The sequence below is a fragment of the Centroberyx gerrardi genome, chromosome 19 (assembly GCF_048128805.1).
Source record: "Centroberyx gerrardi isolate f3 chromosome 19, fCenGer3.hap1.cur.20231027, whole genome shotgun sequence".
NCBI lineage: Eukaryota > Metazoa > Chordata > Actinopteri > Beryciformes > Berycidae > Centroberyx > Centroberyx gerrardi.
The window spans coordinates 2,843,723-2,911,728 of NC_136015.1; the positions used below are offsets into that span (position 1 = coordinate 2,843,723).

Sequence of the window (68,006 nt, forward strand, 5' to 3'; positions counted from 1 at the left end):
AACCATTTCAGGGTACATCATATCGTATTGTTACTCAGGCGTGAGCAGCATAAAGAGAACATGACGAGACAGTTCCTCAGAGTCTCCATATCCAAAAGTCGACAGCTGACGCAACACAGTTCTTAGAAAAGTTCCAGCGGGGGTCGAATAGCTCAGGTCCAAAATAAATTGCCCACTTTTTCTGAGGCAAGGCTATAGGAATGGTTCAGATTTATTGTGCGTTGCATTTTGGAGGACGATCGCATGCATGTGGTCAGTAGCAGTGAGCCAGTGACCCAGCCTACCTCTCAGGTTACGCCCTATATATAACATCCCCCCTCTGCCTCCTCCCTCCCTCCCTCCCTCCCTCCCTCCCTCCCTCTCCAACACAACTTCCCTGGAAGCTCCTTCTCCCTCCACACTGGTCCTGGCTCTCTCTCCCGCTGTCATCCGAGATCCTCCTCAGCCTCTCACTGTTTACCCCGCCGTCCGCCTGGCAACCGTCTGCATGCTCGGGATTACCGGAGGCCCTTCCTTTCAACGCTGCCATCTCTCCTACTCCTTCAGCCTCTCTCTCTGGGAAATAAGGGGGGTCCCGAGGTCTGAACCGAGAGGAGAGCCGGTACTCGGGCTGCCCACATCCTCCGCTCCTTCTCTTCACTCGCTCTGGTGCTTGTTTGGGGAGCTTGGGTTGAATTCAGCGCGCTCGGGGGGGCGAGGGGGGTTCGGAGGGCGATGGATCACTCTCTGTTCGGCTGCCTGCGCAGCCCTCATGCCCCGCCGCAGGGCCTGCACCCTGCCTTCACCCAGTCGCCGCTGACCCTGCACGGCCGCAGCGACCACGTCTCCTACCCGGACCTAGCGGGTGCCTCGCCGCCCTGCGGCTACCCCGGTGAGGACGGGGCATACCGAGGCCACCCGGTTCATCAGCAGCAGCAGCAGCAGCACCACCCGCTCCACCCGCAGCACCCGCCCGGCTGGCCTGTCCCGCCGCCGCTGCCCTCGGCCAACGTCCGGCACGGCCTATGCCTGCCGCACGCCGAGGCCGCGGCGCCGGAACTGTGCTCGGGGGGGCCCAGCCTTGGGCTGGGCGGCGGTGACCCGGCCGGGACGTCCTGCGTGGCCGGGGAGTACGGCCGGCATGCGCTCTCCCCGGACGAGCCGGACAGGAGGAACAGTAAGGGCAAGAGTGACAGCTCAGGTAAGACGAGGACTTATGGGACGCTCCTATCGTCAGCGTTAAGTCTAAGAGTGTAAAAATCAACGCTACGCCACTGTTTCCTTCAGTCCACACCATCAGACTTCATGTAACACTTTAGATAGTTTTATTTAACGCTTTTTTGAACAGCTGCTCCAGAGCCAGATCAGCTCTATGACTGGACAAACAAATCTCCAATCAACACTGTCAACTCCAAATAATTGTCACTAAAAATTTGCGTAAAGAGTCCAGCAGCTTTGCTTTGAAGCTTTAAGCCTCAACAGTGTAGGTTTTTTTCTACAGTGCTGTCAACTTCATTTTCTCTGCCCTGTGAAGCTATTCATCTTTCCACAGTGTCCACCTCAACCAGATTTCGTGCCAATTAGCCCGTCCTATATATACTTAGAGAAACACACAGATAATTCCACACTATTCCACTTTAAATGCTTGGAAGGTTTTTGCCGGAGCTTTTTGCCGTTGAGTTCAATAAACGTTGTCGAGTGTTTCCGACCTCAGTGGGGTTTTACAGCACCACAGCACCGACTTCGACAGCAGCTGCAGTCAAAACAACCCAAACAACGGTCATATGCCACATTCAGACAAGTATTGTTCTGATCTTTTTGAAACTGTTTATGGTGATACTGATGATAAAGTTTAAAAGTTTAAAAACTTTTTAAAAGCTGCAGAAGAAAAGTTGCAACAGCCTTAGTTGAAAAATTTAAAACAATTGTGTGCTGGATAAGAAATTACTGAGTGTTTCTACAGTATTACTAAAGTCATAACAAAATTCAATATATTAGTTTTTATCAAGACTTTTGAAGGCAGAACTAAATCTGACTAATTCCCTTCCATTGTAAACATCAGCTGTGCTTGACATAAGGGACATCATTGCAAAATTAAAAAAAAAAACACAAAACAAAACAAAAAAGATAAAAAAATAAATAAACAAATAAATACAAGGCTTTTAGACATTACCATAGTCTTCTTACTATCTTTGACAATTTCTTCATGTTTGATTGTTGATTGTTTTAGCATCTATGTCAATGTTGTGATATTTTGAAAGCTGAATCCATTTTCAGCTCTTCAAATTTAGGGTTAGATGATGATCAGGATATTGATTTATCTCTGTAATCATTTATAATAAAGAGAAAAGACATAATAGGGCCAAATCAATGTTCAGTTGATAAAGGTGTAATTTGAAGTGACATTTTCCCAGAAGGCATTAACAGCATACAGGAGCCTTATTGGGCACTGCTGCACTCAAAACCAGCTCTTTTCTTTCAGACAGAAAAATAATAACACAGCACACATATAGGTACAGAACATCAATGGAAATAAGTGTTGATTATTAATTATTTGGAGTTGACAGTGTTGACTGGAGAGTTGTTTGTCCAGTCATAGAGCTGATAAACTAAAGTGTTAAATGAACTCTGATGGTGTGGACTGATGGAAACACTGTTGATTTTTACGCTCAGAGTTAAATGAACACTGACCGTTTTGCTTTGTTCTGTCTGAACTGGATGAGCAGAAACTGGAGTTACAGTGTTTCATGTTGCTCTGTAACTGGAACAAAACAAAAGGATATGTACTGAGGTTTGGGACTCACTGGTGAAACAGCAGTAAAAAAAAAAAAAAAAAAAAAAAAAAAAATATATATATATATATATAAAAGGTATAAAGGTCGACTTCCCTGAGAGTTAAAGGTCTATATCTGCACAACACAACACACTCTTCACGCAAACGGTTAAAGGTCAAGCACGATTCTCTCTATCCAAAAGGTTCTGCATCGTTCAGACTCGCCACCGCTTCGGCGCGGGCGCCAAGTCGGGAACTTTCCGATTCCCCCCAAGTCGCCAGGAGAGAGAGAGAGAGGGAGAGAGAGAGAGCTTTGACTGACAGATTGAACACTTCAAAAAAGGATACGCTAAAAGCTGCCAACGGCCTAAACCCCAATCCAATTTCCTAACTCCAACTTCATCGGCACTTACAGAAGCCGCAACGTTTTTATTATAGATTTTTTTCTGGACTTTAAAAAAAAAAGGGGGATCCGGTGATGATGAAATATACATTGGCCGCTTGAATATACAGTAGAGCAGCAACTGTGTGAATGAAGAAGCTGAGAAACTAGTAGCATATTTAGTAGCGTATGATAAGGCCGAGTCACGACTTTTGATGTTTAAAACAGACTAAAACATTAGAAAAGTGAATGAAAAGAGAAATCCACTGTAAATTAAAGTAAAGGTTGAACGCTTTTGGGTCATTATTATAACTCATAACTTGACAACAGGACCATATGATCCATAAAACCCGGATCTGGCCGGTGTCTTCATGTAATAGTGAATTGCCCGTGGCACAGTGTCTCTTTCCTGGCACACAGCGATTTGTCAGCACATCCCACATTTACTCAACTAATGAAATGTCAGCCGGATTTATGCGCCGTGGACCGGTGTTGAAATTATTATTCAAGCTTTTCTCGCGATGAGGTATTATTTTCAAAATGCGCGCTGACCACAAATACCTTAAAAAAAGATTCTTGAAATAGGCTTGTAGGGGAAAATGTGATTTCAGCCTTAAAGCACGAACAATCTGGGGAAAGATTAGTGTCTATAGAATTGGAATAAAAAAAATAGTTTGGCCTGAAGTCCTATTCCAGATAACTTGGAGGACACAGCAAATAGTTTTTCCTGTTACTCTTATTCTTCTTACTCTGAGTCACTGTAAAGATGCAGTGTGATGATGCACATTTCACATTTTCCTTGGAAGAGGCTTCAAAGTTTTGGTCTGAATTGTAGGTGGTAAAAGAAGAACAGAGGCAAAATTCAGCTTGAAGAGAAAATAAGATCAACTTTAAAACCGATTCAGTCGTTTTAAACAGTTGAGCTTAAGTCATGCAAATTTGCCCCATGAGAGCACTCATTCTAAACAATATGAAATTCTCAGTTGTAGTATCTGACCAGTGTGGCTAAATAATCTCAGTTTTCATTGTGTGTAAAATATATATTGAATGGAGCCGTTCCAGTTTATAGTCCAGTTCTGGGAACAAACTCCCCACCAACATCCCATAATAAAAATCTGATTGGCACTCCTAATTGTTTTGCTTTCATTCTATTTTGCTTTCAGATGGGCCCCTGCAGTTTATCAAACACCCCCCGATTTTTTCAACCCTTTTTTTTTTCTCTCGCCTTCCTTTTTTTCTGAGACTCAAACTGTGGCTGGAAAATGTTCTGTTTTTCATTTCAGAGTCCCAAGACGGGAGCTATAAGTCAGACATGAACAGCAAGCCCAGGAAGGAGCGCACAGCCTTCACCAAGGAGCAGATCCGGGAACTGGAGTCCGAGTTCGCACACCACAACTATCTGACCCGGCTGAGGCGCTACGAGATAGCGGTCAACCTCGACCTTACAGAGCGACAAGTACGTTACCTGCTGGATGACTGTCAATTATTGTGAATCAGAGAAACAGGAGAACCACGATTAAATAGATATCAAACCTATCAGGTATGTTCTCCAATGAATGTGATTAATTACATTTAAAGGGGCATTAAGTAATCTCTGACTTTTATTGACTTCTATCAGTGACCAAGGAAGTCCAACAATATTATAAATATAATAAATAATATATAATAAAGTCAATTTCACAACAGAGTACAACAGTAAGCTGGCTAATTAGAGCAGAGATCCAATAGAATCCTCCAGTGAAGAGTTAATAAATCACCTGCAGGACCATGGCTACTATGGGAATCAAACCTGCAACTTTTTTATTACAGGCCGGTCTCTGTAACCCCTAGGCCAGCGGTTCTCAACGTGGGGTCCGGGGACCACCGGGGGTCCTTGAGGGGGTTCCAGGGGGTCCCTAGCAAATTGATGAATTGTTGAACTTCAGCATTATATCATTTTCAAGAAGTGAACACAATTAGAGAATGTAGAAGAATGACTGTTTTGATCATAGTTTCACTGTTATCTCTCCACCTACAATACAGATAGTCATGGAATTCTGGACAAAATCATATCTAACAATAAAAATATTCTCAGATTTTGGGTCACTGCCCTAGGCCAGCATGCATGAAAGCTTTTTGAAGCTGCCTTTGTCTTTTGATGTGTTTTTAAAAGCTCTAAAGGGAGCACTGCTGCCCGCTTAATACAGTAATAATTGCTCACATCCACATTCACTAAGAGAATCCTACAGCTGTAATGACTTGGGCTCGCATCACCGCGGATGACGGCAGTCGGTCAATATATGGCTCCCATTAAAAACCCGTCCGGGGCTTCGCCGTTGAAAAAAGCCCTCAGTGTTTTGACATTAGCAAACGGTCCGACATGTCACACTAATGCTCTGAGGCTAATCGATTCCAAACTGCCGAGACTCTTTGAAACATCAGCGCCGCCGGTTCTCTCGGTGTCTGTGAAGTGACTTTCTGATGGTACGTGTCAGAGTCCAGATGTTTCTCTTGATCCTCACAAAGAAACAGTTGTGTGTGGACACCAGCACACCCTGCCCGCCGCTCGCTTTCAGGGTTAAAAGTGTTTGGAAACAGTTAGACTAAGTGTGAAGATGACGGCTTTGAGGTATATCTGCAAAGTAGAATAAATTCGGTGTATACTTGTTGCTTGTAGTGCAAACTTTTTGAGTATTAATGCTCGATTTATGGCTAAATCATGATCCTGAACACTGTATCACATTCTGTAATCAGTGTTATATATCTGATGGTAATTACTCCGCTATTATATAGTCAACCCAATTGTATCCAAGCAATTAAAGCTGCACTAGGCAACTTAGAATGTTGGTGGCAACAAATAGCAGCGAGAGGTGACTGAATTTTGAGGACTTCATTACCCAGAAATCCTGTAAGGTGATGTCAGTAAACTACACCTCATGCTGATCTGTGATGCTTTATAATCAATGGATACCAAAGGGACAAGAGAGGCAAAAGATCTAACAAGATCTCAGAATTTAATATGGGCAATATAATATGGGTGTGAATCTGTCTCAATTAGTGGGGATGAGACGCTCTTTCTCCGTTGCAGCCCCACTTTGTGATTTCGGCTGATAAGACAGGTGTAATTTGACATAATCTTGCCTCGTGCAGCTTTAAATTGTCCCGTATTTGTCTGTGCATAGGGTTGAGGAGAGTCAAACCATTTGTAGCTGCACTCTTGTCCAAGAACAACCCCGCAAACTCAGCACACCCACAGTTGCTCTCGGAGATCTGTTGGCTCGACCCGATCGGAGCGTCTTGGCTCGGGCGACGGCCAGGCCAACCCACCCAGGATTTCGGTCTTCCTGCCTGGGGCCCGGTCCCTCACCACTCCCCCTCACATTGGCCGCCTCTCCCCAAATGTTCCCAATACTCGTCCAATAAATCTGTGTTTGTGGGGGTTGATCCTGGATCCTCAGGCACTTTAACATCTTTACTATTGTCTTACAGCTTCTGCCTCCCGCTGTTTACTACTGTACAGCTTTAGTCGTGACCGTATTTGGTTTTCCCTTCAAGGGCATGGATAATGTAGCTGTAGGGTTATATATCCTGTTCATTACCAAACCTTTAAAGTGGTAATCGCATTTTTTTTTTTCAATTTTGTCTGCAACTTTGGTGCTAAGCCTCATTGCTGTGGTGTTTTTTTAATTTAGTCTCCATCTTTGTTGCTCAGCGCTCATTGCTGTGGTTTCTGCACTGCTCTTCCCAGAGATCACCTGTCAATCAAACAGTGTGTCCAGTACTGTGACGTCTGTTTCCTTGGATTTTCTGTTGATGCAGTTTGAGTTTCTCTTTTCTTTGTCTGTTATGGTGGCTATCACTGCTCATACTAACTACCCAGTTCTTCTTCTAGTTATTCAAACAAACTGGAAATGTAAAACTTACTGTGCGGAGCTACCAGACTCCGGGTGTTTAGAACAGCAAATGGAAAAGCATTCATGAACTGGATATAGGTTGAATCACTATTGGGTTATATCAATCAGCCATAGAGAGTAACAAAACAGACATTTATTTAAATGAAAGTGTTGTGGATTATTACTTTAAAGGTGCAATAAGTAGACTTTTCTTGCCTCATATCACAAAATGACCATAATATAACTGTGGTGGGTTGATAAGGTTGTTCAATACCAATGACTCACTTTGCCAGGTGCTGAGATTTCTGGCTTTCAACACTCAGTTTCTGGTCTGTACTCTGTTTTGGAACAAAAACTCCCCAACTCCACACCCCTTGGAGTTTCAAGACGCACACACACACACACACACACACACACACACACACACATACACACACCTTCTGGCATTTTCTACTGCTCAACAATGGTGACTGGTGTCACAAGACATTGCGTTCTCACGCTTAAAGAGCAATCAACAAAGCAGTAATATCATTACAGTATTTAGCATGGTGATATTTACGTTTCTGTTGGATCTCTGCTCTAATTAGCTAGCTTACTCCTCTATTGGGAAAATGTGTTTATTATTTATGATGTTGATGTTGTTGATGTTGTTGTAATTCCTACTGCTCAACAACAGAGGTCAACATAACCTGGATCGTCATGGATTACTTAATGCCCCTTTAAATCAATGTGTACGTATGTAACAGCATATATGGCTGTTTTAGTCATACGAAGTGGTTAGCACTAAGCCGTTTAAGAGAAAAAGAGCCGCACATACGAGTGTTTACTCTGTAAACTTAACTCCCAGTGTTTGAGTGGCAGGCCACTATGCAGCCTACTTAAAATAAATCCTACGGGATAAGGGCAGTGTGAGAAGGCAAGTTGCCCCAGGGATGGACAGGAGGGGCTTAGGAGATGTGGGTAGCGTGTGTGAGTGTGTGTGTGTGTTAATGGGTGTATGGGCAAGTGGGAGGGGATGGTGGTGGATCTACAGGGAATGAACGGCGAGAGGGTAAGAGGCAGTGGGGGATGGAAAGGGACGGACCTGGGGGAGACAGCGGGGCGAGCTCATTGGTCCAGACGGGATGGGCCCGTTTTAGGCAGCAGCTTAATCATCACTGTGGGAGACGCAAATACTAAACAAGTATGTCGAGTCAGGGAAAGGAGGCAGCGGGGCGAGCCAGCAGGCCGCTGTGACTCATGCATCAGCACATACCTGGCCATGTGGAAATAAGACGCTCTGATACTAACCCCGACGCCACGCCAGCCGTCTAATCAGTGGCTCGCACCGTTATACTCACACCCAAAGGGCAAAAAACCACCCAAGACGTCCAGCACACTCCTGTCTCTATGCGTGGGCGTAGGCTGCATTATTGTATTATTACTCGCTGTGTTTTTAGAAGCACAGTTGCGTTTTACTGAAGAAAAAATGGAGCCCTTCCCCTTTAAGAAAGTCTGGACTGAGCTCACATATTCTAAATATTGTGGAAAAAACATTTAGGCAAAGAAAAAAAATCAGGGATTCAGTTGAGAAATGTCTTTCTGTATTTCACATTGATCAATAATTCTCCTCATTTGCTCTCATACCTGCACACTTTTCCTATGTAAACTGGAATCTGTTGTTTCAACCTTGCTGCTGAAGTGAGGGCATGTTGCATTCAGGCTACCACCATGCCCATAGTACCTCAGTGTGAGGCTGCAACACTCTGAATGGTAATGATTTCATGCTGTATTCAGGAAGAGCTGAGGTGTCACTGGGAGTTGATTTGAACAGGAAAGTAGAGGAAATCTGTTTCACCGAGCCTGTAAATCACTCAGGCACACTGATAGCGAAGAGTTCACACGAACAAATTCAGGATGCGGGGCTTCTTGATGCCGAGATATTTCCCTGACGGACGCGTTCACAATGGCATCAGCTTACCTCGCCTCTCCCACTCCGTCTTTACTTTGGCAGAATTAGAGGGGCTGTAAGGCTAGAAGCTTGGATTTGATTTGTATTCATACATTATGTTGACTGTAACTTAGCCTGCGCTGCTAGCCTCGCTCAAGTCTAATCTTAGTTGAGTTGTCATGCAACTGGCTGTGGTTTACCTTCCTGTTATCAGCGGAGCTTTATGCACAGATCAAAGCAACACAGACTTTAATTACAAACCCTTTTCTAATTTTGTCCCTTGTGTACTGTCTCACCCAGCTGAGAGTCTTTGCTCTGATGCTGGAGAGCCAGTCGAATCCACAGCAAAATACTAGTGTACTTTCATCTGAATTAACTGCATTGTAGAAGATGGGGAACAAAGAAAAACATAACCATCATGTCTGACCGTTGCCTTACATCTCCCCTCAGGTGAAGGTGTGGTTCCAGAACAGGAGGATGAAGTGGAAGCGGGTGAAGGGTGGCCAGCAGGGGGCGGTGGCGCGGGAGAAAGAACTGACGAACGTGAAAAAGGGGACGCTACTGCCGTCCGAGTTTTCGGGCATGGCGGGACTGCAGCGCTCTGCCGGCTCGCCGGCGAACGACGAGGACAGCCACGACAGCGACCAGAGCTCCCAGCATCCTCACCTATGACCTCCCACCTCCCTCCTCCTCCTCCTCTTCCTTACTTCTCAGGAATCGGCTTTCCTGCTGAGGAAGGATGATGAACATTGTTGTGAGCAAAGCCTCCCAACAGCGGGATAAAAATCAGACTTGGTGAACATTCCAGAGACGCTCCGCATTGATTAAAACGGCTTCGATTTTGCACTGTTGAGGATTTGCTTTGATCAAATTCTACTGTATTTTATTGAGCATTGAATACAAAAATGTAATGTTCTATTTCACACAGGCTTCGCCCTCTAACGAGTCAATAGAGCCCCGTTAGAGGGCTCCGCCTGTGTGAAATAGAACGATAGTTACGGATTGTAACTCTAGTTCTATGCATAACAATGTGTACAATGCGTAACTATCGGTGTGTGTACAATGAACTGTGGATTTCAATAATTTATATTAAAAGGGTATCAAGAGTGTAGCCATCTTAAACCCTCATGTCTCTAATTATGTTTTACATTATAACATACTGTAACTGGTAAACATCTCTCTGTTTATCCTCTCGTTTTGCGTCTTGCTCCCTCTTAAAAAGTTTACACGCTTTATAATGGCAAAACTGGATTTCCGAAGTAAATAAATCCGAAAAATCTAAATCATTTTATGTCTTTTTTTTTTTTTTTTTGCAATTCTTTGACCACGTAATCTCTCTGTAACTGCATACTTCACTGAGAAAATGTTCTGCTGATGTAATTGAAACTGATTTTAAGTTTTTTTTTTTTGCTTTGTCGTCTGTGTGAGTGCGCATTCTAATTCACGGAGTGGCGTTTTGGCCCGGAGAGCCGCAGCCTCTTTTACACCGGCAGCTGGGGATTCAATCGCTGCTCGACTTTGGGCTTCAGCTGGCTTGTGGCTTTCCAGACGCATCTGAGAGTGGATTTGTGGTCAAGCTCCATACCCGCCGCTTTCTCTCTGTGCATGCATTTGATTATTGTGTGACATTGTCTGATCTAAGCGGTACACAACAATGAAAATGTGGGAATGAAAAGAGAAATGGATGGGGAAAACTGGATTCATGAGAGCTCTTTGTCTGGATGGATGGATGACAGCGCTCCCTTGATGAATTTCACCTGCCAGAAGCAACCACTAAACAGATGCAAGAGGAATACACACACACACACATACACACACGCACACACACACACACACTGAGGCCACAAACAAATGCAAACAGAACATTACAAAACAAACTCATAAACAGACATGCCTTGAATGTGTTTTTTGATCTACATGGTTTCTTCATTATTATTTATGAAAAAAAAACAAAATTATGAAAAAAAAAAAAAAATCTCAGAAGAAATGATTTGTAAGCCAAACTTTCTTTGACCAGTTATTAATCATTTGAAAAAAGGCTATGACAACCACTGATCCTTGAACAATTGCACTATTAGAGGAGAGTGGCTCTACACAACATGAATTCATAAACATAATTCAGTAGAGCTTTCATGATGAAAACGGAGTCTGGGTGGATTTGTACTGATGGAAAATCCCATTACTTAACATCAAAACAATCAAACTAGGGCTTTTTAACTGGACTGAATCTATCTTGTAAATTTGTAAGATTTGTTTACTCTGTTTATTGCTTACTCTAGGATTTTGATATGAATGGCCAAAAGGTATGCAAGGTGCTGTGGTTGGTTAATGTACACCCCAACTGTATGTACTCCACCTACGCTAGTTTGAATGCTAATGCTATCCTCTCATTTCTTTCCCATCCATCTCCACCATTCTATTTAAAACTAAACTATTCCAGGAGGACAAACTGCTCCATCTCTTGTAGGAAAGGCTGTATGGCAAATGTTTAACTTCAAGTTAACTATGTATTTCTCTTTGGTCACCTGAGAGGCTCACTTTACATAAAGGTACTTACAATGACAAATCCATCTATCACATATTTCATCGTAGAGACCTTGATCTTAGGGTATCTGCTCTGAGCTTGAGAGGTCAGGGGTTCAGTCAGGGGTCCACAAGACTATCTGTGGCAAGGCCAATTCTGTGGAGGGAACTTAGAACAAAATGAGGAAGAGGAGGATACATTATCAAGGTAATGTCTCTTCCATAATCTGAGGCATCTGGGCTAAATATTTCAAATAAAAACAACAAACTAGAAAGATGGCACAAGTAGAGCACATACCTCCGCCAACGCCAGCAAATGTCAAGATACGCCATTTGCACATGTGGGATTGACCAAATTACACTTTTGTTAATTCTTTCTATACTGTATATTTGGCAAAGAAAGCGCATTAAACTTCAACTTTTAAATGTGACACATTTTCAAACGAGCAGCAGTTGTAGAGCAGCAGTTTCAGATGGTGCACACAGACTTCGGCAGCAGTTCACCACCAACCTTTCCACAAAGTTTCATGGTGTTGCGTGAATCCATTCGGAAGTTCCATGCCTTTTTCTGAGAAACCATGCCCCCTGCCACACCCCCCTTTGGACAATCAGTGTGAAAAGTTCTTCCTTGCCCCATGAGCAACCTTTCCACAAAGTTTCACGCAAATCCGTTCATAACTTTTGGTGTTATTCTGCTGACAGACAGACAGACGGAATGGCGCGAAAACGTAACCTCTTTACAGTCAAAATCATTAATGTGCCTTGGGGACATTGGGTAATTTTGTCTCCATCTTTGGTGCTCAGCGCTCATTGCTGCGGTGTTTCTGCACAAACCACAATCAAACAGTGTGTCCAGTACTGTGACGTCAAGAAACCACATACTTCCTTCAAAAGACTGTTACCATTTTAATTTGGGAGTTTTTAAACTCTTAAAGGTGCTATCAAGCACTTAATTTATTGGAGGGATGAAACCTCACATCATGTTTTAAAACACTTTATGATGAGTCAATACCACATTCAGCATAATGAGTTGACAGCAACATTGGGGTTTTAATTCCCTTCAGTTGCCACTATATTTTGGGTTTCAGGACACTTTCTTTTTACAGTGTAAGAAACTGTGCGGAGGAAGAAATTGGCTAGCTATTACAGATGAGGAGGACTAATTATCGTCCTGCCATAATATATTTAATTGATTTAAATGATGATCCAGTTTTCTGTTTGCACTGAGCGGAGGATACAAAGCCTGGTGTGGTGGAATGCATCTGGCCTGTGTAACTTTTGATCTTGGATGAACCTTCTACCTTGACCCCTCGGGGACCAGCTTTCCTTTAGCAGGAAGGGTAATGTTGTCATTACAACATGCCATGCCAAGATCAACACAGCCAACTAAAGACTTTTCCACATTGGATTTGACTGTCTGCTTTGTTTTTCCCAACAAAATGATTTAGTATGATTTTCGGTATGGCGTTGGTGTTGATAGATGGCGCACACTGAAGTACGATACCCCGAACTATTGCGAATATTGTGATTACACTTGTCGAGTCCAAGTTGTGAGGGAAAGAAACTGTATCTTCAGTGACTTTCACCAGAGCAGAAAATGAAACAGATACCGAAATCTTTCTGTTTTCAACCTGAGTCTCAGTTTTTCCTCAGTGACTCAGTTGCTTTGAGAATAACACTGACCATGGATGTGCCTGCATTGGATTTCTCACAGCTTTTACAGACACTTTGGGACGTTTCCAGGACATGGTTCATCTGGGAAAGATTGAAAATGGCCATCTGTGAATAATCTACAACTGCTACATGTTTATTCAAATAATTAGCATAACTGGAAGATCAACAATGCTAAAATCTTTTAAGGCCACCGACGGATCTTATTCAGTTTTAGTGGGATGTAATATGGGGGAATAAAAATGAATCAAAATACAATCTGCCATATAAACTGAGAGAGTGCAGTCTCAGAGTCAAAAGGTCATAAAGATGTTGGCAAACTGCGTTTGTATTACTATTTCACAGGAATGATCGAATTTGTGTAATAATGTGATGGTAACCTTAAGTCTAATGCCATGATATGACAGTGGAAAAGTAGGATTTGGGGCCAAGGAATTTTCTTGTGCTCAGGAAGTTGTTCAGAATCTGAAGATTATGGCTGGATGAGATTGAATGACGAAATGCAGGAAACCACAAGCCCTCCAATAAACTGGCAGGGGACCATGACTGACAGCTGTTTTACCCATTTAGAGCTTTATTTATTGGCATAAGAGCCACTTTTACTATTTGTGGTATGAGGGAATTGCCTGCCTGGACCAAGAATTTAAGGTGCACAAGCAAAATGTGACTTGCGACACCTGGAGTGATCAAGTATTGCGACACACACATATTATACTGAACAAACACAGAGAGCATTCTTCATATATCAGTGTGGCTCTCAATGTCTCATCACCTAAACTTACATAATGCAGCTCTGATCTCTGGTCACTGAACCTATTAATCCTTCTGCCTTAGTCATATTTATTGATGTCTGTATTTTCTTAAAGCACTGTCCAAGTTGGAGCGCTCTCAGAAAATGCAGCTAGCCCATATCATTGATTCCAGACCAAAGCAAAGGGAGTAGTAAATATATTTAGTATGTCCACACATTTTTGTTCTTACTGAAAACCGCTGTTCACAGCTCTCATCCTTTGAAGGAAAACACAAACATCTGCGCAGCAAATGCTGTCGTTCTCCGATAATGACTTGAGCCCAAAACTTGTAGACACAATTTGAAAGTACATTATTCTACAAATTTGCCAGCAGGAACTTGACAGTATTTTGAGTTTGAATGGTTTCGCAAAATGTAATATGTTCCTTTGATGTGTGGTTGAAGATTTGGATTTCAAAATACACCCATCTTCTCGGCCTAAATCAGCAAGTGGGGCTGCAACAGAGAACAGTGTCCCATCTCCACTAATTAAGAAAATAAATTCTGGTGTCACTGGTGGGAAAACTTCTCCACACAGGAATCCAAACTGAAGAGTGAAATCCAAAAGTGTTGTCATGGGTGTCTGTGCACCATTTTAGCATTTAAATACAGGACCTTCGGCCAGTTCTAAAACATATTTGAAAACTCTATTGAACTATGAACAGTAAGCAGGATGCTAGCTATTGCTGCCCTTCAGTACATGCAGTGACCTGGCATGCTATTGTGGTTTCCCTAGAGGCACTGGGATCCTGTGCGGCCGGTTAGACCCACCTGTAGATTCACTCAATGGCTGCTGTCCTGTTCCACTAGCCTGTCCTATAGGAACCCTCTCTGTATGGCTTAGTGTTTTGAGAAATCATACAGCAGGCAGCAGCTGATTCACTACTGTACACTAATAGAAATGTTGGTCTTACACCTTTTAGGTTAAGTCTGAGTTGACATTTCTAGGAGTAGGGCATTACACTACCTGAAATGTTGTAATACTGCATTATTAGGCATTTGGGTTATTTTGGGTATGTCAGTGATATAGTGTGCTAACCACAATGCTGTAACTTTGACCACTAGAGACTTTGGTTATAGTTAATTTCTTCATTTAATCCCTAGGTGAGCAGATGCAGCTACTGTCAACTTTACTGTCAACAATGAGATGCATTGAAGAGACCTAGCCAATCATCTGGACATTATAGAGGGAGGACTGTGGAACCAGAGAAATGTTCATCTTAATAAGTGTATCAGTCTTTATTTTAGTTTTTTCAATTTATTTTTTCAATTTCAACCTCATTATTTCCCTAAAATGAAAGTCAGCAGGCTCAGATATTGTCTCTCTTCTCTCTATTGTTGTCTTTTTTTTCTTTATTATCTTGAAACAAATGAGATGACAAGTCTCACAGCTCTGTAAGATTTAAGGATAATGGGTTTAAGGTTAAGCATGGCTGATCATACTGGATTTTTTTTTGTGCCAGTTCCCACATTAAAAACATGATTTATGGTTATTCATTGTGACTATATTAATAATACATGGAGCATACATCACATGACACATACCACTCTCTATATACTGTTAGCAATTTGAGCACCATCTGTCCAGTGGGTCCTTGTGCAGTGGGGGGCTGAGAATATTTCTTTCCTTCTTTCTTTTTGACTTGCGTGGTTTGGAGTTGTTAGCAGGCTGCACATATTGTTTTCATTGTGCAAAACATCATGGCAACGTTGTAAGAACATTGTGTCCATATAGTCTGCTGTCAGAGTTGACCCGTAGAGGACAGAGCAGCCCTCCCACCTCTGGGCTGAGTGCCGAGATGTACACCTGCATTAGAGGCAAACTGTATTCCCTGTCTGATGAGCTGTCTTGTGAAGGGCTTTTTAATAAGCCGATCCTTCCCAACTTTGCTCCATGGACAGAATACAGGACAATATGACAGCTGGCTGCAATAGGCTCTCAGGTGATGTAACACACCCTCTGGCGGCCATATTGGAGGTCCTCAGCTCATGAGCAACAACATCTGAGAATGATTGATTGGGGTTATAAATGCAACTACTGTCTCAACAGAATTGAATAGACATTTTCCACTGTGAACTGATAATTTAAAAATCTGATTAAGAACAATTTTGTGGGAACCTGATGTCAGCATGTTAGCTAGCTAACCATAGTATCTGGTCAGCTAACCATAGTATCTGGTCAGCTAACCATCATTGTCTTATCTGATTTGCGCACTAGCTAATAATGTTGTATCTGGTAGAACTTAGCATTAGTAGTGGCTAGTAGTCGCATGTTAACATTAACATCAGTTGCTGTGATAAATTTGCCAACTGTCTAGTTAGCTAGCCAACAAAGTCAAACACCAACTGTTTGTTCAAGTTAAAGCTACAATAAGAAACCTAGCTTTCTTTTTACATTAAAATAACAAATAAATAGGATATACTCACAGAACTTGAATGGATAGAACGGTCCTTCCTCTGTTTGCCTTGGGAATTTGACTAGTACAGCATAAAATTTGGCGATTTGGGAATTTTAAGGGTTAATTGATATGGTGACAACACAAGTCTGGGCATTAAGGCTGTAAAGTTTGTCACACTTGCTTGAGAACTGTGCAGATGTGTCAAAACTCTGCAAGCTGACGTTAGTGATGAGGTTAAAATAGCATTATCAAAGATTGTACTTCTCTTGCTAGCTCTTCCCTTCTCGCCTCAGCGACTTGTTCGTTCATACGGAAGCTAGTCCAACGGTACACATAAAAATGCAGGAGCAACAAGAAAAGAAATGACAGTGAAGCTAAATGTAAAAAAAAAAAAAGGAACATCAGCGTTTTTTGTTTTTTTTTGCAGACTGGCTGCGTTTGCTGTCTGCACAACGCCTTCAACGCCTGTGGAGGCTTTATGGATAACAGTTACCTCAGCCTCAGGCTAGATGACAGCTTATCAAGATGAGTGACAAGTGCTGGGGTGGAAACTTGGCCAACTGAGGGGGAGGAGGGCGGGACTAACAACACACTGCCTGTTGCATACTGTAGTTTTAACTGAGCTGACTCTTCTCAAGCTACAACTCAGAGTGTTTTGGAGTAGAGACTAGGGCTAAAGACAAGACAGTTTACTGTGTCACAGAAACCTCAATGTGTACACAAATCAATCTTATCAGACTATTCACTTTTACTTCTAACATTGCTGAATTGACCTAGTGTGTTTCAATCCTGCTCCTCAGGACCCAGTGCCCTGCTGGTTTTATATTCATTCATTCATTCATTCATCCAAAACGTTATTTCTCCAAGAAATCATATATAATAATATATGCATGGCCCTTTTCTTTCCTTGTTTTTTTTTCTTTCTTAGTTTTCTTTTCTTTTTTTAAATCACTCACCTCAGGGAACATGGACTTGTACCAACTGACATTTAATGCCCATTTAACTTGGTTGGTTGTAAAACATGTTGCAGGCCGGTACTGAATACAACTAGATGAAGTAAATGAATTGTATTTCCTGAGGTTATTTGCCAGAAGAAACACAGAGATGATGGTTCTTTGTGTGGGGGATCTAGTTTTTCACAGCAGACATGTCACCTGGAAAAAAAAAAGAAAAGAAAAAAAACATTCTTGCTCAGCATTTGCTGAAGGAAAGAAAAACAAGAGGCTTTTAGCGCTATCATCAATATGACGGTGGTGTCTGAAGAGTTCTAAAATATAGTTTAATCACTTCTTACACATCCTGGAGTATAATGAGCTGTAATATTTTGGGTGGTGATTTGTGAAGCTTGTGTGGTCTGGGATTTGTATCATGGTGGTATGCTTTACCACCATGCTATATTGTATGTGGAACACAGAATAGATGTTTTCTCTATGTTTTTGTTATCTTTTTTAACCCGGTCTTACCTTGGCTGGCTAAGTTAAAATAGTAGGCTGATGGCAATCGGACGCCCATAGCTCAGCTTTGGCAGGGAACCTCAGTCTATAGGTGGAACACTCTCAAGAAGAAAATGCATACAAACGTTTTAGTGGATTTACAAAAGGAAACTGTGATTTACAGCCCCGAACCAGATGGTTTAGAAGCTCCAGATGTTCGGCGGTGAGCGTTTTCACTGGCCAGGTTTGCCCTATGCGTCCCGGTACAGAGAAGATATAAAGAATCGAGATCCCTAACAATATCATGGTAGGGGGCGATTGTGAAAAATGCAGACTCAGGCTCGGTAACTGAGCTGTTGTCTGTGTGTGATTGCAAGCCCAGAGGCATGAGGAGCAGATCATGATCAAACAAGCAGAGCAGGTTTGGAATTTATGTTGGAGCAAAGACAGCGATTTTCTGGGTAATCAAAGGATGAGACAGAAACGTTGTGTCTTGTTCGTCTTGATTTACATGCAGAGTTCTCTTCAAAGTCACGTTTTGAGAGAGAGAGAGAGAGACAGAGAGAGAGAGAGAGAGAGAGAGAGAGAGAGAGAGAGAGAGAGAGCAAGATATTAAGCCATGTCTTTCAAGCAGAGGTGGGGACTTGAGTCACATGACTTGGACTCGAGTCACAGTTTTAAGGTCTTGAGACTTGACTTGGTGCATGAAAAGAAGACTTGACTTGACTTGACTTGGGACTTGACTTTGACTTGTACTTGATGACTTGAAAAGGTTTCTAAAGTCTTGACTTGAGATCTTGTGTTTGTGTAAATGACTTAGATTGAAAGTGATGAGATTTGTTCCATTAGATGACTGAATTTAAATTCTGTTTTCTGAATTTGTATGGAATGATTGAATTTATTGAAGTTGAAACTGATTATAGAAATCAATCTCATGATGCTCTTACCAAGTTTTTATCCTATTAAAACCATATTGCATTGAAAAGTCCTAGATATTTAGTTTCCTTTAAGATATTAAATTGATTTTGGACTCTTGATTTGTTCTGACTTGACTTGCTGTTCTACATTTAGACTTGAGACTTGACATTAATGACATGGATTTGACTTGGACCTGACTTGGTGTTCTACATTTGGACTTGTGATTGACTCAAGACTTGAGACTGACTTGGGACTTGAGCAAAGTTGACTTGGTCACACTTCTGCTTTCAAGCCATACATGGAATTGTTATTCAAACCAAAAGAATGCAGCTTTATTGCATTTAGAAAGGCAGCTGGCACAGCTGAGCAAAAATGAGTGTCATTTCAATGAACTGTGACATCGTCACAGACAACTATGTCACCCACATTTTCCTTTAGATCTGTCTCCACTGTTTTTTTTTTGCTTTTTTTCCCGGGGATTTCCAGGGTCTTCCCTCTTCCAGAGATATAATTTCTCCACCATACTTCATTCAGCTCTGTGTGCGCTTCCCAGTCGCTGTGCAATTTTCCAAGGTTTTGTTTTCCAGTCATCAGGACATTTTACCGCTACTGATCCAGTCTTCCTCCACTGCCAAAGTGCCACATGCTGTCATTGCCCTGCTGGCTTTTTCCGACCGCTGGCTCTCGACACCGCACCAGCCCTCCATTAAACGTCCCGCTCTGGAGCGGCGGTGTACGTTCCACGCGACCACAAATAACCAGACTGCATGGAAGAGGCCGCTTCCTCCTTTTTTTTTTTTTTTCCTTTTTCTTCTTATGGTTAAGGTGCATAGCAGCTGATGGGATTGAATTGATCTCGGATCTCTAAGCAGAGGCAACTAGAAAAAACTATCAGAGGGGAATGACAGAAAGGCGAAATAAAAGGGTTTTGGTGGAGTGGAGACTTGCTCCTTGGGGGCTAAATAAAGCAGGAGAAAGGAAAAGGGGGGAAGTGAAAGAGAGCAGGTTGCTGACAGATAAACCCTCTCTTCTGGCCATCACCAGCCTGGGGAGTCTACCAGGCTGGAATCCTGTCCAAGGTCCAAATCTCCAACCACCTCACTGCAAATACCAGATGTATCCATTCAAAAGATCCATATCTATTTTGCTAGCCTGGAGGAAAAGACAAAAACTGAGCTGTAAAATAGAAAACAAACACTCAGCAGGTGATGTAATATGCTTAGTCATCAAAGCTGAAGCAAAATTCTCGGAACAGAAAAGGAAAAAAATGCAAATCCTTCCGATTGCGTTCCTTCAGTGGTAAAATATTGGAGGAGCAGCGAAGGATTAGGGTTCAACCAATATGGCTTTTTGAAGACTGATACTGATACCGCTATTTTTTGGATTTAAGCTGCTGATAACTGATATTTTGTGCCGCTATTCAATATCTTTAAATTTGACCATGTTCATGCCAAGAAATTTGGAGTATTCAGCGTTTCCCTCAGAATTCATGCAGGGTAGAAAAGCCTCTGAAACGGCATTTAGACCATCATGGGACACTAAAAGTCTCCATTGAAACACAGGATAATAATAATCATAACTATATTCATAATTGCGCATCCTGTGGAATCCAATCAAAATGTCAGTTCAGGTTCAGAGCTTCCCATTGACAACCAGTGCAGTACTGAGCAATTCTACATTAAACATGTAATCAGTCAAACTGCATCATATCCATCATATCAGAGGTGGACTACACTGACTGGACCAGATCTGATTTTTGAATAAAAGGCCCATATTGGCTCTATATATCGATCTAACCCTACTAAGGATTTTACAACACTTTGCGATTTGAGGATTAACAAACATGGTTGATAGAGAAAGACATGGAATAGAGAGGGGAAGCATTCTCAGGCCTGGACAGGTGGAGTCTCTGGGTGTTTGAGGGTTTCGAGAGTAAAGTAGAGAGCCGTAAAGCTGTGGCGGGAAGTGCGGGGGGTGGGGGGAGGGACTATAAACAAACGCCATGGGAAATATAACATGAGTGACCAGGCCTTTTCTTCACGGCCACAGAGATTAAAATACTTTACAGCGTGCTAGCAGTCCTGGAGGCATCAGAGTAATGTGGGGTCGATCTGACAAGTCACACAAGATTTTCAGGTATTTTATTTATGAGTAGGGATGTAGTGGAGGGTAAACCCACCTAATCTAGTAAAATTAATTATGATGCCTTGATATAATTACTGTAAACAAATGAGACCATGCTGGAGACGATTGGTAGCCTCTATCTCACACCGGTGGTATTGTTAGTGCTAGTGTTTCTCCAAATTAAGACCACATTTCCCATAAACCCTGATGCCTCCGGTTGCAAAGAACGTGTTGCTACTTGTTCCTTCGCTTCACTGAAGAGGATAAACAGTTGAAAGTGATAGGGCCTTTTAAGGGGAAAAAGCACAAATTAAAGGGCCATTAACTGATCTTTGACCTATAATACATCCCCATGCAAAATACTGGAATATTAATACTGCTTTGCCATTTGCTTTTTGGTCTGAGAACGAGGCCTTTTAGCCTTTGTAGCTGAAATGCGTCCAAATCCAAAATGAGTTTTGAGTGGATTATGGTCATTTTGTGCTTTTTGTACTTATGGTCATTTTGTACGTATTGCCACTTTAATGCTTTTATTAAAAAAATAAAAATAAAAAAAGTATTTAGCGCTACATCACTGCCTATATGGGGATATCATGTAACGTGTTTCAAATTCATGATGCACGCACGTCCACATTTTCACCTGACGGAATTGAAATCGCTCTTGAAAAACCAACACTTGTCATAAAGTAATGACCACTGCATCTGTGGAGGAATGGATGTAATTTGTGTTTCTCCTTTGACATTTCCCAGGAAGCCGTAAATCACTCGAACCCAGGACAGTACACCTACAGTACACCTACTCACACCAGTCTAAGTCTGTATTTGTCTCTGAGAGAGCAACCTTTCAGTCTCTGACCCCGAGTTCATCCAAACAAATCGCGATCACTTCCGAACGCCATTAGCGGCGAACTTGTCCAAAACAAACCAGGGCAGAAAGCCTTAAACCTGTTTCCCAGCCACGGTCCTTCCTCCGTCAATAGCCGCAGATGATCATTAAATAAACTCAGGCTATTCCTCTCAAGCTTTAATAATGAAAACCCCAAATCTAAAATATATATGCAAGAAGCACATGTGCCAGTGGCCGTCTCTTGCACATGTTTTGACCGGTCTTTCATCACTTTCTCTCGTTCTCCCCCCGCACACATTTCAGAAGAGGTCTGGCATGTGTTAAACTGTCCAGAATACGAGAAGGAGAGAGGGAGAAAGAGGGAGGGAGACAAAAAAAATGAAAGAAAGAAAGAGAGAGAGCGAGCACGGGCCAAGGTGGGTGGGAAGCTGGAAGAAATAGAGTCATGGGGAAACGGGAGGTAGAGAAAGCACGCACGCGGATTAAAGTAAGATTAATAAAAATCTTCTGAGCGTTAGTTGGGGTGTTGCGCCCGGCTTGAGGCCTCTGTTTGAAAGCCACGGTCAACAGTGGATAATAAAGTACAAAGAGTGGCGTGGTTGGTGGTGAGGCTGCGGTGTGACGCTCCTCTGTGCTCACTGCTGGGCGAGGATGCTGTGATCGCAGCACGGCTTTGAGGACAAAACACATCACATGTTACCGCCCTTCTGCAGTTAGACCGATATATCTGAAGAAATTTGGCGTAAAAAAATAGAAATACCTTAAGTTTTCCATCAGGCATTCTCTTAATCTGGTGTTATGTGTTTGTTTTAAAGTGTGATTGCAAGTCTACAAAATTGCCGATAAAATTGACTTACTTATTGACTTCTAAAGTTAGACCAATATATGACCAATATACTGTATACTGTATATATGAGCCGCTCCTATCCTTAAAAATTCGGTGTCAGTGTAGTTCACCTCTGATATGATGCAGTTTGATTGATTACATATTTATTGCAGAATTGATCAGTACTACACTGGTTATCTATGGGAAGACCTTGACACGGATTGACTCTAATGAGACATTTTGGTCAGATTTCACACAAATATGCATGATTATGATTGTTATTATTGGCCTAAATGCGCTTCAGAGGCTTTCCCACCCTGACATAAAACTCTAGAGGAAACACTGAATACTTGCAATTCTTTGGAATTTTTTGGCACGAAAATGTTGAAATTTAAAGATACTGAGTATTGGCACAACAACAGCTATCAACTATAAATCACACATTTCCCGTTATTGGCAGCTTCAGTCCAAAAATAGCGGTATCTGCCTTTAAAAACCCATAGGGTCTCTACATCCTTCTATCTAGACCGGTCTAGTTGTAACTCTATGGGAGACAGCACTCTGTCTCTCCGGCTGGATGTTATTGTTTAAAGAACAAACCCCTTGCCCGATGCAGAGGGGGTTCGCCCCCAACAGTGAGGGCTTCATAAATCTTCGCTGTGACTGGAAGTTCCTGGCTGCGCAGGTTGGAGGGCGGACAAAAGCACCAAAGCGCTCAGGAAACTGCACTGCAGCTGCACCCACGGGGACATGAAATAACATCAACATTGGCCCGGGCCGCGGGCGCTGGCGGGGTCACGAGGGGTGGCGTGACATGTGTGGACGACACGGATGGGACGGTGTGAAAAGCGTAATGTGCCCCTGTCTGTGTGACCACACCGGGGTGAGCTGCTGATAGCTGTGCTAATTGTTAGCTCAGCAGGGAAGTGCGCTCAAAGGTTGGAGTTTTAGTCCTAGAAACATTTCCCAGAAGCAGTAATAGTCCCATTGGTCGAGTTAAGCTTCGATGGGCGGAGCCGAGGAATCACAGTTTTTCTGGCTAAGTAACATTAGACTGAAGTACAGTGGAAAAGACAAGAGGTAAGAGAGGAAGAAGCTAATATTATGAAGCCTAGCGGTCTGCTACTAACTGAAAAAAACCTCACATCCCCCATATGTGGAGACCAGGGGTCGCGTTAACCGAATATTTTCCGTCATTGACGGAATTTTTTTTAACAATGACGGAAAAATCTGAAGGCCGTCCGTCATTTTGACAGATTACACTGAGGGCGATCTACCCTAACGTTAAGTAATTCACACGCAACACTGTCAATAACCACATGTAGACCACCTGTAGTAGACCCCCTGTCCAGTTGGTGGCGAGTGTGCATATTAATTAGCTATTGTTTACTGTAGAAGGAGCGCATGCTGTGGGATTTCCTCCCAGTGAAGCGAGTGCTTGCAGGATCGGGAAATCCCACGTTCAGAGAGTCTTGCCGACTTCTGATCACTTCCCTGGGAGAAATGTTCCCCGACTTCAAAACTCTGGCTGAAGTGGCGCTGGTAATTCCAGTCTCCAGTGTGGCAGCAGAGCGCAGGTTCAGCCTTCAGAACAAAATTAAAACGGCCATGACAAGCCGTCTTTTCTCTCTTACTAGTGCAGTGCCCGTTCGCACCGCTACTGCACAGAGCGCTGTTCGCTTGTTTATTCAAAGATTATTAATATTGAACGTGTCGCGTGTCCAAATTGCACCAAATCCGACACTGCACGTCCTTGGGTCCCCAGCAATACACCCGCCAAGTGTGAAGTAGATTGGACGAACGGTTCTCGAGATATGCGAAGGACAGACAGACAGACAGACAGACAGAGATTCCTTGCTTTATAGTAGCCTATGATAAATGCATAATCTAACTTTGTTCTTCTGTATATTAAATATTATTGTGATCGATTGTTTTTGAAAATTAAATGCTATTAAATAGGCTATGTCTCATTATCATTAAAAAAATGAAAATGAAAATGACGGGTAATAATAGATTATGACGGAATTTTTACGACCCTGTCCGTCAAAATGACGGACAACGAGAAAAAACGCAACCACTGGTGGAGACCATCATATCCGTTCATGTCTGTGTGTTTTACAATCTATCCATAGTAAGTTATCTAGGTTAGCTAGTTAGCCTAGCTAGCTCACCTTCCAAGTTCAAACTAGCCATACTAGCCTATAGCTATCTAGGTAAGCTAGTTAGCTAGCTGCTGACCTTCCAACATCATAATAATAATAATAATAATACATTTTATTTGAGGGCGCCTTTCAGGACACCCAAGGTCGCCTTACAATGCATAAAAAAAGAAACGCACTCGAACAGGTAAAAACAGCGAAACATAGCAACGACAACAGCGTAGACAAAACAAGTGACATAGAGTGGGCAGACACATATAGGAGGGGGAATAAAAACAGTAAAACTGTAAGGATGAAAGGGGAAATGCACAGTACGGTGAGGATTACAGTGAGTAGGCCAGTTTGAACAGGTGAGTTTTGAGGTGGGATTTGAATGCTGTTATGGTATCAGACTGTCGAATGTGTGGGGGCAGGGAGTTCCAAAGCCTGGGAGCAGTGCAGCTGAAAGCCCTAGCACCCATGGTGCTGAGGCGTGAGGTGGGGATGGTCAGGAGACCAGCTGAGGATGAGCGCAGGGAGCGGGAGGGGATGTAGTCCTGGAGGAGGTCAGAGAGATAAGTGGGGGCTAGGTTGTGGAGGGCTTTGAAGGTGAGCAGGAGGTTTTTGTAGTCGATTCGGTATTGAACAGGGAGCCAGTGTAGTTGGATGAGAATGGGGGTGATGTGGTCGGATGATTTGGTGCGAGTAATGATCCGGGCGGCCGAGTTCTGAATGATTTGAAGCCTGTTAAGCAGTTTGGTGGGAAGGCCAGAGAGAACAGCATTACAGTAGTCAATCCAGGATGTGACGAATGCATGGACCAAGACTTCAGTGCTGGATTGAGACAGGGATGGGCGGAGTCTGGAAATGTTGCGGAGGTGGAAGAAAGCAGTCCGGGTGATGTTTTTTATGTGAGGTGCAAAGGAAAGGGTGTTATCCAGAATGACACCGAGGCTCTTAACTTGGCTGGAGAGGGGTACAGGGAAGCCATCAATGATGATGTTTAGAGCTTTGGTGTTTTGGGCTTTGGATAGGGTGGTTTTGGAGCCGATGAGCAGGGCCTCAGTTTTGCTGCCATTGAGCTTCAGAAAGTTCCTGCTCAACCAGCTCCTGATGTCCTGGAGGCAGGTGGTGAGGGGGGTGGGAGGAAGGGCAGTGGTGGGTTTAGTGGAGATGTAGACCTGAGTATCATCAACGTAGCAATGAAAGTGGACACCATGGTGACGGAAGATTGTGCCATGGGGAAGGAGGTAGATGATGAATAGGAGTGGACCCAGTACTGACCCCTGGGGGACACCCAGTGGAACAGCAGAACACCTTGACCTGTGTGATCATGAATGCCATGGTTATGAAAAAAAATAAGTCATTGCCATTTATATTTTTATTTATATTTTGCCGAAAGTTCCTTCTTCAGAATTCAACTTTGCCAGGCAATTAACTTAAACTCGCAAGCTGTTTTTGTTTTTTTTTGGCTCCGCCCATTGAGGTTTGACTCAACCAGTGAGATTATTTCTGTTTTCATTGCAGCTCTTCCTCCAGGAAATTTCTGAATAACTAAAACTCCAATCTGCACCTCCAAACCTTTTGTGTCATACAGCACACCGCCTGAATGGGCTTTATGCTTTCACTCAATACATTTGTTCTCATTAGTTAGACTGCCCTCATGTGCTTTCTTATGACTATGCATCCAGCATGCAAACTGCACTGTATGACAAAGATACTTTGCCGCATGGATGAATTCCTTTTGTTGGAGACAGTGGCGAGTCTATTGGGAATAAAGAACAAAGAGTAAGAATGCTCTTTCATATTTTTTTTTATTTTACAATGACTGACAGACATGGAAACAGACAGATAATGGAAAAATGTTTCTAGTTCCCAGTTATCATTTTTTTAATTGCTGCATCAAAGTATAGGGAGAACATCAGAAGAAAATGAGCTTGTATGACCGCTTCCCCTCCACTCTATTCCCCTCCCTGTTATGCGAGTTTACAGCGGCCTATGATAGAGATTAATAAAGCAAATCCCTGCCTACTGCCTAGTGAAGGTCCAACTCTGTTTTTTAAAGAGTAGTTCGCTGGCGTTCAGTGGTGAGAGCCTTTGACTTCCACAGACTATGCACCATGTATTCTTGGCTGGGAGCGGCGGAGACAGCGGCGTGAAGTATTGCGATGACAGAGAACGTTTGTCCAGTGTCCTGGGGCTTAAGCTGCTGTTTGAGTTGGCGCCCTGTGTGAGGATCCCATGTGCCAAATACCGAAAGCTCTCACACCCCATTGATAACGTGACTGACAGGGCATCCAGTTACTAAGCAGACTGCAAATCAATGCCTCATTTGAGGGCGCTGGTGACTACAAGGAGGCCACATCTTAACATGATTAGTGAGAAGGCCTGATTTCTGTCGTTTGCAGCTATACACTTTAGATAATACCAACGTGTGTGCAAAACTGCGTGACCGCCTGTGCTTGTGTGTGTACGCTTGCGCACGCAGCGGGCCGACGGGAGCGCTGGCAAACGATTTAGCAGATTTCATCATTTCTTCCTGTGGCATTCGGTGTAATTCCTCCAGCTCGCCCCTGTCCACATTATCTGCTGCCAGACTCTGCAGTGTCCCACTGTGCAGCAGAATAACGACATGCAGAGCCGAGGCCTGGCCGCCCCGACCGCCTTCCAATGACACTCCGCATCAATCATCCGGTCCAAAACCCCTCCAAAGAAAAAGAGAGAGAGAGAGAGAGAGAGAGAGAGAGAGGGAAAAACAGGCAAATCAACAATGGCTCAAACTTTCTGTCATTGATGTTTGAAGCCGGGCAGCAGGTTTGGTTGTGTGCCGAGACAAATGGCCAAATGGGAGAGCGGTTCCAAAACAAAACCAGCACGGCTTGCGGATCGACTTTCTTAGGTAGCGCAAACTACTGAATGAAAACAATAGCATGTCAATAACAGAAACTGCGAAACCGCTGAAGACGATACTCTCGGCAACTCTCTCTACAGTTTTTATGATTTTCCGACTGCATAAAAAATGCATGGCAGCCAACTTATACAATATTCAGCAAACACATTTCAAATCTACTTTCACATACTGCTGCTCCATTCGGTTGGCAGGGCCTCGGCTGCGTATTTCACTTGGCACACGGTCTCCTTTACGTCTCCGGCTGAAATACCCCGCAGAAAGAGTGAAATAATTACAACAACAATGACATAAATTCAGCAGACTTATTCCACTTATATTGTGATAATAACATAAGTTGGGGCATGGCGGATGACTTTAAGCAGAGCTCGGCCCATTTGAGCGCCCTGTGTGGCCTCGTGGGGCGATAACCTCCTCGGTGTTTGGGAGCATTCGGTTAGCTGAGGCTCGGTGCCGCCCTGCCCGGGAGGTGCAGGTTGCCAGAGCTGCTGCAGAGAGACGGATGGGTGGTCTGGAGCCGTAACTTTCTGAAACTCAACAGCAGGGTCCAAAAAGCACCCGGCGTGCCAACATGATGCACGCATTATGACGATATGGAGGAAGGATACAGTATTAAATAGGTTATAACTGTCTGGTTGAAAGCTGTCTTTCCAAGGATCCCATCATGGCTAAATATCAGTGCACTGCATTTTATCTTGTATCCAGACTTATCAAGCTTATTTTAGGATTTTTTTTTAGTAAAATCATCTTACTGCACTGGCAGATAATTTTACCGGTTTCAACAAATTTGCCTTTTTTTCAGGAGAATGTAACTTGTTTCAGGACATTTACTTGGTAAAAGTGAAATTGTCTTGGAGAAAGTTTATTGTTTCAAGATTTTCTTCATTGTTTCATGATGATTTCTTGAAAGAAGTCATACTGGCATGCGCAATTTATTGAAACCAGCAAGATTATCTGCCAGTGCAGTGAGGTAATTTGACTAAAAATATCATGAAATAAACTTGATAGGTCTGGAAACAAGTTAAAATCACTGGACAGCTTGACATTTTTTGCAGTGTGATGCAGTGGTGAATAAAAGGAGAGTAAACTATCACCCCTAGTCAGTGATCACCATAAGGCAAACAACCACTAATATGAACAAAAATCAAATATAGAGCCTTTAGAGTTGCATCACAAATCTCAGCTGGCACCAGCATGAGAATTACATGGAAACAAGTGCGCTAGCGCTTTCCAGGTGATCAGGTGGAGGTGTGGGGTGTGGGGGGTGTGCATGACTGGAGTGAGTGAAACTACGTTGACTTTAAAAACTCCATCTGTTAACACCAAAGTGCTGTTAACACTAACATGTGTCGACTTACAGCCATTACAGTTCGAAAATCATAGAGTTAGTTGGAGTTACTGTTTGAGTTGCTGTACAGCGCACCAACCTAGAGCTGGCTCATGCTTGTGACTTCTACCGTACTGCCTGGTGTAGGAGCGCACACTGGATTTCCCTTATGCAGGGCTCTTGGGGCTCTGCATGGCCTAAACAGTGCAGTGTGCATTGCAAAAAGCCATATGCACAAACTAACAAATGAATGAACACACACATAGCCCAGCTCCAACCAGCCAATGAAAAGAGAGACACCTCAAAAAGATTTTGGTGGTGTGTGTATTAGGTCAATTTGTTTCCAACTTTAGGTTACCATGACACAGTAAACTGTATAGTCTCTACTCCAAAACACAGAGTTGTAGCTTGAGAAGAGTCTCCCCTCACACTGGGCAAAAATAAGAGTCTGTAAAAAGTCTCACTTGACCAAATCACAATGCCCACAGAAACCACTAACTTCATTCTACTGCAGAGTCCAACAGACCGAGCTCACTGGTTCCTTGAAAGGTCATATTTTACCCATAGCAAAAATGTAAGAGTAAGAAGAAGTAGCTACACTTTTCTTTTGGTCATTGTGTTGGTTTAGAATGGGTTGCCTCATTTCTCTGAAATAATGCAACTAGTTTGAAAAAGTTCAGTAAAACTAGTTTGAGCCTGAATCGCACATTACTTTTAGCACACTGTACACACAACTACAGTGTTTCCATTTAATACTGTGTTTTAATAATTACACACACCCACCCACACTGTTTGCCTGATGACCTGAAACCAGAGGACACCACCTCACTATGGAATACAAAACTAATGCCTTTTCCTCTGTCTTATTACTTCACATTTTTAATCGCTTAATTGAGTTACATGTGCTGAACCACTGATTGTGGCCTACACGACTGAGGCCCTGTAGGCCATATATGTTGATGTAATGTCGAAAAAGATGGATTTAAAATGTCGGTATTACATTTATTTACTTAGAGAAAATCATTTTAGACTGTTTTTATATCACTGTTTCCGTGGATCTCCCTGGTGTAATGTCAGCTTCAACCCCAACAAGCAGCATTGTTGGGGTGTGACTCACTGACTGACCATCCAACAGACGAGAGAGATCCAGCTGGACAAAGTCTTTTTCCTGACCAGATGATCTTGACATTCACAAATCAGATGTTGTGTCAAATTGTATGGTAGCGGTCTGAATCCCCTCACAGTTATAGGTCACCGGCGTTTTGGGAAGATATTGGCCTTTTATTAAAAATTATGGCTCAGTCAGTGTCATCCACCTCTGTCCCGCCACCATGGTACATACATATACGTGACAATATGTCATCATGGTGCTGTCTGTCTGTCTGTTTTAGACATATTCTTTTACATGATAGAAACTTCATACTCACACCACAGGTAGCCCCTATAGAGTAGATGATCTGATTAGATTTTGGAGCACCTTGCTGCATAAATTTGCATATTAATGAGGAAAAGGACAAATTAATTTCCCATAAACTGCTCGTGCAGCGTAATCCAATTGTTTGGCTTCAGAACACTTCCAAAAGTCCAATATTTATCTTTTTAGGGTTCGACTGATATGTTTTTTTGAAGGCCAATACACCAGTGTTTTTGGACTGAAACTGCTGATAGTCGATGTATTTTATTTTTGTTTTTCAGTGTCTTTAAATCTGACCATGTTCATTTGACCATATTACCTCTGAAACAGCTTTTACAGCATGGGACACTAAAACTCTCCACTGAAACCCAAGATAATTATTATAATAAAAGTATCATTGATCAGTTCTACAATAAATATGTATCAAAGTGCATCATATCCATCATATCAGAGGTGGATGACACTGACTGCAACATATCTGATTTTTAATAAAAGGGCAATATTGGCAAGCCAATATATTGGTCTAACCCTGATCTTAAGATCTAAAAACCTGGTAAAAGGCGGATGTGGCATCGTAGGTAGTAGGCTACACAAAGATTGAGAGGTATAGTGAAATCCAATAGCTTTCATCTAGCGCTAGACCCCAAATACCCCTTAACAAATCCACTTATAAACCCCACAGCCAGAGTTGTAGATCCAATAGACATTTCCTGTATGGCTGGTTGGAAAGCAGAGTTTTGGAGGAGAAAGCGGCGATCCTCCTGAGTGCTTCTGGTGGGAGTCTTAATGGTCACTGGGCTATGGTGAGACCGGTGTCTCTGGTAACATGAAAACAATGAGCCTTTTATTGTTGCACAGAGAAGCTCGAGTATACTCTTTCCTTTAAGTGGGTGTCTGTATCTGTTTTTGCAGTTTGTTACTTGGCCGAGGGAGCTGGTTAGGATTTACCGCCTGGGCTTCATCACGCAGGATACTTTTCATAATATTAATCATAACTGCAATAGTTGAGAAGGTTTATTGGTTCAAATTTATGCTTTCCTGTCTGTTCAGAGGCAAAGCCATTCTGAATGTAATGTTATGATTAAAACTACTACTGCTTGTGGAGGTTCAACATCCGTCTCAACTAATATTGAACTCTGTGACTGCATTTTGATATGTCTGGATTTGGCATAACTTAGTGGAAATGAAAGGACTTACATTACACTGGGGATGAAGAAGTGGTTATGTAATTATGTCTCACAGAAATATGTAATATCAGTGGGTGTAAATTTGGACAACTGTAGGCCCTCTCAGATTTTGGATACCAAATATTTATATTGTGCATGTCATTTTCACTAAAATGGTGCTTTCAAATCTATGATTTCAGATTGCAGTGGATGATATGAACACCTGTTGACTTTCCCTAAATAAAACTAGTTTTCAGAGCTTAATTCCTCCTCTTCCTGCCTGCAGTAACTAATAGGGACAAAGAGCCCAGGTACTCTGGAGAGAATGAAAACATCTGAGAGGTGAATTTGGTTATTTCCCTTCCAAATTATCTGCAGGACCCATAAATCACTGGACTGTCTGGGCACAAAGCCTGAGGCAAAGGATTGAACACTCAACACCGACATGCCTGTTTCATGGGTTTATTTCTTTTTGGTGGTCTAGGATGTTGGGTTGTATGTTGCTAAAGGATGGTGCCACCATGAAAAGGATAACATGTTAAGTAATCCATCATTGATGCTGCTCTGCACTGTGATGGTCAGTAGCCTACAACGCTGCGAGAGTGAAATAAAGTGAATTAGAAATAAAAAGAAACAGTGTTAAAATGTTTCAGCTGGGGTCTTTCAAATCCTTAGTTTTGCTAAAATGGTCTAATTCTGCATCATGGAAGCCAGATTTAAGTCATTTCTGTATTTCCACTGAAAGGCTAGAAGACTAGAAGCAGCAGTGGAAAGTACCAAAATATCCTACTCAAGTAGGAGAGTTGTTATTTTGCTGAAATTTTAGTAGTAGGAATTACTGGTGCAAAAATCCACTTAAGTAAAAGTTAAATATGTAGCTCATTTAAAATGTACTCAGAGTAAAAGTTACTGAGTTTGTCAGGTGAGGTTTCTTTTGCTAATAGCTATCCAGCTAGCTAGCAAGGCCAGCGAACTAGCTTGACAACAACCAGGCTAACACAAACCAACAATAGGCTACTGTAACTAAGCTACTATCATGGGTAAATTTGCACATTTAATGTTACAGTTAGTTAACTTAACACTACCTTCACATGCTTTAGCAGGTTTGATGCAGATTTAATTGATGGTTATCCAATTTCTGATGCAGTGCTTATGTAGAGGCAGCAAAATTTGTACTCTGTAATGAATACAATTTAAAATGTAATGTATAATCGTCAAAAAAAGTAAAAAAAATACTCAAAGTAAAATTACTGACCTTGCAATAAGGTACAAGTACACAAAAAAGCTGCTCAATTACAGTAACAACAGTAATTTGTTAGCCTATATATGTGGCCTTAACAGAAAGGGTTCTTTGTAGTAACCAAAAGAGTAGTTAGGCTTTTATCATAGCAGTACTTTTTTGGTGCTGTAAGCAATTTTAGAAAGGTTCTCTATAAAACCATGCTCAAATAATTCTACATGATTCTATTATTATCCTTTATGGCGCTGTGAAGAACCATTTAAGAACGTATGAAATGCTCCAAATAAGCAGTATTAAAAGAACTTGTTAAGAGTCATACTGTGTTATTGATTCTGATTTACCTTTTTTTTTTTTAATTGAACTCATGTTTGAGTCCTTATCCATATAGAACCACTAGCCTAGCCAAGGCCTAGGGTTTTCTGTGTGTGGGTAGATACGTATCAGTCAAAATATATATACATACAAACTATATGTATGTCCACATGTGTGTATAATACATACGTGTGTTTGCATGTGCACGAGCATGTGGATGACCGTGTGTTGAGTGTCAGATCTGTTAGAGGTTCCAGCTTCTCACCATAGCCGACATATCCCCCCAGATGAAGGACCCAATTGACCATAAAATAGAAGTGCTATTCTGGAGCCGTGGTGGCAGCGGCGAGCTGTGGATCACAAGCAGGCGATTACTCGGCTTCCTCCCCTGCCATCAGGCATCTGGAATCATTTAGAAGTGTCTGCTGCTAACGAGAGAGAGAGCTGATGGGATTCACACGTGCATCTGAGGGGCGTCTTTTATTGTATCACTGCACATCTGCTGGCTCAGGTGGCAGTCCACCAGAGAGGAGCCTCCCTCCTGTCAGGGTTTATATGACACACACTCAGAACAAACCACTTTTGGTACATGATTGGGGATGAATATGGTTGTCATAAAACCTGGCGACAAAAAAATCTATGGCTTTTCAACTTGAAAAATTGAAACAATTGTCTGCACAAAGTAGACTTAATTTAGATGATTTGAGATTTTTCACATATAGATCATTGAGTAACACATCCAAGGTATATAAATAGAGTCTTTCCAGTTGCATCACAAACCATAGCAACCATGTCTGGTGCCATCATGTAGCTAGGTCCATTGGCTGTGCGCAAATAATGTCTAAATATGATACCCGAAAAGGGTGCTGGGGTGTGGGTGTAGGTCCATTCAATAATGTAGAAGTGAATGGTCTGAAAAGGTTTGTTTCTGAATGTAGCCTACTGTGACACAGAAAACTATCTTGTCTTTAGCCCTTTAGCTCTGAGTCAGCTCAGTTAACAGCGGGTTTTTAGCATTGTTAGCTAGCCAACTAGCCAGCAGGCTAATTTAACAAACAACAGTCAAAAACAGCACAGAAATTAACCACTTTTTCATTCTTTTGAGATGGACAAGTTGTGCATTTAAAAACACAATTAATTGTTCTCTGCCACTGTTGCCCAAGAGCTGAGGACCTCCAACATGGCCGCCAGAGGGTGTGTTACATCACCTAAAAGCCTTCTTTGTGGGCCTGCGGGTGAAAAGCCGTGGATTAATGCATTTCATTTTGGTCTCAGTGAAAGGCGTGGGAAGGTCCAGCGAATGGAGGAGGTTCTTCTAAAGATATAATGATTTTCATCTAATAGGACCGGGCTATATACTGGAGCCTGTTCCCAAGGTTGGAATAGCGTGTTAACGATATCATATCCAGATCCTGATGTGAATGGCCATGGCTTCTTTAAAGGGGGGCGTTTTGATCTTGTGCCAGCCGATTAACTACGACTTAGGACTTTAGGACTGGAAGCGGAATTTAATTGCGTTCGTTATTCAAAAAGAAAAGAGTGAAAAATAAAGTGTATGATGGTGAATTAATGCCATGCCCTTGTGACATATGGCTGCTCCATGTGATATATGGCTGCCTTCAAAAGTACACTGGTAAAGCATGGGTTTGCTCCAGTAAAGCTGTGGGTCTGGACTGTTAAAACTGTGTGACAGACATCTGGTGTTGCATATTGAGTAAGTGGCAGAACATGAGTGCATAAGAACACGCATGTATGAACTATGCTTTCTTGATTATGTCTTTGTCTTGTTAGTGTACCTTTGTTTTCTTCTTGATATTGATACTATGCAAGTGGAGAATGCTTGCATGTGGGTGCATGTGTGCCTGTGATACGTGTGTGTGTGTGTGTGTGTGCGTGTGTGTGTGATTGGTCTGTAATGATGTAACACCTGGCCTGGTGTGGGACGTTTGAAGGCTGAGCACGTCCCATAGTAATTACCCAGCAAGCCTGATGGCGTCTGGCTGAGTCCCACCAGTGAGGTCACCACCACCACCACTACTGAGGAGGACAGCCAATAAAAACCCACCTGCCTGGCTCTAATGCTGACACTCTACTGCAGGACGTTTTCATGTCACGGACCCCCAAATAGACACACATTAGACCACAGACCCCCATTTAATATGATTTAGTCCCAGAGACCCATATGGGAAGATTTTAGTTGTTGTTGATTTAGTATTGAATTGTTGAAATGTCTGTGGGGAGATAATAGTCGTGAGAGCGAAACCTAGGATTACAATAGTCATTCTTATATGCTCTCTAATTGGGGTAATTTCTAGTTAATTCAATTATAGTGAAATTAAACTGTTTCTCATTTTGCTGTGGACCTCCTGGAACCTCCTCAAGGACTCCTGGAACCTCCTCAAGGACCCCTAGAATCCCCTCAAGCACCCCTGGCAACCTCCTTAAGGACACCTGGAACCCCCTCAAAGACCCCTGGAACCCCCTCAAGGACCCCTGGAACCTCCTTGAGGACACCTAGAACCCCCTCAAGGACCCCTGGAACCTCCTTAAGGACCCCTGGGTGTCCCTGGACCCCAGTCTAAGAACCACTACTCTACTGGTATGCTAAGTAGTCGTGATTGACGAGGCATTATCTGAAGCAGAGGTCAGCTGCAAATAGATACTGATTTTTTTCCGCACCTCTCCAGGTCAGTTCAGACAATAAAATAACACATCATTTAATAAATGGGGATATGGATGTGGAAATCTTGGATGCATCATGTTGCAGTTTCATTCAGAATATAGTGTTGCTGGGTGTTTTTTTTATACTCCTGTGCACAGCTCTGAAGGTAATATATCATCACCATTTAATTACGGCTCTAAAAATGTTGGACTGCAATTAATAGCTGCAGTGTTTCCTCTCCAGGAAAAATAATGTCAGGTTTTTACAGAAAGCATTTCACGTAGCCACTCTCGTTTTTTTCCCCATTCTTGAGCAGAGCTCAGGGATGATGGCCATAGGGGACTCAGGTCAGCCTCGTCTCCCGGAGAGTGTTTACTGCGTTGAAGCCATGGGTCAGTGAAGGAGTTTTGGATGGAGAAATATGGGTCATTCTGCTCAGTGCCCCGGAGGTCCATCAATTCCTTCTGCTCTTTTTGGAATCTCCCCTTTTCTTCCCTCTTAGGTTGCCCACGGACTCCTCAGAGATATCTAGACTTTGCTCAATCATCATTACACTACGTTTCTGATCATCACCATGAGATTGCCGTAACTTGGCATAAGCAAGTCCAAAATTGTTCTTGTAGTTGTCATCATTGTGCTGGAGTGCAAAGACCAAGCAGAATTGCCTGAAAACAACTTGGAAGCCATAAAAGAAGCACATCAAGGGAGCATTCAGGACCAATGTTCCCTCTAAGATGATAGTTTGGTAACCTACGTCTAATAATTTATCACATTGATCAGATAATATCATGTTATCAGTTATCAATCATTGCTCCACTTTGCCATTGTGAAGGGGCACTGGATGGTCCTCCTCTCCAGAAATGGTTATAGTAGTGGAATCCTGGGGGGCCATCCCATGCTGGGAGGGCCCATTAAGCTGAGAGGATGTGGTCATGGACAGCCGGGTGTGTCGGTGTTGATTTATCCCTCTTTGGAACAGCAGAGAGAGCTGGAGGTGTTATGACTGGGGCTTCCTCCTCTTTACCAGGGTGACTTCCGGTCATGATAGGGCTGACTGGTTACTCCAACTCAGACTTCTCTGATCCAGTTGGGCTCTCTGTGTAATGTCTAACAACTGCTCTCCTCATGTCAGCATTTTTTTGTCTGATTTACCATGGACTTCTGTTTGTCAGAATGAAAGAGGGTATATTGTTTTGTGATGTGGCTGATGTCTGATTTCTGCTATTCACTTGCAGAATATCCATGCTTGCACACCCTCACGCAAGCAATCAAATGGGAATGGTGCATGCACACATTCAGGGTCTGTATAGAACTAGAAGGTGACTATATCATTGAAATTCAGTGTGTGTGTGGGTGTGTGTGTTCTTGTATTTCTATCCTTATGAGGTCCAAATGTCCTCACAAGGATAGAAAGATGAGGAAAATCATTCTTTTGATGGTGCTGGTAACCAATTAGGATTAGGATTTGGGTTTAGGGTTAAGATTAGAATGAGGATTAGGTTTAACTTTTTCATGTAAATAAACATCTGTCTGACGTTTGAGGGGGTCCCTCTTTCCCGGGAAAAATCCTCTGCTGCACAGGAAGCGATGTGTTTTATGTTCAGGGAAGCAACAACAGCGGTTTGTTTGGGATTAATAATGACCATATCACCAAAGGTGTCGGCAAAATGAAGAAAAACAAGAAGAATCTGGCAGATTATCACTTTAAGGTTCAAGTTAGTTTAGGGTTATGATGGGTTTAGGGTTAAGATTAGAATTAGGATTAGGTTACATTTATACATGTGGTGAAGGGTTAAGGTTAGGGTCAAGGGTTAGTGTATGAATGTAGTCAATGAAGGTCCTCACAAATATAGCAATACAACATGTGTGTGTGTGTGTGTATGTGTGTCTGTCGACCAGATGTGGAGCAGTGAGAGTCCCTCTCTCTGTAGGCGGTGGGTGTTGCTGAACGTGTCGGCAGCCATATGGACAGAGGGGTTTGGAAACATCCCATTACAAGTCGTACATCAGAGTCCTGACAGGCCCCGATTCCGGACTGTTTTGATTTCAGTCACGAGTGCAGTTGCTCCAAAAGCCCTAGACTGGGCTTTTTTTTAACCCCTTATGGACCTCGCATCCTCAAGGAAAATAAAGTGATAACACCAACATTTAAAAAACAAAAAAACAACCAACTTGTGCTGTCCTGCTGCATGATTCCTTTTCGCCAAAATATTTCGTTAACATTATCTCAGTCTACCTAGTGGACAGTGCATTCTAAGAGCGCTCATAAGAAATTATTAATGCGTTCATAATGTCTTATGATCATGCTTATAAGAACACACAGTGCTTAAATGCATTTTATCTGCATTTAAATTAAAGTACAAGTGTCTTATGAATGTTTATTACAAGTTATCTATCAGAGGTTGATGCATTTAGATTAAAAGGTTGTCTGACAACATCTGATATATAACTCAGCCACTCAGAAGCATAGAAAGCATTATAATTCTTTATGATGATTTTATGCCCTTGGTCATAGAAAGTGTTTCCAATATTTTAACCTGTGTAACTCAATTTTGAAGTTTCTCTTCCATTGTTTCCCACGTCCACGTAAAATCAGTCTGGGAGGGTTAGCAGTTTATAGCGAGCAGTGAACACACAGCATGAGGCCCAGTCAGCTCCAATCCAACTGTTTATTTTCTATAAAGGGGGAATTAAAGTGCTAAATGAAATATGATCAGGCATCCTTGCCATGAGTGATAATGTGTGGGAACAGTGCAGTCGGCCTCGAGTGGGAGTGGAGGAGCGTCTCAACTTATACAGCCAAGCGTGCGGTGGTCCAACATTTACAATCCCACCATGCCTCTGTAGCTCACACAGCCAATCCCCTGAAGATTACTCCATCACATCCCATTCACAAACAGCGAAAACAAATCAGGGTAAAAGTCGAATGTGACAAAGAATACCTTTGTGGAAATACTAAACTTTTGTTATTTTGCCTGAGGGACTGTCTCGGTCAAAGCAGAAACTGTTGTTACTCCTTTTTAAGAAAGTGCAGACACTGAAAACGCCAAGATAATGGAGCATATCCAGGAGTGGAAAGACTACCAAAATCCAACTCAAGGAGAAGTACTATTACTTTGTTGAAATATGACTAGAGTAAGTGAGATTATGTGTAAAAATCTGCTAAAATCTACTAAATCTGCTAAAATCTACGCGTAAAAGTAAAAAGTCAATCATTTAAATGTACTCAGAGTTACTAAGTTACTCATAAAAACAGACATGATCTTTCCCATGCATTGGAAAAGATCATGGGATGAAGTTCACCATGTGATATTGTAGATGTTTTATAGATCGTGTTGAGCGTTCTAAAAATACGATTTTGAAATTCATGCCATTATTCAATCTTTAATTCCAAAATAAAACTGCTCATCCCCAGTATTCAATAACATACCACATGGATGTTTCTTTTAGTTTTAGCTACCCAGCTATCTAAGGCTAACTAAATAACTAGCAAGCTAGACAGCAACAGGCAAACAGAACCCAGCAATACTGTAGCAGAATGGGTAGCTTTTTGGCTAATGTTAACTAGTCGACTATCATGGATAAATTTGAGCATTTAATGTTACAGTTAATTAATGTTTCCTCCACATGCTTTAGCAGATTTTATTTAAATGTACTACTCTCCCTCATAATGCATGTTTTATACACCATGTTGAGTGTTTTTGAAATTCATGCCAATATGAATTGACGTGTGAAAAAAAAAAAAAACAGAAAATGCCCACACCCATTATTTAATAACATTAATATCATGTATTATCTCACAACGCTGCAAAATAGCTAGCGAACTAGCTAGCTAGCGAACTAGCTAGACAAAACAAGCAAACACGAACCAATTCTGTGGCTGGATGGATAGCTTTTTAGCTAATGTTAACTAAGCTACTATCATGGATAGCCTACATTTGAGTATTTAATGTTGCAGTTAGTTAACTTAACATTTCCTCCACGTTTTAACAGGTTGATGCAAATGTCCAGTAAGTTGGCCAGCAATGCTTGTGGAGAGCCAACAAAATTTGTACGTTGTATAGGATGTGATTACAAATGTAATCTTTACTTCAATCAAAAAAGTAAAAGTGAAATTACTGACTTCAAAAATACTCAAAAAATGTTCTGCACTTCCACCCAGACAAAGGTCCCAGGCCATTATATTTCATTTTAACGTTTTATTGTACAAATCTCCCACATTGAGGGATTTGTTTAAAAGCATCGTCTTCGTCTCTTCAGGCACAACCGTCCTTCCTAATACCACACCTCCCAATTTCCTCCGTAATCCTCTGGTGTGAGATAACTGATGGACTGTCCAAGCAAATGTGCTCCCAACCACTTCCAAAATTTGGTGGCTGAATTCTGGAACACACACACACACACACACACACAGTGATTCCTCTGCATCTCTTGAGTGATCTTGGCAGCTGGTGAAGAGCAGAGTTGGAGAGCGGCAGTGAGAAAACCCAGGAAGGACCACTGTTCTTCATCTGGGAAAGAAGACATGACTCCTGGCTCGGTCTGGCCTGGGACTGGGCTATTTAGGGTTTTCCTCCGCTTCGGGTCTCTCAACCTTTTGTTATGCTTGGTACGAACACTGACAGCAAAGAAATGAACTGGGAGAAAAATAGGTTTTAATCTCAATGAAAAAATATACACGTGGGTTACGCCTCTATGAACTCGGATTGTTCTGAGAAAAATAATATTTGAAGTATCTTAGAAATATTAGAGGGACTGTATATTCTTATGTTTTTCCAGGATTGCTGGAATGAGCTGTAAGGGAGAGCGCAACAGATAAGATAAGATAAGATGAAACTTTAATGATCCCCATGGGGACACTGGGTCATTGTAGCAACAAAAAATACAAAATACAGATTTTTAACCTCTATGTGACAGTGTGGTTCTCCAGAGTAAAAACCCACTCTGCTTCTCACAGTCCATTTATTCAATCTTCAATATCAGCTTGCAGATAAGAGACCACCATCATATCGCCATGGTCATGACTTGACAGTATAGGGTTAAACTGATATATCTATCAGGCTGATATATTGGTCTTTTATTAAATATCACATATATCAGATCCACCTCTGATATGACGGAGGTTCCTCCCTGACCACAGCTACAGAAAAACACTCTGTAAATCCTGCAATAACATTTGGTTTTCTTTGCACATTTTAGTTTTTCATTGAATTGGTCAATGAAGTGTTTCGTAAATTAATTCATCATTTAAAGGCAGTAATGCATCCCAGAGTTTCCCTACCATTGAATAGGTGTGGTGGGTCACTCTGCCTTAAAGAGCTGCTAACACTACAAGAATTTCATTAGTCTGGGTTTCAATGGAGAGTTTTAGTGTCCCATGATGGTCTAAATGCTGTTTCAGAGGCTTCTCCACCCTGACAACAGCAACATTCTGGGGGAAACACTGACTACTTCCAATTTTTGGCATAAAAATGGTCAAATTTAAAGATATTGAATATCAGCACTATCGGTTATTGGCAGCTTCAGTGCAAACGTTTTGGTATCAGTACTGGCCTTCAGTAACCCATATCAAATCCTACTTAATAGAACATGATCCATCTGATCAAACCCAATCCATTTAACCAACCTGTTATCAAATCAATGCATAAATCAATCTGAACATTCAAAGTTCAGACATCTCTTTAATGATATAGTACCTGGGAAATGAAGACAGAAATGAACCCCTGCTGCACTATTTTATCTGAATAGGCAGCACCACCATCTGGGGGCATGGGGGGAAATTATTTTCAATACATAAACCAAGTTTTTTATTGACATGGTGGTAGTGGTAGTAACGTGGTAGTAAGTCTAAGTTCAGTTTGTCCACTGTCCCTGACATGGGCTATTTCATACGTTTATGTTTACCTGAGGAACCATATTAGTTTACTTTGCCAAGTCAGTTTTCTGTGTTGTAATCAGCTGTGCACACACTGCCAGCAATTCTCATATTTTACCACTAGATGGCAGTAAAGCCTTATGAACAAGCTGTAGTTTGCAGTGTAGCTCCACAAGGAAACATCCTTGTGGAGCAAAGTTATTAGTTTAATTACACTGATACTTGACTTGAAGTATTGCTCATAAGACATCATAAGGCATCATAAGTGCAATATAATCACAATGTGAACATGATATGCTTGACTGAGCACATGATGATTATTAGAATCAGAGCATGATGTAATAATCACCATGTGCAAAACATCTGGGGGGTTGAACCATAGAGATATGAGTTGAACACTGTGTATTTAATGACATCATATTAAATAGAATGCCATTTTCTGATGTTTCTCTCATGATTATAATGTAAAAAATATCTATCTATGCTTCTAATCTGTTATGTAAGTAGAGTGTGAAATAGAACATTAAAGTATAGCATAAATATTATGTTTGCTGTATGAAAAGTGTCTAGGCATGCAAATGTGTGTTGTAAAAAATATTCACTATATCAAATACATTCGGTTTACAGATGGAGGGTATGAAATATTGAGCAATGAACATGATGTTTTATGTAGACTTTTGCTCTACTTCACCTCTCATAATACTCCACTGTGTGCCACACTGGGAGCTTCTTGTACTTCCTATTGAGATTATTCAATCACTTCTTCTCTTTCAAACAGTAATGAAAGCTCATTGTGGTTGTTCACCAGTGAGAATTTAAAGAAAGCCGTCCGGTTGGTGTAATCCCTCGTCTTCACCATTGAATTCAAGCCAAGTGCTTTCAAACCTACGGACCAAACAAAGAGGTTTCTTTCTGCCCCGAGGCCCGTACTGTAGTTCAAGCGTCCTGCGAGGCTTAAGCTCGCTTCAGTTTGTCCATATCCGTCTCCTTTTATCTGCTCAAATGAAAAGGGGGACATTATGTTGGGTTTTTATTACCAGCAAGAAGAAAAGAGCTTCCTCAGACAAAACAGAGAGATCATCCCCCTTCCTATCCCTGTTTATCCGCGTCGTCTGGTTGTTTGACCTCAGGTGAGTGCTTTCTGGAGCCCGCTTCGGAGGACAGGAAATGTCAGTGGAGGTCTGGGACTTACAAACACATGACCAGAGGCAAAGTAGCTTGCTGGAAAACAGGGGAGGATGGATGAGAAGAGGAAGAAATCAAGGGTTTGTTTTTGTTTCTTTTGTGACATGCCTGACAAGCCATTTTAATGGGGTATATGAGTGGCTTCTAATGCTTTACAACACCAAGTTAAACATTGTTATGAGAGGCTGCCTGGAGATATTAAGAAGTTACGTGACTTTAGGATGTTTCAGTACTTAAAGGAATACACCATGTTTTTTGGTAGATTGGTCAACTTAGCCATTAAAGGAAGAATCCACCACAAAACACTTTAACACTGTTAAAAATAGTTATTGGTAATGTAAAATGAAATATCATTAACTCAGTATAGCTGATGTAGCCAGGTGTATTTTTGGAACTATTTCAGGTGAACAACCGCTGTGCAGTGATTTTTAGCGCCCAGCTCCTTCACTTCCTATTGACACAGGGAAAGCAGTCTCTTCTAGTTCAAAAAAGTATGTTATTTTACTATCCTTACATTTTTCCAGTCTCCTACACAAAACTGCCAGACTTAGCCGCATAAAATTACTTACCATTTATAGCTTCAGAGCTGCAACAAGTTATCATTTTCTTACTTTTGAGATCATGCTAGGAGCCTACTATCACTCAACATGCTAAAGTGTTAGCATTGAGCCTTCTATCACTCAACATAGTGTATGCTAAAGTGTTAGCATGCCTACTGTCACTCAACATAGTGTATGTTAAAGTGTTAGCATGGAGCCTACTGTCACTCAACATAGTGTGCTAAAGTGTTAGCTTGGAAGCTACTGTCACTCAACATAGTAGCTGATTATCAATACGTGTTCTTGAGTCCTCCGTGACACATTTTACGTAATATCTAACCGCCGAAGTACGATTCCAAAACAAAAGAATGACAGGACGGAGGACGGATAGAAACCCCGGAAGTTTCCATGCCAACCTCAAAATATCGAGGATGCATCGGGTGGTGACTTGAGCGACAACGGCGAGCAGCACTGTAGTCTACAGTACAGAGCCGGTTGGGGTGGGGTTATTAACAGCTGTGTGTCTTAATTAATCAGTGCGCGATGTGAAGCACACAGTCCATCTCAAATTGCAAGGAAGCTTTTCTGTGCTTACTTTCATGAGAAGATCGTTCTCCCCAAGACAACTTGGGAAGAACGTTCTCCACAAGGACACAAGTATCGTCTTGGTGTTCTTGGTTTTGATAATCATCCAGTGTATGCTAAAGCGTTAGCTTGGAACCTAGTGTCACTCAACATAACATGCTAAAATGTTAGTGTGGAGCGGACTTTCACTCAACATAGTGTATGCTAAAGTGTTAGCATGGAGCCTAAAGGCCCTGACACACCAGGCCGACGGTCGGCCGTCGGCCAACGTCGGGCCGTCGGTAAGCGTCGGTGTCCCTAGTTTTTGCGGTGTGTCCCGCACCGTCTGCACTAGTCGGACCCTGTCGGCGTCTTTTCGGCCGATTGAGCATGTTGAATCGGCGTCGGAGCCGTCGGTGAGAGAGATCACTCTGATTGGTAGTTCGTGTTTTGCCTCTGGATGATTGGACTGATAAATTCCTTCAACATGTGGAACTGAACAGGAAAGAGCCGAGCGAAATTTTTAAAATCGGCGGTTTCATTTATCTCCAGCTCTCGACAGGTTCGGGAAAGCCCCTTGAGCCTGTCGCTGGAGTAACGTTATTTATGATTTCACCCATTTAGTGCGGTTTCTCCTTATTTTTCGCCTCCGCCTCTTCCTTTCTTCTTCCACAACCAAAAGACCAAGGGCTGACAACGCCAGTGCCATTTGCAACTTCTTATCAGACATAAGGTATGGAGAGTTATTTCCCCTCACGCATGCGACGTACGTGCTAGTTGGCCGTCGGCTGTAGTCTTTGCGGTGTGTTCAAGTGCAACTTTTTGGACCAGACACAGGCGACGTGAGGCGACGCAACAGTCGGCCTTCGTCGCCACTGGTTCTTTGAAGTCGGTTTGGTGTGTCAGGGCCTTAAGTCACTCAACTCAAGTGTTAGAATGGAGCCAATGATCTACTACAATGGGGCAATGGATAATTTAAAGTTGACCAATGGGACAATCTACCAAAAACTTGGTGTATTCCTTTAAGTGAGCTGTATAAAAAAACAAAACCGAACCACGCTGGGACCTTTGAACTTCACTTACGAGAAGCGAGTGATGTTCTTCCCAGCAGACGTCAAAGACTAGTTTACTGGCACACTACATCGGTCAGCTTTCTGCCAGCCTGACATGTGGAAGTGATTATCTGTTCCCTCGGTGTACCCTCCCCTCTTCTACCTGAGTCTTCCTCCCTTCAAGCCTCCGCACCGGGGCCCACGCAGGCTTCACGTTTGAACCTGAGCCCATTTGATTTATGGAGAACATGTGTGAAATGTCACGGCAGGATACCAGGCAGAGGGGGGAAAGTGGGCTGGGAACACACTGTGCACCGACAAAGGTGAATGTAGGTTGTGACCCAAGAGAAGTAACAGTTATACGCTAAGGTGTGAGGTGTAGGTGGTAAGCATGAGAGGGGGGTGTAGGGTTAGAACGATATATTTGTTTGTTTTTTGTATTATTATTGTCATTACTTTTATTATAACATACAGATACGATGGATATGATGCAGTTTGATTGATTTACTGTAGAACTGAATACTACACCGGTTGTCTATGGGAAGAACTTAACCTGAATTGATTCTAATGAGACATCAGATTATGACCAAGTATGAATGAATAAAAGATAACATAAGACTAGATTAAATTTTATCGATCCCCATGGGGAAGTTAGTTTGTTGCAGCAGTAAAAGTAATGGGATTCATCCGGGGAAAAAAAGATAAATGCAATATAAGCACAGAAATAGAGCAATTAAAATGATAACAAGCAATAAAAGTGATATGAACAATAAAAGCAATAAGAGTAGAGTAGAACCAATGTTGTGGATATATAAACATGCAGCCAACAATTTCAGCACATATTACTATCATCCTGGGTTTCAATGGAGAGTTTTAGTGTCCCATTTTGATCAGAATCCACACAAGTATGAATTAATCTTATTATTTTTATTATTATTAGTTGTAGTACTAGTAGTAGCAGCAGCAGCAGTATTAGTAGTATCCTGGGTTTCAGTGGAGAGTTTTAGTGTCCCATGAAGGTCTAAATGCTGTTTCAGAGGCTTTTCCACCCTGACAAGAGTAAAATTCTGGGGGAAACACTGAATACTTGGAATTTCATGGAATTTTTTTGACATGAAAATGGTCAAAAAATGTGTATAGATATTGTCGTCACAAAATTTCACCAATCAGCTTCATTCCAAAAATTTTGGAACACCCATATCGGACGATCCTTACGGTCAAAGGTGGTAGACGTGAGAGAGGGCACTTTGTGAGTGGGAAGTCTGAAGGACGATTGCGTTTATTGATGATTTACCATGAATCACGGAGCAGAGGCCAGGCCTCACAGATAAGTGCAGGAATTTTGCGAGCCTGGAGATGATATGTAGACTGGCGAGGGTTCGGTTTGGCGTGGGACGGTCAAGTTGTAAAATTCACTCCCACCTGAGCGGGACGTCAGCAGAGGAGCAGAGGTGTAAAAGTGGCCTGGGAAAGGTCAGGAGGATAAATAATGAACGGAGTTGTGCTAATAGTGGTTTTAGACTTTGGGATTGAGTTGGAAAGCAGACTTACACTGCCAAGATATGAGAGGATCCCTGTGTATTATGCTCTTCGAGTCGGGGCAGAAGCGAGTTCAGGTGAAAGAAAGCGTTTCGAAGGAAAGTTGAAAGAAAAGGCGATGTGAGTGGCATTAGAAGTGGCTGTAAAAAGGGAACGGAGGCATCGGGGATTTCCATACATTTAACATGCCCCTGGTCTCCTCCGCGAGAAACACCAGCCCCTATCTTTGATGTCTGCTATATCAAATTCTGCATGTGTGCCGTGAATTCATTCAGAGCACATGATTTATTATCAAAGGGGCGGCGCGTTTCAGCCGAGACAGAGTCGCGCTGGGGAAGATGTGAGCTTGAGTGAGAGGGGGGAATAAAAAGGCAATTGCTGGAAAAAAAAAAAAATTCAGAGTATGCAGGAGCCTCGGAGGAACCTGAGCTCCCAGCATACAGTGCGGCGCGCTGGATCACCACTCTCTGAACCTTGTCTCGCTCCCTGAGGCGGTGGCGGTGGGACTGGGGCTCTGATAGACAGGAATACCCTCGGTTGTGTTCATCGCATCTACTCCTCCCACTCGCACAGCAGCACAGTAAACACTACCTTACAGTAGGGTTAGACCGATATATCGCTTTGCAGATATATCGGGCCGATATTGGCCTTTTATTAAGTCACGAGCAAACGGCATTTGGATGGTGTCCCATGATTCAGTGTTTTTCCTGTTGCGGCAGGATGTTGGGGCGAGACATAACAAAAGGAGGGACTGGTCAATAGTGGGAGGGATGGACCAGAGCAAACATGGACAGGGAAAAGACAGTGAAGCCTGTTGGGTAGGGATGGATGATCCCACATTTTTTGGACTCAATTCCGACTCAGACTCCTTATAACGGAATTGATGGAATCGATTCTAAATCCATTCCGATTCCAAAAATGTAAGTTTTACGCCGGTTGGCATTCAACCAATGAGGCCTGAATTTCTCCCTCTTCCCCTTCCTGTTGTGAAATGGATCAGACCAAGGCAAACAAACACAGATTAGTATAGATATAGCCTAAATCAGAATGAATTAATTAAAAATTTGATTAAATTAAAGTTTCTTTCGACTCCAATTCCGTTTATTAGTAGAATCGGTTCTCAGAATCGACGTAATGGAATCGAGAATTGATTCTTTTGGAGTCGACTCTTCATCCCTACTGTTGGATACTGGGTGTAGCTGGTGAAGTAATCCATCCATTTGATCTTGAGTCTTGATCCGTCACAAACGCCACATTCTTCCAAATGAGTCAATTCCAGCCACTGAGACACAACCATGGTGTCTTAGGAAAAGGAAACGGGGTTTTCACCATCGTAATCTGTCACTTTGAAAGTTGTGAAGTTGCAGGTTTTATATGATGGAAGGGGGGTTGTTCAAAAATCTGTGATGGTATTGGTTGGAATTTTTATGTACGCCTACTGATAATCCATGAAGTAACCACTAAATATGCTATTTTCCAGGAAGTAAAAGTAATAGGATTTAGATAGGAGAAAATAGAAAATGTGTGGCATTTATTGTTAAAAGCATACTGAGTAGGATTTTGCTGCTTGTGGCTTGTAAACACAACTTTCAATGACCCCTCCTCCAAAGTACAGCGAGGCAAAACACCAAGCAGATAAGGCTCGTTCCAAAACAAGAGTGAATCTGGGTTTGGCTTTCACCCGTTGGCGAGTATTGAAGGAGAGGAAGAGGATGAAGAGCGACGCGGAGTTGGCCTGTTTTCTGTTGGACAGGTAGGTGCTGGTTAGCTTAGCTAGCTAGCTAGGTATCAGCTTTTCTACTACAACGAAGCTAGTAGCCAGCGAGGCTTTCAGATATAAAAGCAGTGGTTTTAGTTGCAGGCGGACACACCTGCTGCCAGAAGGTTGACGCCCAGAAACGTCCCGAACATTCAGAAATAAGAAAATCCAGGCAGAAGGCAGCAGGCTCTCTGCAGACACACACACTGTCACACACTACCAATGGGCCCTACCTAACCCTAGGATCATTTTTGGATGAGTTTATGCTACTTCAAGGGGGAAAATCCTGCTCAGTATGCCTTTAAATAGGTGTGTGTTATGAAATGGAGAATTGGCTAACAAGGTGACTTTAAAAGGCGAATATCAACCAGTCATTTCCATCTCCGATATGATTGTACTGTACTGGTATCAGCATTGAAAAACCCATATTGGTGGAATATGTTGTCAGTATGTTGTCTTTCTGCTGGTCTCTCTCTCTGCTCCATCCAACCTGTTTACACTCAGTCCCACTGTAAACAGTGTGGGAATCAAAGTGATCCAACTGTGCTTTTCTCCCATCAGTCACATAACAGTCGTAGTTTTTTCCCCAAGGTCCTTCTCTGCTGCAGTGTCTTGTTAGAGTGCACAGATCATTGTAACACGGCTACGTTAAAAATAGACTTGGGCAAAAAGTGCAGCGATAGAAAAAACCCCCAAAAAAACACACAATGTGCCAAACAACCTTGAAAAGTAGTGTGTGGAGCGGAGGGAGGGGAGGGAGGAGACTGTTTTTCTCCTCGTCTGATCCGATCTGGCTTGCATTATCATTCTGTACTGTGCATTCCTTATCTATTGTAAACCTGTAAACCTCCTGGGTACACACCGGTAGTCTCTCTCTCTCTCTGTATCTCTTTCTTTCTTGTGTCTCTCTCTTTCAATTCAGTTCATTTCAACCTGCTTTATTGGCACGGAAGTTGAGAACAGTATTGCCAAAGCATCGAACAAAGATAAATCATATGTACATCGAATTAAATCCCTCTCCCCCCTTGTATCAGTGTGTGTGTGTGTGTGTGTGTGTGTGTGTTACTACCTGGTCAGTTGAAGGTCTGGGTTACTGTGTATTCAGCTATGTATTTTCTTTTTACTCTATCAGAGGTGGGGACTCGAGTCGAGTCACATGACTTGGACTCGCGTCACCATTGCTTAGGACTTGACTTGATGCATGAAGAGAAGACTTGAGACTTGACTTGACTTGGGTTCTGGTGACTTGGGACTTGACTTTGACTTGTACTTTGATGACTTGAAAAGGTTTCTAAAGTCTTGACTTGAGATCTTGTGTTTGTGTAAATGACTTAGATTGAAAGTGATGAGATTTGTTCCAGCAGACGACTGAATTTAAATTCTGTTTTCTGAATTTGTATGGAATGATTGAATTTATTGAAGTTGAAACTGATTATAGAAATCAAACTCATGATGCTCTAAGTTTTTATCCTATTAAAACCATATTGCATTGAAAAGTCCTAGATATTGAGTTTTCTTTAAGATATTAAATTGATACTGGACTCTTGATTTGTTCTGACTTGACTTGCTGTTCTACATTTAGACTTGGGACTTGACTTGAGACTTGTGCCTCAAGACTTGAGACTGACTTGGGACTTGAGCAAAGTTGACTTGGTCACATCTCTACTCTTTAGAATTTGATTGCGTCTGCTTTGTTGATGTCAACATTTGAGATTTGTGCTTTGTGATGGTATGTCTCAGGATCACTCGACTTCAGATGATTGTAAAATGCAATGACTCTTTTTGCATTCTGAATAAGAGGGGACACTGATGGAGTTCTGCTCTGCATGCCTTGCAGTCATTTAGTCATTTGTGGACCCCAAATTTCACTTCCATAGAGAATCATTGGTTCTAGTACAAATTGCAACGTTTTTTAGCCCAATTTTGATACTGTGAACGGTTTTTCCCATGCTACTATTTACACAGAGTAATTTCCACAGAAATTATTTGGGTCACATTTCGGTCCATTTTTGTAGATTGGTGTTATTAGACTTTAATTCCAGATTTCAGGAAAGGTGGCAACTGTTAGAATGATGTTGAAAAGTTTGTGTATAGCCAGTTTCAATGTAGATTCACCAGCTCACCAGCATATTTCCCAGGGTTTTGAAATAGTTTATTTCTTCCCCAACCAGTGGAAATACAGGTAGACAATGATACAATGATATGAGAGTCTTTCACCTCCCTAACAAAATCAACATTCCTGCTTTTTAATCCAATAACAGATGATTGAAGGCCTTGAATCTTCCAACATGTTATTGAAAAAGATTTCATCTCTAAACACATGTTCTGGTTTTAAACAAGATAAACACCAGTAATAAGACAATGGACATTTTGGGTATTTTTTTTCTAACTAATATTTCTAATATGATTAATACCTAACATATATATAATATAACGTTTTAAATGTTAGACTATCAGTCTTTGGCTACTAAGTCTTTGCTCTTTTATCATTTTGAGGCGATGGCAGAGCAAATTCAACATGTGCTGGATTTCCTTGAGGTCACCTTTCTCTCTCAATTCTCATTCAATTCCATTCAACTCAATTCAATATGCTTTATTGGCATGAATATTAAAATGAACAGTATCGCCAAAGCTTCAGCTACAGTGGGTGACATGATAAAACACAATGTAATCTCTCTCCCTCTCTCCATAGCTGGTAGATTACACCCAGACTGTGAGCTACATGACTGCAGACGGCTGCTGCCTGCCAAGCTGCTGTGCCTCTGAGGCACTGAACCCATTGAAAGAACATTCCAGCACTTTCAAAAGAGATGAACATCTCAACCAGAAATATGTGAGCTGTAAAGAAGGCCATGACATGTGGCATTATGCAATCAAAGTCCTATGAGGGGGGGCATAATGCAAACAGAGAGATTACAAAAGAGAGTACAAAACAGTTTATGGAGTCAAAAGACTTTCTGGACTGAATTCTGAATGTATAATTATTTCAATCACAATCCGATTGCGTATGCTTAAATAAAATGTCAACATCTTCCATCACAGCTATATGATTGTTGTCTATCTGCTGTCAGTTGTTAAACTGATAACAGGGTTTCTACATATTTTCCATTTCAAAATTTCAGATTTTCTCCAGACTTCAGTTTCTTGACTGGATTTGAAGATTGCCAATAGTGGCTGGACAATATGAAGTGTCAACAAGGCCATGTCAATCTATATCTGAATATTACTCTTCATACATACAATACAATACATAAAACAATATGTGAAATGACAGTGGGTGTACAGCTGCATAAAATGCACATAAAAACACTTAAAAACAAAATGTTTCCATACTTTTCCATAGTTTTTGAGCAATTCCCAAACTTTTCAAGACGTGGAAATACATTTTTCTACACTTTCCAGACCCGGTGGTAAGAATCAAAACAGAGCAAATTCAGACGCAACACTGGAGGGATTAATAGCTGGTGGTGGGCGCCTGTGGAGAAAAACACTCCCACCAAGCCTGTTTTACCCCAGTTTACCCTGTCCTGACAGAAGCCATGCGTTGGGGCATCCTCCCAGGGGTCAGAGGTCACGGCCACACTCAGGATGAGTCAGAGTTGTGAAGCGGGGTGGTCCAGACGTGGGGTCCCGAATGGCCGCCAGGGGAGAAGCGCCGCCGCCAAACGGGAAGTGAATCAGTGAGGTAGGGAGAGTCTTGACGTAGGGAGCGGGGTTCACATGCCACACGCTCTGCCAAGCCTCTGATTATTGGTCATCGCCTTGAGACTCGACCCGGATCAAAGTCTCAGCGCCACCGAGGAAACATCCACAGTGAGATGAGACATGAGCTTCTTGGCAAGCGCCGCACATTTCATAACACGCCCCCTGTTTAGCTGCAGTGTTTAATCCCTTGAAGCATTGTAAATATTATTGCTAGTGGTAAATATGACGGAGGGTAAAGCATGTCCCTCGTCAGTGATGATCATAAGGCAAACAACCACCAAGAGAAACAAAATGAAGTTATATTTTCCTTATGTGTATCTTTTTAAAGACAATAAATCATTACCACATTGATTTTCAGACATTAGTAATACCATTACCATTACCATAAACAAACAAGACCATCACTGAGAAGATTGGGGGGGGCAAGAAGCAGCAGGGTTTATGGGAAATGTAGTCTTAATTGGGAGGAACACTAGCACTAACAATACCACTTGTGTGAGATAGAGGCGACCAATTGTCTCCACCATGGTCTCATTTGTTTACGCTAGTTAGAAAAAAGCATCATAATTATAGCATATAGCACCTGTAGAAGACACTATCTACATATGTGCTAACTTGTTAACTTCATATCGGTTTGATACTACTTACTGAGCTGTAAAGTCTTTACATCATAAAACTGTCAGTCTAAAAAGGTGCTAGACTCCAATAAAAGGTGGGTAAACTCCAGAACATCCTTTCCTCTCTTGGGAATAAATCGCTCTACATCATGTCTACATCCCATGTCTTTGACTTGGACACTAACAGCTTGGCCAGGGACGGCAGCTTCGGTCCTGCGCTGCCAAATCTGTGACAGCGGCAGCCATGGCCTTTTAGGGAGCTAGAAGCACCACTCATAATCTGTGTATGTGTGTGTGTGTGTGTGTGTGTATACACTCAGAGGCCCAGAACAAACAATTACGTAATTTGAGGGCGAGAGCAGAGCGTCTGTGCCCAGAGGTAGCAGACACAAGAATCAATCAGGATTAGCATTCTGCCTGTTGGGTCAGAGAGAGGCAGCGGAGTGTACACTCGCTCACGGGGGAAGAGTGTAAGTGGACTGAGGGTATAAGAATGATCTGGGTAGTGGAGGGCCGATACCAGTATGATGTTGTTGCACTGATGCTGCTGATAACCAAGATTTTGTGCTATTTTGTGATATTCAACATCTCTAATTTTCTAGTTTTCATGTCCAAAACAATTCCAAAAACATGTTTCCGCCAGAATGTTGCTCTTGTCACATTGGAAAAGCCTCTGAAGCAGCATTTAGACCATCATGGGACACTAAAACTCTCCATTGAAACCCAGACTAATTAAATTCTTTTAGGGTTTCAGTGGAGAGTTTTAGTGTCCCGTGATGGTCTAAATGCTGTTTCAGAGGCTTTTCCACTCTGACAGTTCTCTACAATTCTGCGGGAAACACTGAATTCTAGTAATTTTGGGGATTATTTGGCATAGAAATTGAGTCTAAAAATATCGGGATCGGTATCAGCCGTCCAAAACCCATATAGGTCGAACTCTACAGGATACATTGCTCCTTTCAGACACATAAGAACATTACCATTGCCGGAGCCAGGGACACAGAGAGGTTGGCTTACATCCTCTGACTGTTATTCAAATGTGGGATACAGTCACTTTAAAAAATAGGCTTTTCTGGTTTCAATTGCGGCCTGTTTTGTTCTGTATATTATTCATGTTGAATTGTCTGCGGCCTGGTGTGTTTATTTCACGGTTTGTTGTCCGCATGCATCCCGATGGAAACAAACTAGACCATAAGTAATTCTTAACGCAGCGCTGTGTTTATTGCACATTACACAACCTCAAGAATCGAGGTCAGTCCACATTCCTGCTTACAATATTCTGACACAGTTCGCTTCTCATGCATGTATATCAAAACCAGTCCGACCCAACCCAGTTCTGTTTGCTAGGAAATATGAGCTGCCTCCGATTCAGCCCAGTCCTATTATCACACACACACACACGCACACGCACACACACACACCTCATCCCCATGCTGATGAGAGCCATGTGCGCACATCTCACCATGTGGATCCCTGACCTGGCTCCCACCTCCAGCTGTAAACAGTCAGCCTGCTTTACCAGTGATCGCATTGTTTTAGAGCGGAGCTGGGTGAGCGTGTGGAGTAGAGAAAGCTAAGGCTGCGTTCACACTGCAGGCTTTCCTACTCAGTTCTGAAGTGCTGCTCATATCTGATCTTTTTTGGATGACTATTCATATTTATTCTGGGGTGTAACCCATATCTGAACAAAAGACATGAGAAGTGTATTTACACTTCTCAAGCATGGTGTGACATAAGCATGTCTTTAAAATACAAATAAGGTCCTAAAGTCCTAAACAGACACAACACACACAATCTCACATAATTTTCTTGCAGTAATATAATGGTGCATTTTCATTTTCAAAAACAGAACATGCATTGGGAGACATTCAGTTAAATTAGCTTGCTAACGCCATTCATGGTTATTGCAAGTTTTAGTCACTCATATGAATGTTTAAGTTTCAAAATGTAAAACTCTTGGTACCACAGAAAGTGAAAGCATTAACATAAACCATTTCCATATTAGTTTAGGTTCGTCCTTAAAGAGTGCATGGATGTCACTGAAATAAACATTGGATCTGTCTCCAAATTGGTTCCTTGCTCTAGTTGTTATTATGTGATGACATTTCACAAACGTTCCTTCAAACGAATGTGTGTGCACCGGTAGTTGAACGTTACGTTCCCGAGACTGGAGAAACAGCACAAAGTAGAATTTCAAAGCTATCTGCCTGCAATCAGAACAATATTGGTCTGAGTTATCTAACTAGATAAAGAGGGAAAAAAAGTGAGAGAGAATGTTGTTCACATCTGATCATTTTCTTCTTTTGTCATGATTAGGTTATCAATTCTTGCCCATTCATGTGTGTCGAGTCAGAATGAACTAATGCCAGTTCCAATTTTAGCATTCAAATACAAATGTCATATCGGTCACATGGCTCAGGACCAGATGTTGTCGCACATATCCATGTGGTCCAGATCAGAATTGGAAAAACACAACTTTATGCAGCTTTTTTGCTTTTCACACTAATCAGAAAAAACCAGACCTGCGTAACATGCGAGGGAAAAACACATTTGAGCTGCAGTGTGAACGGAGCCTGTGTGCAGCTTTACCAAAGCCTGGGTGGCCCTGAAAACGTATCTCTGTAATCACAGTGAGAGATTGTTAACACACACACACTTACAGAGGGAGGATGGTGTCGGGCTGCGGCTTTGTGGGCAGGGCAGAATGTGTTTACTCTCTGGAGAAGTGGGGAGGTTTTATAGCTTAATCTCAGATCTGTGTGTACTCGGGTTTGACCGATATGGGTTATTGAAGCTGCTGATAGCTGATATTTTGTGCTGATATTCAATATCTTTGACCATTGTGATACAGAAAAATTCCAAGTTGTCAGTGTTTCCTGCAGAATTGTATTCTCGTCAGGGTGGAGAAGCCTCTGAAACAGCTTTTACACCATCATGGGACACTAAAACTCTCCATTGAATCCCAGACTAATGAAATTCTTTTAGTCTTAGCAGCTCTTTAAGGCTGATTTCGAATAAAAGCCCACTATCGGCAAACTGATATATCTGTCCAACCCTAGTAATTACTTGACTCAATTCCTCTGACTCGCTGCATGACGAAAATAAAGCGCAGCTCCAGAATCAGGTTGGTTTCCACTCCCCAGTGAAAGACGATGACATGCCGATGTGAGGCCTCATTGTGTGTCCTTGGCCTTGTTGTTGGCTGCAGCCCACACGCTCAATTTCACTGCAGCTTTTGCTAAGTGGATAACCCACTGTTTAATTCATCCTAGACAGCTCTGACTGGCAGCCAAACTGTAAATAAAACGCAGAGGTTACAAACATAAAATTACTCCGAGGGAAGGAGGTGATAAAACTCTCCGCATTGGACAAAATGTACCAAAATTACAGACGCGCCCCAGGAGTTTCTAATTAATCCGAATGCTGTAACACAAATCGGCTCAGACTAAACATTACTAGCATAAAAACATAGTGAGGAATGGCAGTTTTGTTACTACAGTCCCTTAATATACAGGAATAAAACTTAATGTACAACATGAGCGAATTATTATGTATAGATTAGGGCTGGGTGCTATGTTTGAAGTCAATATCATGATAATCATAAGGATTTTTTCCAGTATCTTATACCACAATATTAATCATAATGTAAAATCTCATGGTAAATAATCAAATTGACCTTCATCCCATTGAACTGGATGGTAATGTTAGATGTGATGTCAAATAATATTCCTTAAAATGTTTCATACCTCATTTTTTCAGTTTTTAAATAAAATTAGCTTGTTATCATCAATTTTGACAGCAGAATTGTGTCATGATATCCCAAAATCACCATATCATCACCATATGATTCCACTGAAAGACGATAAACGATAATATTGAATTATTGCCTGGCCCTACTATAGATACAGAAAGCCTGTGGAATGCTATGTATTTATGGTAAACACTTTGGAATGGGGACTATGGATGAGCTTGGGCTTGTTTATCATGATAGCAATGCCAAACATCTTCTTCAACCAGAGAGCCAAGACCTGCAGCCTGACCTTTGACCTGGCCTAATTCCCAGCAGTTCACACCGGCCAACTGTAATAATGTTAGGGGATCACTGCTGTGGGGTTCTGTAAGTGCGGAAATATCCCAATTTAGGGGCTTGACAGAGCTGCCATTGGTTTATGGTTTAAATGTAGTATGAACGCTCCATTGACGGCCATCCAGAGCATAATCAGATTAAGTCGATTAAGGCGGTTGAGTTAGACAATCATAAACCCTCAGAGAACTTCATTCTATTATGGCCTGAAAACTCTGACATGATATGCATTAAATGCTTAAACCGTTTCTTTACCAATATAGCGTGACAGCAAACAGTCTTAATCCTTCTTTGCTAAAGAACCAGCAAGGCTAACGTAAAGTTCAGACAGCAACAAAGGTAGACTGAAGTGGCTTACGCAACAGTTTGGACTCTGGCCATGTTGAAGTATGAAAATGATTGAGTAAGAGTAAAGGCAAGTATAACAGAGCATTTGTTATCTGTCCTTGTGTTTCAATAGCAGCCAAGTCCGGCTAGCTGCATTGTGCAGCATGGTGGGGATCAGTCAGGGGTTAGACCAGGTCAAATTACTTTTTTACCAATTACTTTTTCCAGTAGAGTAGCATATTAACATTTAAATTTCAGTAATAATATTACAATTACCAATCAAAAAAATGACATCACCCCTTCTAAAAATCAGATTGAAGTTGGATTATGCAACAACTATTTGTTTTCCTCAGAATTAGTCATGTACCTCTTTCATTTGAAGCAGGAACGCTCTGAGCAGGACCAACTTCTATGAACTAGAAGACGACTTTCTCTGGGTGGAAGTATTCAGGCTTTTGTTTCATACTACCTCTAATCTTTTTGATTCAAATAACCAAGTAATCATTCAATTTTCCAACAAGCTTAGCAAAAAACCATACCAACCTGTAACTCCCCACATCCAGGTTCAAGCCCTCTGTCCTTGAGAAAAGACACTCCAGAAACGAGAATAGAATTTCCCTGCTGAGGTCAATTAAATATCTGATTATCTGTCTATTTTGTAGAGTCCAATCAGTTTAGTCACAGAAAATGCAATATGTATGAACCAAGAATCATGGTTCCTACACAGATCTGGAAAGCCTGCAAAAGAATTTTGTCATTTGCACAAAAAAGTTTGGAAAAATATATCAAATGTTGTTGCACTGTCCCAATATACATTTGACTACACTTTTTCTGTCATCTCACATATTCTGATATTTGTTGCTATGAAGAATAACCTTCATCTCTAGAGTGATATGTCACAGTTAGTAGGATCTGGATCAGGACTGTCTGCTTAAATCATACTGAACACCAACCAAAATCTTTGAATCAAATCAAAAGTAATCAAGGTCTGGAAATCGTATGGAATTATGAAACTGTATAGGAAGATTACAGTATTTTCACATTTCTCTCCCTGCTTTTACACTGTAGTCTTTCTCTCTTATACATTGAGCAAGTACTGACAAAGCTACAGCTGCTCGTTCTTGTTTATGATGAACACGAGCACCAAGAGTCCACAGATTCCTCCGCTCAGACACACTGTGTACTTTACACCCAGCTCCTACGTCAGCGAGGGGGCGTGGACGGATAAAAACCTGCCAACGTTCTTTTTACTACGACCGCAAGCGAAGTCTTGTACATACACGAAAAAAAACAAAACAAGCGTGCTGCCAGATAAAGTCAGCTATAGGAAAAGCAAAAAAAAAAAAAAAGACTCTGAACACGTCGGTTAGGAAAACAAAACAAATTGGGTTGAAGATCAGACGTTGCCTGCAGCCACATGAGAAGAATTTCAATTACAGACGAGGAGACACCGAGCTTGTTATGAACCTGTGGGTTTGGCTCTGCTGCGAGAACATCGTTTGAGGAAAAAAAAAAACAACACACTCCCAAACAACAATGTTCCCGAGATGTAAAAGATTGTTTCGTGTTTTCCTTCTCCCCCTCCCCCCCTCCTCCTGTTGATCTCCTCGCGTCCTCGCTATCCGATTCCAAATCTCTATTCACTCCGCGGCTTCTCCTCCGCTACCCACAGGCAACAGCCCGAGATCTTCAAAGGCGATGACAAGACTTTCTCTCATCATACCTAAAAAGTGCGGAATGAAGGCTCGCCGAGGAGGCAAAGACGTGGAGTGTAAGTGAAAAATAAGTCGGGCAAAGGGAAAGGAGAAGATGACCCGAAAAGTTTGGGAGTTTGATTTTTTCGGTCTCAAAAAAACCCCAAAAAACTTTGTATAACGAGGAATGTTTGCGAGTGTCAGAAAGTAAAGTGAAAATGCAGCGCTTGGAAAAGGCAGAGAGTATTTTTAGATGGAACATTTTATCATTAGGTATCTGTATGCGTGTCAGGGAACACTTTGCTCAAGTTTGAAGAGTAATCTGTATGCAGTACACAGTAAAACTAATGATGTTCTTCTTCTTCTTCTTGTTCTTCTTCTTCACTGTAATAGTTCCATATAACTACCGGTGAAACAGTAAAATCATCATTAGTTCTACACTTTGCAATTGTTCTGCAGTGGTTTTTAACAGTTTTTAACTCCAATAATTTTACATTTTATGGCATTCACACTCTTATCCAGTGAAAATGACAGTGAATGCAACAGAAAAATTTGTTTCAATTCCTAGATCACCCACATAACAAGGAGCCAATAGTGAGGAGGTCAAGGGTCACCGTTGGCTTGGGCCGATATCAAATATGATCGAATATCGCGATATTTTGTGAAATTTGATGTGATTTAGAAGAAATAAAATAAAATACCCCCCCCCCCCCAAGAAAAAAAAAACGGGGAAAAAAACGTTAAAAAAAAAAAAAAAAAGTCTGCAAGCATCCTCTCAGCATTGTAGACTAGATCAAAAGGCAAAAACAGAGAATAAAGAAGTAAAAAAGACAACAATAAAGTCAATTGAATAGTTGAAAACAAAATAAAGAAGTAAAAAAGAGAACAATGACGTCAATCAAAAAGGTAAAAACAGAGAATAAATAAGTAGAAAGAAAGCAATAAAGTCAATCGTAAAGGTAAAAACAGAATAAAGAAGTAAAAAAGAGACCAATAAAGTCAATCAAGTATCTGATGGGAAAAGAAATAAGAACTGAATGAGCATGTGAGCAACTGAATGTGCGTGTGTGTGTGTGTCCTGTATGAATCCTTTCATAAATCCAAATTGTACTGCAGGATTAGTGTTAATCAACTCAACTTGAACCCTCCCCTTGCAAATGTACACACACACACACACACACACACAGCAGGGTCCAGTGTTGTAGTATATGGACCAATGTGTTTGTGATGTCTCTATGGGAAGCTGTCTGATTACTTTCCTTCCCGTGTTGCTGCTGCTACTACCGTGACCGCTGCCTGCATGAGTGGCGGAAATCACAGTCAGCCAGCAGTGAAATCATGCAATCACACCGACAAGCGCCCACTCTCTCCTCTGGTTTCCTCATCTACCTCTGTCATTTCCTGCATCTTCTATGGAGACACAGGGGTGAGAGGCTCAAACTAAACAAAAAGTTGTCTTAAAAGTCTGAAATCATAGGGACAGTGAAGTAATGGTAAATAAAAAGGTAAGTAAGTTATGACCTCCAGTCAGCAAACAACCACCAACATAAACGCAAATCAATTCTGAAGCATAAATTTATGCCTTTTCCCTTTAAAAGAGCATATCACTTATAACATATAACATACCAATTTCACGCTACTTACTCTGCTGTATATTATGAATCAATTGAATTGAGTCATTGAGAATCGTTGGGTAAACTGAGTTTAGGTGGGGTTACCCTCCACTACATTCCTGCATAGGGATAGGTAGCACGATACATTTTTCGTGTTGCACATGTTTTTCCTGTACAAACTAGTTGTAAGGATGGGTGAGTGGTTTGTGATGGCAGGGTTTCTTGTCTCTGAGTGGAGGCAAGTGTTCAACTCCTACTTCTGGCAAGCAGTTGTGTTACTCAGCTAGTTGGCAGCTTCCTATGATTCCAGACCTATATTTGAAGTCTATATGATGGTATTTAAAGGTGCTAAATGTATCATTTTAACATCAATAAATCACTACAACAATTTTTAAGACATTAGTATAATTACCGTAAACAGACGAGACCATCGCTGAGAAGACCGGCAGCCTCTACCAGCCTCTGCACTGCATTTTACTTTGTGTTCCATTGGATCAGATTTGGCGGGAAATCTGCTGGATTCCTTTATGGCACAAACAGGAAGAGGGCGCTGTTCTTCCAGAGCAAGCGGAGTTAAAGCCATGGGTTAAAGCTTTCAGAGCTTCTGGCAATGGGTGAAGTGGAAGGAGTGAAAAGGCAGATGGGAAAATCACTTCCAACATGTTGATCCTCTTCAGGGAGGGGGAGGGGGGACAAAAGCAACAGGGTTTATGGGAAATGTAGTCTTCCTAACCTGGTGTGAGAAAGAGGCGACCAAATCATCTCCACCATGGTCTCATTTGTTTACGGTAATTATACCAAAGTATCACCATAAATTTCACCATAAATTTGGGTTGTTAAAAATGATACACATAGCACATTTAATGTCAAAATGAGAAGAAAAACAAGTTTTTTACCTTCTACTTACATGAAGGGATACATGGAGCATTTACACAAGTTTGACCTACTTCTATGTCCCTATGGGAGGTGGGGCTACAGGGGGTTAGCAGCAGTAAAGCAGAGAGAAATAGAGCTTTCTTCGCTCTAGTAGTCCTGGTGAGCGACAGCTGAAAGGAAATAAAAAACCAAGACACCGTCATTCCTCGCTCTCCTTCAGCCATGCAAGCAGGTGGAGGAGTGTACATTCTGGAGCAGAGAGCCAACTGCAGTGTCCATTGTGATTGATGGCATTTTTTTACTTAACCATTATCTAACCAGGTTAGTCCCATTACGATTAAGAGTCTGTTTTGGCCAAGAAAGTAGCATCAAGACAGTTCAATCAGGGAAGACAAAAGATGATGCACAAAACCACAAGTTTATTAAACTATATAAGACAAGAGCTTTGAATAATTTATAGGGGATAAAACCCTACAAACAAACTTCTGATGATCCTGACCTCTGATTTTTCCTTGGATTTTCTGTTGATGTAGTTTGAGTTTCTCTTTTCTTTGTCTGTTCAGCCATGGTGGCTATCACTGCTCATGCTAACTACCCAGTTCTTCTTCTGTTTATTCCAAACAAACCGGAAACGTAAAACGCATCACCTCCTGTGAGGCAGAGGATTTTTCCCAGTAAAGACCTACCTAACACCGGGTGTTTAGAACAGCAAATGTAAAAGCTTATATAGGTTGAATCACTATTGTGTTACAGCAATCAGTGATGGAGAGTAGAACATTGGATAGTGGAAACACACCTTCCCTTGTTCATTGTTGATGCACCTGTAGGTGGTGTGCTGTAAAAACTATGGGTAAGAATGCATCATCATCTGACAGGATCAAGACCTGAGCTACAAGCCTTCATCCTCCGGCACTGTTGCCCAGACTGTGAGTAATGTTACATCGAGAATCAGATTAAAGTATGTATTTATGTTGCCCTCGTCTTCCTTTTGCACTCACATGCTTCCCCATGGGCAGCCTTCATCTGTCCACCCCCATTTAAAAGCACTTACTCATACACTGTTTGGCGTGTTTGGTCCACTGAAATAATTCAGCAGCCAGAGTGTCACAGATTGTGTGCGTGCTTTTTGTTTCTTTCAAAGACAAGATTAGATACCAGGAGTATATCAAAACCAGAATGTTTCTGAGCATGAAGCACACGGTGTAGATGAAACCAGTGGGAGTGCAGTGAGGCTGATGTTCTGGAGGTTGGGGTTCTTTCCATGAAATATTTAGATAAATTGATAGTCTGAATCATGAAATTCAGTATGGTTTGCTGTCTCCTGGGCAGAAAACGCTAAAGGGTAATGCTACTGTTTTTATATACAGTATGTCCGTCTGGTGTCCTTTTTGTGAGAAAAATGACAAAGTAACAGGAGCAATTAATGCTTCAAATCATTGGGCCTCTGTTTATTTGTTTGTCTCTCAAAAGGTTATTAATGGATTTGCACAAAACTTTGTGGAAGGAATAACTGATTCACTTTTCACACTGATTAGCCAACGTACAAATGGATTCACGTAATACCATCAAACTTTGTGGCCCATCAACAGACAGAAGACGAGGCAAACCCATCATTGTTGGCCCAATCAAACAACATCGGGGAGAGCTCATTTCCAGTTTAGACATAACTGCCCTTGAGGATGAAGGGCAGCTAATGGCCACTGAACAGATACAGTACTGATTGACCATGTGGTGTTGAGGTAATCCGCTAAGACGCTTAAAAGTGTCAAGAATGTGAACAGGCAGATCTCATGACCCATTTCAGCTATAGTCATGAAAATGTGAAACAAGTTGGTAATGGGGCATGTAAGACATTTTTAACTTCTGCTGACAATCCGACATGTGGAACTGGCATATATTGACAATTGAATAGTGTTGGCAGAGGTATTCGCTCTATTGAGTGCCATCCAGTTAATCAATCATTTCGTAAATATGTGCGTAAGTTTCCTCGTACAGTTTTACGAACGAACAACTGCCACCATATATATCAAATGTCGTGGTTGCTATTGTATCCACATGCGCATGTTGATAAAACCCAATCATTCCTAAATTGGAACCGAGTTCACAGGACTTTGATTATCATGACGTAACATAATGGCAACCACCTCAGAAATACCAGATAAGGCAAATCAGAAGACAATTATGGGTGCAATGGCATCAAAGAAGCAAAAAAGGAAGAATTTCTCAGAGGCGGAGGTGATTCTTAACACTGTTCAGCAGAACAAAAATGTATTATTTAGTAGCCGTACTGGGGTTTGTGCTCCACAAAAAGCCACAATTTGGCAACAAATTACAAATGAAGTCACAAGTTACAAACGAACACCCTAAGATCTCCCAAGTAGATGCATTGGTGCCATCATTGGCGAGGTGTCGCTGTCTGGTGTTATTCCAGAATGGGACAGCGACTAATATATCAGCGGATTAATAAATCTAATCCCAGCCACCGAAATTGCTGACCATATTACAAATTACAAATTGTTTTTGAAACCAGCAAGAGTGGCCCAGAGTCACTGGTCCAAATACACTTCTCTCCAAAGGTTCTCACAAAGTTTTGAAAAAGCAGGAGGCAGATGGCTTGCACACTCAAACAAATTAACAATCATTTATCTGACATAAGCACATCATTAAAAAGAAATACTGATAAGTAATAGTTTTGGTTTATGTTAAACCTTTATGGACCTTTATGACTTTATGTACACCGAACACATTTAGAAACGCATGATGAGCTGCTGACGCACATGAATTCCTTCCATATTTGCGGGGTCATTTGCCGGGTGAATTGGCATGTGGGTCTCCCTCACTGGATTGAGCAGGGGCAGTCCATGTGCAAGTGCCATATTGTGCAATACAGAGCAAGCCATTATTATTTTGCAGACTTTCTCAGGTTTGTAGGGAAGGGTGCCTCCTGCTGTTTCCGGACACATCCACCTTGCCTTCAACAAGGTGCAGTCTATGGTCCATGCATGTGCTTCATTGCAGCACAGCTCACAAGGTGACTGGGGGTTGGCGAATGGGGTCATCACCCACGGCTTCAACAGGTAACACCTATCCCCTAAACATGGAAAGTAACATGGTGGGTAAGGTGAAAAGCTGACAACATACAGGTCGGGAGTTACTAAACGTCTAACCTCATGCTTACCAACGAGCCAGCCATCCTGCAGTGCCAAGTGACACACAGAGCCGTTTTGCAAAATGAATGAGTCATGAGTCAATGAGCAACAACATTGAGGAGATGGCAAGCTGCGTCAGATATCAGCTGGATGTTGATGGAATAATATCCTTTCCGATTTAAATAGGCAAAGGTGTCGGATGATGGCACTTTAATGCGTCCATAAGTGCAATCTATGGTTCTATGGTTTGACACCTACTGGGCTCATGCACTGTATTATATAGCATATACTCTAGGGCTAGTTTTACAATAGCATAGCACACTGGGCAGTGTGTGACTCATGGAGGGTCAGGATATGTCATGGTCTGCCTCTGTCTGCCATGATCTGCCCCTTTCAGCTCTAGTGTCTGCCCTCTTGGCCCTAGCCCTTGTGTCTGCCATGGTCTGCCCCTGTCTGCCCCTGTGTCCTGGTCACCACCCCTTTCACTCCCCAGTCCTGCCATCCTCCTGCCAGCCACTAGATGCCCTTGGTCTTTCCTCCCTTCCCTGTTCTCCTGGCTCCCAGCTCAGCTGCCTGCAATCAGCTCATCACCAGTCTGCTCGTCTGCTCACCTGCTTCCTATCATCACCACCAGTATATCTACCCCGGCTTGCCTTCCATTCGTCGCCAGATTGTTCCACCAACTCTGTGGTAGACACACTCTCGGTCGCTCTGCATTTTCATGTCTGGACAATTCTTGTGTACCTAGTTCTGTACGTTTGATCGTATCTCTCCTGTGTCCAGGATTTCCCAGTGAGTCTCTCCGCCTGCCCACGCCACACCTGCCAGTCTCTCAGCTTTCCTGCCTGTCCGCCTGCCCGCCACACATCTACCCGAGCTCCAGCCAGCCTGTTCGCTCGCCTGCTAACCCGCCAGCTCATCTGCTTGTCAGCCAGCCCAGTCCGGATCATCTCCTCTACTCCGACCTGCTGCCTTCATCCTACTACACCCAATTCCAACCTCCAATAAACCTTTTTCCTTTCTCTCCTACCAACTGTCCGTGTCTGCATTTGGGTCCACAAGAACAACCCCCTAACAGGATATTTCTGAGTGGTCACCAATCTCCCTTTGGATAGTGCCAGTGGCCAAAAACCCAAGCACTTGGACATGTGTTGGACTGGCAAGAGATCTCCTTGTTTGCCTCGTTAAATCTGGCTGTAAGCTGTTGCACAGCCATAATAGTACGGTTCTAGGGAATCGGAACCGGCTCATGAGCCACTCATCCTCAGCAAAAAAGTCGGCCCTGTCCCTGAAAATACGTTCTTGCTTCGCCAATTCCTCTAATAACGCAAGATCAGCCATTGCAAGCTTGAACATTTTGGCTCATTAAATAGTCCTTTAATTAGCTATTTATTACACAAATAAGCAATAATAGTAACCCTTTCCAATAACCTATTAGTCATTTTAAACATTTTCATTTTACTTAATATAAATAGCATTTTCAACCAATTTATTTCTTTATTACTTATCTTTCTCTACGATATTTCCGTAGTAGAGAACAAAATATGTTCAAAGAAGGTTATTTAAGGACCAGTTTAATCAATAAAAGTGAAAGATTCAAGATAAAAGACGAACTGCGAGGTTTACACACATCCTACCTGTGGTCTCTGGTTTCCGTTAATATCCTTTGTTTTCATTTGTAAACATCAATATGAAGGAATTATGAAACAATTTGTTCGTATAGCTTGATAAATGAAGCCCACTGTTCGGTAATTTTGCATTATTGGGCTGTTTGGGTTTGATTTGGTGTAGGCTGAGTTGTGCCATAGTGTTTCAGGGTTTCTGAAAATGGACCTCATGCACTGCAAAAATCGCCACATTTCTTTAAAATGCTTAAAACCCTAACCCGCTTAACTCAATGATGTCACTTAGTGGGGTCAAACATTGCTCCATTGTGGCACAATACAGCCTCTGAGGAAAACACTCATCTTTAGATATATGACATCTGACTAGGGACGGGACGGTACAATATGTGTCGCGGGGCAGAAAAATGAATTGCAATATTAGATACGTTTTATTCTGCTGTAGTAATCACAAATAAGATGGCTTGCCCATCACAATTTCACAAGCTCTCCGTCAAAATTATATTATTTGCACTTTGTAATTGCATTGTTGTTGACAAGCCAATGCCATTACTAGAAAGATTTGTGTCTCAGAAATAAACATAATTCTGGACAGTCATACTTTGTCACTGAACTTTTATTTATTATATTGTATGATGGTTGTATTGAATCATGAACCCCATATTGCGTATCGAATCGTATCGTGAGATAAGCATATCGTTTCCATCACATACAGTGATCTATTTTTGATGATAAAGGTACATTTTGTGAAGCCTATGACAGTGTTTAGTCAGTACAAAATGAATGGTACACATCTAAAAAGACGGCTGTATTAACTCCTATCGAGGCAAAAACGACAGAGCGTCCACATGTCAAAAACATACTGTAAGTGCCATGTTTTGCTGCAGTGGTCATTACATCTGTGCTGTCATTGCTATTAATAACTCAAAGTGTGACTTGTTTGCAAAGTTTCACCGGCGTGGTGTCAGTGCTCTTGCTGCATGTGACCTGTCAGCAAGCTGCTGTCTCTTATATTCCAGCTCCAGTACTCTGAAGTCATTCTGTATGACTAATACAAATTCCACCAAAGCGAACTCTAGGCTTGCACTATATATTTAGAATGAAAGTTCTTGAAATACCATATTGACAACTTCGCTTTTCACGTCCCAGAGGTGAAAGCTTTGATATAGTGTAGCTTCCTTGGCCTACCAGGCTGAGATGAAGGTCCGACTGATATGGTTTTTGAAGGCCGATACCGCTATTTTTGAATTGATGCTGCTGATAGCTGATATTTTGTGCCGATCTTTATATTTGACAATTTTCTTGCCCAAAAAATCCAAAAAGATTCAGTGTTTCCACCAGAATTTTCTTGTCAGGGTGAAAACTCCACTGAAACAGCATTCCTACGTACATGGAATCTGATCAAAATGTTTCATTAGAATCAATTCAGGTTAAGGTCTTCCCATAGACCAGTGTAGTGTTGATCAATTCTACAATAAATATGTGTATCAATCATACTGCATCATATCCATCATATCTGAGGTGGACCACACTGCCTGGGCCAGATCAGATTTTTAATAAAAGGCCAATATCAGCCCCATATATCACTCTAACCGTAGCTGAGAGTGTACATTTCAGCTTGTTTTCACACGTCACACCGAGGCCAACCTCATCTCCAACTGCCTGCTGCGTGCCGCTAACCACATGCTCTCCCGTGGATCGTGATTGGAGGCTTTGACCTGATTTACACTCCGGTGGTGTTTTCGGCGTGACCTTCATGAGCAGCCGACGCTGCCAGGGCGAGTCCTGCACCCTGCCATCATCGCAGCCTGGGTGGGACCTGTTGAGGCGGCGGGTGTCAGCCGGCGAAGCCCAAAAGAACAATTTGTTTTTACAGCGCAGAGATTTTTTTTTCCTGGCGCTCTGCAGCTCAGGCTCGCCTACTACTCCTTACCTTGTGCTGTACCATCATGCACGCTGGCACGCTCATGCTCTCTCCCTCTCTCTCTCTCTCACACACACACACACATTCCAACCTGCCCTCAGAGAGTGGCGTTTGATGCTGTGCTGGGTGGTTGTGTAACACAAACAGCCCTGGAGGCTGTGTCTTCTTGCCTGGTGTCTAGACCTGGTCTCGGCTGTACAGGCAGACAGCTGGTAATGCATACATAAGCTGCATTCAAGTGAGATTAG

The 68,006-nt window shown here is 42.0% G+C and overlaps 1 protein-coding gene across 1 annotated transcript; it reads left to right on the plus strand.

Moving 5' to 3' along the window:
- Positions 1-714: 714 nt before the first annotated feature.
- On the plus strand, positions 715-9,680 carry meox2b (mesenchyme homeobox 2b). Its single transcript, XM_071919180.1, has 3 exons — positions 715-1,180; positions 4,418-4,590; positions 9,387-9,680. The coding sequence occupies exons 1-3, from the start codon at positions 715-717 to the stop codon at positions 9,606-9,608; spliced, it is 861 nt and encodes a 286-aa protein (XP_071775281.1). The 3' UTR covers positions 9,609-9,680.
- Positions 9,681-68,006: the final 58,326 nt, after the last annotated feature.

Excerpts from the sequence above, each read along its gene's own strand:
- meox2b (XM_071919180.1), top strand. The coding sequence starts at position 715 with ATGGATCACTCTCTGTTCGGCTGCCTGCGCAGCCCTCATGCCCCGCCG. Across the intron at positions 1,181-4,417 it reads GGGCAAGAGTGACAGCTCAG|AGTCCCAAGACGGGAGCTAT; the intron begins GTAAGACGAGGA and ends TTTTCATTTCAG. Across the intron at positions 4,591-9,386 it reads TCGACCTTACAGAGCGACAA|GTGAAGGTGTGGTTCCAGAA; the intron begins GTACGTTACCTG and ends ATCTCCCCTCAG.